Source organism: Aplidium turbinatum, chromosome 16 (assembly GCF_918807975.1).
Source record: "Aplidium turbinatum chromosome 16, kaAplTurb1.1, whole genome shotgun sequence".
NCBI lineage: Eukaryota > Metazoa > Chordata > Ascidiacea > Aplousobranchia > Polyclinidae > Aplidium > Aplidium turbinatum.
The window spans coordinates 5474382-5535900 of record NC_137487.1 but is presented as its reverse complement, the minus strand read 5'-3'; the positions used below and the strand labels follow the sequence as shown (position 1 = coordinate 5535900).

The 61519-nt window shown below is 38.4% G+C and overlaps 3 protein-coding genes and 1 long non-coding RNA gene across 4 annotated transcripts; 2 read left to right on the top strand and 2 right to left on the bottom strand.

Moving 5' to 3' along the window:
- The first annotated feature begins 11675 nt into the window (after positions 1-11675).
- LOC145785122 (endophilin-B1-like) lies at positions 11676-31365 on the top strand. The gene is made up of 8 exons (XM_082596823.1): positions 11676-12347; positions 18552-18693; positions 19062-19190; positions 21855-22081; positions 23349-23438; positions 24935-25032; positions 27643-27820; positions 28114-31365. The coding sequence occupies exons 1-8, from the start codon at positions 12252-12254 to the stop codon at positions 28219-28221; spliced, it is 1068 nt and encodes a 355-aa protein (XP_082452949.1). The 5' UTR covers positions 11676-12251; the 3' UTR covers positions 28222-31365.
- Positions 31366-33162: 1797 nt separating this feature from the next.
- LOC145785075 (uncharacterized) lies at positions 33163-38956 on the bottom strand. The gene is made up of 4 exons (XM_082596777.1): positions 38836-38956; positions 34637-34768; positions 33786-33929; positions 33163-33346 (listed from the first exon to the last, which is right to left on the bottom strand). Exons 1-4 carry the CDS (start codon positions 38866-38868, stop codon positions 33248-33250), a joined length of 408 nt encoding a protein of 135 aa, XP_082452903.1. The 5' UTR covers positions 38869-38956; the 3' UTR covers positions 33163-33247.
- Positions 38957-47831: 8875 nt separating this feature from the next.
- LOC145785458 (uncharacterized) lies at positions 47832-53542 on the bottom strand. Its single transcript, XM_082597111.1, has 4 exons — positions 52137-53542; positions 51298-51429; positions 51003-51146; positions 47832-48662 (listed from the first exon to the last, which is right to left on the bottom strand). Exons 1-4 carry the CDS (start codon positions 52167-52169, stop codon positions 48564-48566), a joined length of 408 nt encoding a protein of 135 aa, XP_082453237.1. The 5' UTR covers positions 52170-53542; the 3' UTR covers positions 47832-48563.
- Positions 49699-50057, top strand: LOC145785459 (uncharacterized). Its single transcript, XR_014291177.1, has 2 exons — positions 49699-49807; positions 49895-50057. It is a non-coding gene; the product is annotated as an uncharacterized LOC145785459 (long non-coding RNA).
- Positions 53543-61519: the final 7977 nt, after the last annotated feature.

Below are 61519 nucleotides of genomic sequence, written 5' to 3'. Positions count from 1 at the left end.
ATCTGAAAGTGTTCATCTGACATTTTGCTGTGTTTTGGTTCCAATATGTCTTTGTCCATTGAAAACATTCTTTCAACTGCAGCGCTGGAAGGTATTGGCGTGTTGTAGCGAAAAAAATACATTAAAAAGTATGCGTTGACGCTATGCGCTAAAAAACCGCGAAAACTTTACGGCGTAGCCTCAAGCGCAAACTATCCAAAAAAATGTGGCCGCAAGCGTTAGCGTAAACAAAAAGTCTACGCCGCAAGTATGCGGCGTAGAATTTGCGGCGTAGGCTAGAGCCTACGTACATCTCTGGGGTTTGGTTTTTAATTGATTGATTGAATCTTTATCCTCGGACTGGGAAAGCTTCTTGCAGAGCTTAATCCTGGCAGTTTCGCATACTTGTAGACTGCAGTGACGTGCGGTAAGGTTCCTAGATGGTGAGGCACTAATTTTTTCAAGTCACGTTTACAATAAATTTTTTTAACAACAAAAACGGTATCATACTAATCAAAAAAATTAGCAGCATGCTTTCACATTTATTAAAAATAAAATCCATGCGCCTATCCGTTTGGACTAAAACATCTGTGACTTTGTTGTAGAGACCCTTCTTTAGTCCAAACATTATCACTAGATATTGAAAACAAGAGACAGGGAAAGCAGAAAAGGCGATTTTTAAAGCATAGCCACACAGCCACTTTTTTTTTGAGTACCAATCTCTTTGAAAGTTGCGAGTTGTTTTTTTTTTTTTTTGTTCAGTTGTCTGATGCAAACCTTATAAATTTGGAACAGGTCTTCCTTTATTTATGACTTCAACTTTGGATTGAAAGTTTAGTTTTTGAAAATCTCTCAGATTTGATATTAAATCCAGGGAGTCGAACCGAACCCGAACCGGATTTTTGTAAACCGGTTTTGGTGCGATTTTGTCTGAACCTTAACCGGAACTGAACCGAAAATTTGAGTTAGCTTAAACCCTAACCGAACCCGAACCGGTTGAAAAAAGCGGTTCACTCCAGCATTACGTCATTGTTCGCATTGTGGTAAGTGAAGTTGTACGTAGCATGTTGTTGTCTTGGAGGCCACATTGTACGGATGAATTATAGTCTATTCCGTAACACACGATCCACTATCATCGATGCTTTGGAGAGGAATTTTTTGAGGTAAACAACTTCTGTTCTGTGACATCATAGACAATATAGTTTGATTGTAACTTGTGCAACAAACAACAAAGGCAAGTTAATTGAGCAAAGCAGTGTTGAGATCAATGTTGCCAACCTTGTGGTTTTCACGCCCAATTGGGCTAGTTAGTAGTTGGGCAATAGTAGGCCTAGGCCTAATTTTATCGGACCCGAACCGGAACTTCTAAAACCGGTTTTAAGTTTCTTCGAACCTGAACCGGAACTGAACCAAATTTTGAAACAATCTTTGAACCAGAACCGGACCCGAACCGGAAAAATCAAACGGTTCGACTCCCTGATTAAATCTTCCTCCATTTTAGTTACATTTTATAACAAACTATCCTTTACAGCGCAGGAAGTCACCTTCACGTAGGCTACTATGCGGGCATTCCAGCTTGAAGAAAAAGTTTCATAGCTGTGACGTCAAATTTAAGCATGCCTCAAATCGTATCTAAATCGTTCATGATGATTTCTGGGAGACTTTGCGAAAGAAAATTTGCAAGCATAATGCAGTGTATGGAAGTTTTCTGATCTGAAGTGAGGCACAGCTTGGCGCTGCCTCTCCTCGCGTATTTCAACGATTTTGACCACGTGAACGCTCGATATGAACATCGCCACAGAAACAGAAAAAAATTAAAGCACAGTTTGGGTGTAGAAACGTAAAATTTGGGGGAAAGGGGGCACGACTACAGCAATTCACTATTTACTACTTTTTAACAAACAATATTTATTCTGTGATAAAACCATTTCTTTGATATAACTTTTGCTTTGCCAGATGTTGGCAGGTGAGGCACTGCCTCACCTGCCTCCCCTGACTGGCACTGTTACTGTATTTCTTTTTCACAATATCATTTCTTTTGTATTTTGACAAAGAAAAATAAATTGAATTTAATTGAATTGACTGCACGTCCCTGTTGTAGAGGCTTTAAACCACTGACGCAGGCCCGGTCACCGAGATTGACAGATAGAAGTTTCCGATTGTTGAAGTCTTGTTGCCGGAGAACTATTCCATCCATTGGATGCCGCTGAATGGAGAGCAGTCCTTAACGTGCGTTGCTCAAGCACACACCCCGAGAGTCGAAGCAGCGCCGCTTGATCTTGAAGCTTCTTCGTTCCAGAAGTGACGCGCTAACCAATTGAGCTATCGGGGCGGACTTTATCCTTGGACTGACAAGGCCTGGATAGATTACTCCTGGTAGTTTCGCATACTTGTAGAGGCTCTTGAGGCAGATTGGCAAACTGAAGTTTTCCGATTGTTGATTAAGTGTAGTTTGTCTTGTATTTCATTCACAAGGTGCTACTGATAGAGAGCACTAGAGCAGTCCTGAAAGAAAGCCACTTTAACAAGTCGAAATTCTGCCACTGAAATTGGCTAGAATGAAACCGCCAACCAATCATAAGCTACGGTTTAAGTGACGTAAAAAATGGCGAAAAGAAGATGATAGAAAGCAAATTAAGTGATGGATTTTTTGTCAGTTGGTTGGCTTAGGGGTTAGGGCTAGAAAGTAGTAATTTCATTGACGCGTGTTCGATTCCCACTACTGCTATTGTAGCGATCCAGTATTTCATCATGTAAGTTTTCCTGCTTTTGACTATAGTGAACTAGTTTAACCTAAATTTAATTCCTAGTGTTTCTGTAATTTTCCATGTAATCTGCTCCCGAAGTGAATAAGAAATAGGGAACTGATAATATAAAATCATTTGTTTGCATTTGGCGAGAGCTCACACGAAACCAGCTCAATCAGACCAGCTCAAGCTGAGCTCAGTCAGACCAGCTCAAACTGAGCTCAGTGAAAAAAACGTATGCAACAAGTTGGACGCCTGTTGTAATGTGAAAATCCATACTCTTTTGTTTCGTTATTCTACAATGTTTAAAGGTGCACTGCAACGAAAATACATAGCTTTTGTATTTGTAGATCTTTCTGAAATAAAACGTTTTTTAACAATTTTTTTATTTTTTGTGTTACCATTAATTAAAAAACCTAAAAAAAACTTTTTTAAATTGAATGATTCTGATTGGTCAAAAAATTTGATGACGTCATTGGCTGGCAAAGCGGCATCCAAGGTCTATTGTTTTGCGTACAAACACAAGGAACAAATCGCGTAGGCTACCGAAACAGCGAACAATTTTGTGCTAAGGGAGTTTTTACACCCTTAAAATGGTGACTACTTGTATGGCTCCCGGTTGTACTAACCGGGAAATCGTCAAATCTTTCATCGTTTAGCCTACCTCTGAATAATGACGACAAGCTGAAGAAATGGATCTCGGCGATGAAACTCAAAAACCCACCTGTAAACAAGCACTGCCGTGTGTGCAGCAATCATTTTCTGGCCAGCGATTACCAACGCGATCTACAGGCAGAGCTACAAAGCACCAAGTCCACACACCTGTTCATCCCTGAAGCTGTTTCTTCTGTCTTTGATTTTTCAAGATATGTGAAAGCCACTGTCAATACAATACAGTATACCCACAAAACTCGATCAACCTAGGTACAGGTCTGTGAGTACGATCGGGCGTTTGGATCGAATAGCAAAGCGAGAAAACAACAAGACTTTGAAACAGGTCAGTAGGACAGTAAAACGTTGGCAGGGTAGGCAAAGGCATATTAGGCAACTCTGAATACATAGGCTACTTTTAGTTGATATAAACCACTTGGTTCAAGCAAATTATTTTCCTGCATTTTTTTCAATGCAAATTTTCCATCCGACTGCTGTCCGAACTGGTGTTGTCAGAGCACGAATCAGAATGATGTTCTTCGCTGTCAAGTCGCCGTCTTTTTGCTTCAAAGAGAAATCCTTGTCTTGTTTCAGACATCTTGTTAATGCTCAATATACAATGACCTATGCGACGTTTCTAAGGCAAATGCATAAAGCTGTTTACTTGGTTGCCAGCCGATGACGTCACAAGACACGTAGCGCCATCAGGTGGCCGATTTTCATTTGGTTATATCTCCCAAACAAAAAGGCATATCAAAAAATTTTTTTGAAAAATATAATACTTAAACACTAAAGAATCACCAAAAAAATTTTAATTTTTCATTTCAGGTCCCCTTTAAATTCATTTGCCATAACTACAATGTTTAAATTCATTTTGCCATAACCTACAATATTATATGCACACCTTCTAATAACTTAAAATTATAATTCGAGTACCGGTAATAATCGTGTGGAAATTAGTTAATGGAGTCAGATAGCCAAATCAAATAAGTTAGATAGAATATTTATTTGGCATAGTCAGACAGCCTTAATATTAATATTAAAATATAAGCAAACATTAAACCTTTAAATAACAATAGACCTAAAATAAATATTACCACATTTTTTATAAGTTAAGTAAATAAAATATTACCACACTATTGGTCACAGCGGTAAACCATAATCTCTTCGTGGGAAAATTGTAACATAAGATTCCCAGATCCGTTCGTCTGTATGTAATGACCGAAAGAAACACTCCTTTGAAAACGTCTATTCAAAATTGTAATTCTGTAAAATTAGCCACCTGGCTGTCGAAATTGGGATGCAACACCGTACACCACTAAAAACTTGTCACTACGATACAAACTACTTAGATAAAAGACGGAAACTTCGTCCAGCTAGCAAGCAATAAGCAAAACAGTTAAATTTGCGACCAACTTCGAAGTAACAATTTTAAGAATGATCAGAATACATGGCAATATTTCAAACTCACGTACGCAGTTATGTGACGCAATAATGAAAGGAATTGTGAAGCAATTCAAACAGGTGTTCAGAGATGATGATGCAATGTTTCATCAGGTCTTACGAACGATGGTGCGATATTTGGACATTTTCTAGCAATTTCCATGACGTAAGATGCCAGCTAGGTAAAGTAGACCATAACGGTTTTATATGACGTTTGATTTGGTGAACAATTGGCTGAAACAACTATTGCTCTTTTTCTTCTGTAATTACCAAATAAAGTTCAAAACAAGCGTTAACTCTCTGGATGAGTGCTAGAAGGATCACAATTGGACGGTAGCCTCTTATAACATGTTCTGATTGGTTGACGGTTGCAATGTAGTCATTCGCAGTGGCAGAATTTCGACTTGTTAAAGTGGCTACAGTCTTGAAATGCGTTGCTCAAGCGAACCAGAGTTGCCAGGTTGGCATATTTTATGCCAAATTCCACAAATTTGTCCTTATTTAAAGTGGTTTGGCATCGAAAAATGCTGTTTGGCATATACGTCATAGTTTGGCATATTTTTGGCCTTTTTATTGTTGTTGAGGATATCTTGGACTGAAAAGAAGAGTAATGACGAAGTTATGAAATTGGCAAATGCAGAAAGGAGATTAATAACAACAGTTAGAAGGCGTCAGATGCAATTTGTAGGTCATATTCACAGACATGGAGATTTGGAAAAATTAGCTCTATTGGGGATGATACAGGGAAAAAGAAGCAGAGGTCGACAAAGATTAACTTATTTAAACAGCTTGAATCAATGGGCCACAAACACAACAGTTAAAACGAACGATTTTATACGAATGGCAAATGACAGAGAAGTTTGGAAGACCATGATCGCCAACGTCTGTATCAGATCAGGCACATAATCATCATCATCATTGTTGTTGGCATCAGGGATGCCAGGTTGGCATTTTTAATGCCAAACTTCACAAATTAGGCATTTTTTTATATTGTTTGGCATGAAAAAATCCTGTTTGGCATTTTTTCAAAATTCTTTTTTCTGAAGAATACTCTCAAGAATGAAGATAGCTAGGTTCAGTTCAGTTGTTTTTATTTCTGACAATCATATCAAAAAAAATACACGTCAACATAGCAAAGGTCGAGAAAAAGGTAGAAGCGACAAAACGCGAACGTTAAAACGTGCTTGTGACCAAAGTAAGTTATTGAGTTGAGAAATTTGGCACGGTCGCAACACCTTCAGAAAAATTTAATATATAAAGGGAAAATAAAAAAAAGAAACTGTTATAAACAACATATATTTAAGCTGTAGCTTTATTAGCCCAAATAGCTTTCTAAAGCTGATATAATTAAGATTTGCATGGACAGTTGCTATGAAGATCGGCCATGGTGCGTTATCAAGAGTGCTGATGATCGTGGGGGGAACACGTCTTGATGCGTTTAGCTCATAGCAAAGAAGAGCAAGGCAGGCAAAGAAAACCCCACAAAGAAATCCTACCACGGGCAAAGCCATTTCAAGCCATTTCATTTTGTGCAATTGCAGCAAGTGTAGGCTGAGTTTTGTTGCAGTTTTATCGATTTTCACGGTCCATTTTTTACCGAATCCATTACTTACTAATGAAGAAACCTTCCATTTCGCACTGTTTTGACTATTTGGCATTTTTTAGGTCATTTGGCATTTTTTGACCAGTTGTTTGGCATTTTTTCCATAAGTGGACCTGGCAACTCTGAAGCGCACACCCCAAGAGCTGAACCAAAATTGCCAGGTCCGAGGTTTTCCCGCGGAATTGGGCTAGTTTGGTTGAAGAGTTGAGGGGAAAATAGAGCAGTCGCGGGTTGCGGGTTTTTGGGCTTGCTTTTGTTTTTTACTGCGGGTTTTTGGGCTTGTTTTTGGAGCAATATTAAGCATAAAATAGCAAAAAATCACAACAGTTTTCACTGAAATTCTATAAACTTCGCTTTACAGTGAATGAATCAGAGTGAATTTTAAGTTAACTTTTTTTATGTTAAACTGGATAAGCGCATTTAGCGCCTTAGCGGAAAAGTGATGGAAACGTCACGTGAAGGAGGAATGGTATGGCTGCTTGTTTGATCTATTAATTATTACCTGCTCCCGGTCAGAGGCGCTGGAAGCGGGGGGGAGGGGCGAATGCCTCCCTGCCCTTATTTGTTCTGTAGATGGAAGGGCAGGAGAGCAATTGTGTCCTTTTAAGGTCATGTAAGCTACTGCACAATTTGCAATATAATAACAATTTCTGCTTTTCGCTTTCAGCCTAATTATAATCTTTCATTTTTGCTTCGAAATAATATTCACGACACAAAATTCGGTATCACAGTAAATTAGGTCCACATCATTATTGTTCCAGACAATTGTTCACCTAATCAAACGTCATATAAAAACCGTTCAGGTCTACTGAATCTTAGCGTATTACGTCATGGAATTTTTCCTAAAAATGAGCCAAAATTGCACCATCGTTCGTAAGACTTGTGTCAAACCTGTTTAAACATGAAACATTGGATCACCACCTTTGAACACCTGTTTGAATTGCGTGACAATGTCTTTCACTATTGCGTCACAGTTACTGTTTACGTGAGTTTGAGATATCGCAAATTATTCTAGTCATTTTAAAATTGTTGCTTGAAGAGATTGATCGCATGTTTAACTGGTTTGCTTAGTGCTTGTCAGCTGGACGAAAATTTCCGTCTTTTATCCAAGTAATCTGTTCTGTAGTGACAAGTTTTTAGTGGTGTATCGCGTTGCACCCCATTTTCGACAGCTTTGAGGTTATTTTTACAGAAATACAATTCTCGAATAGACGTTTCCTGAAGAGTGTTTCTTTTCGGTCATTACATACAGACGAACGGATCTGGGAATCTTATGTTACAATTTTCCCACGAAGAGATTATGGTTTACCGCTGTGACCAATTATAACATAGCATGATGCCCTTCCGTGCCATTGTTCTTTGTATACCGGACACTTCTATCATTACTCGATAGATGAGCATTATCGCTATATCTTATCTTAAAACTTAAAAAATGGCATTTCAGCAATAAAAGTGCCTTATTTTTTCATAATCCTGCCCCCCAGTCAAAAATTGTTCCGGCGCCCTGCTCCCAGTGCTCTGTCTTACTGTCTACTAAAGTGTCTAGTAGAGTTATATACCGTAGGGGTCATACTCATATTGTTCACTGGCTCCCCACTATGGCTAGCGATTTTCTGCCCAACCACGGTATAGATTAATGCTGTAAACCAGGTAGAACGCTTAGTAAGTTAATAAGATCTTTAATGATTGATTGTGTTTCGTCAATTTGGACTGATTTTGTGAACGAATTCTTCTCATTTTGAGCTAGTTTGTACAAGCAACAATTGGGCTATTTTGGGCTGGTTTGAAATTGCTTTTGGGCTGGACATTTTGAAAATATCTGGCAACTTTTAGCTGAACCAGCGTTGCGTTATCTTCTTGATCAGGGCTGTCAGATTGGAATGATTGATTCCAGATCTGGAATCAAAACGAACTGTCTAGTAGAGAAAAAAAATGTCTGGAATCTGGAATAATTTTTAGAAGCAAATTGGGATTGTTTAGACAAGTCTAGATTGTTTCGGTAATTACCTTTTTTTCATTGCATTTAGTAGGAGTTAACAGGTTGGTGGTCAGACTGTGGTCAGACTGAAGTCACTGTGGTCAGACTGTGGTCAGACTGAAGATTAGACACACTTGCCGACAAGTGTTCCATTTGATGTTGTAAGCGATCAATCTGTTGCATTAGTTGGGCATTGGGATTTTTTTCTGTGGTATACTGCACTGCGCTAACTGTGGCATGGGAAACGTTTGTTAGTTTTGACATTTGATCGGCAGCTTTTGCTAATTTGTTTAATGACATTTCAAGGTTGCCGGTATTCCATTCAGCGGCATCTAATGGATGGAATAATTCCCCGACAACAAGCCTTCAACAATCGGAAACTTCACTCTGTCAATCTCGGTGACGGGCCTGCGTCAGTGATTCAAAGCCTCTACAAGTATGCGAAACTGCCAGGATTAAGCTCTGCAAGAAGCTTTCCCAGTCCGAGGATAAAGATTCAATCCATCAAAATCAAGCGGCAGTGCTGTATTTATGTTGTTTATTGTCATCACCAATTCATTTTATTTCGGCAATGGCTATTTGACCGGCGCCGGTCTTTGAATCTGAAACACTATTTGACCGTTCATGTCGTCACTATAGGCTACAGGCACCTTTTTCTCTTTCAAAGCAAAAGACGAGAAGCGCGTATATAAGTTCTAAATTAAACAATTTTATTCAACTCGATCCATGGCACGTGCGATACTTCGCTGACTTCTATTCTAGAGGGAATGAGTTCGATACTACCCGGAAGCGTTCTGTTTTCTTTTTTTTTTAATTAAATTTTGACCCGAAGTGCTTTTTGTAGTCAACCCGCGCATTCTAGCGCGCATCTACAAAAAGTTAATACTGTATGTCTGTATCCCTTAGCTTCCATTCAAGCAGGAAAACTTTCGATTTTTACGTTGCTTCAACGATTGATGACTTTGAATTAGCGTAACAAAGGTGAATTCTTCGCTAAGAATCGATGGGATTACCGGTGCTTCTACACTAATCATGCGCAGTCGCGCAACGTAGTTCAAGCCTTATGCGCATGTCTTGATCAATACTATTGAAGCTCTCATGTGCATATGCCTGGACGGCCTGGACTGCGCTGATTATAACCCCGAGCCTGCCGTGATCTCGTGGAATACTGATACTATTTTGGAGATGCGACCACATCACGGAGAGGGCAAAAAATAATTGTGCTTTCAAATAGTAGCGTTAGTGTAAAAGTTTTCCGACTCGTGCCCAGAGCATTGTGACGCAAGAAGCCACACGACCTGGTTCGGTGGAAATTAATCAGTTATGCGGCATATTAAGCAGCTACTGCTACAGGGCACTTTGAGTCTTCAAGCGCACGTCATTGGTCTGATGAAAGCCTTTGAGAGTAACTTCCCTGAAGTTTTAAAAAGCCTTCTAAACCGTAGTTATAGTCCTCAAATGGTGAAAAATTATCAAGATAAAGTGATTGAACATGACGATCGACGTTAAAAGTGGTGTGTCCAACGTGAGACTTAATTTGTCTGCCGAGATAGCTGCTTAGACCGGACACGTTTGTCTGCGGTCAACAAAAGAAATCTTTCATCTGCTTCTTCAGAGAGATGTTTTTCAAGTGCACGTTTAACTGCCACCAAGTTGAGATCCCGTTTGACTGGTGAACATTTAGAAAGCCTAAATTTGTTACACTGCAATTTTAAGCAATTTTTGTGATGTTCATTGTTTTTGTAAACTTATAAAAATCATTAAAATGTGTCAATGGTAAAAACTATCAATTATTCTAGAATAGATATCTGTATTCTATATTCGGTTTCAGTATTCTAGAATATTCTAGAATAGCTAATTATTCTATTTTGCCCATCCCTAGTCATGACCGGTCAAATAGTGTTTCAAATTCAAAGACCGGTGCCGGTCAAATAGCCACTGCCTTTTATTTAATGCATACCGGTAAGTGTATTTTTGGTTTAATGTGCTTATTCAAGATAGTGGCTTTCACGATAATTGTTTGTATTTTTTTCTGTCTTTTTATTCGGTGGGAATTGTTTGTTATTAATTCTTTCATGGCTAGCAATTCGAATTTAGGTAAATATCCATACGGTAGCCTACTTAAAATAGCCTAACCTTATGTCTTGAGAGAGGGATATATTTTCCAAATGGGTATTTTCAAGATATGATATATTTTTCATTCACACGCAATGCCATTTTCCAAACATATCGGTACTGTACACTGTTAAAATTGATGATTGTTTATCTAGCATGCATATACAATTATTTGTCTACTCCATTATTGTTTTATTCGTCCCGATAGCTGTTGGCTAGCACATGACTTCACGATTGAAGATGCTTGAAGCTCATGCTGCTTCGACTCTTGGATTGTGCATTTGAGCAATGTATTCTAAGGACTGCTCTCCATTCCGCAGCGCTTAATAGATGGAATAATTCCCCGGCAGCCGGCAACAACACTTCAACAATCAGAAACTTCACTCTGTCTATCTTCGTAACCTGTCCTGCGTCAATAGCCTCTACAAGTACCGGTATGTGAAGTTACCAGGAATAATCTATCAAGGCTTTGTCAGTCCGTGGATAAAGATTCAAAACCAATTAAAGTTTCGCACAATCTTGACAATAGCCCATTTAGTTAAACGCTTGACTTTGTATGTGAAAAAAAAAAGCAAAATCAAGCAGCGTGGTCAACAGACGTGTATAGTGTATACCGTACCTTGTTTTGTTGTAATTTTAACTTAGTGTTTTTGGTGTAAGGCAAGTATAAGTTGCCTGACATTGCATTTTGGTCACTCATAAAACGAATTGTTATTTGCTAATTATTGCAAAATTTTGGCATTCACACATATTTGCTAGGCTTTGAAAATATGTTGTTATTGGCTTGCCTCTCTGAAAATCAAAGAATGCAACATAAATGTAGTTGCAATATTGGCCAGTCAGGTGAATCTGGTGGTTAGAAAATCGAGCTGTGTTGAAGGTCATGTACTGCACTGTGTGTAATAGTATATGGCCATGAAGCATTGCATAACTCAGTTGGTTAGTGCGTAACTTCGTGAAAGCAGAAGCTTCAAGATCAAGTGGCGCTGGTTCACTCTCGAGGTGTGTGCTTGAGCAACGCATTATAAGGACTGCTTTCCATTCAGAGGAACCTAATAGATGGAATAATTCCCGAACAACAAGGCTTCAACAATCGGAAATTTCACTCTGTTAATCTCGGTAACCGGCCCTGCGTCAAAAGGCTCTGCAAGTAGGCCTATGCGAATTGCAAAACAATCTAGGTCAATAATTAATTTATCAAGGCTTGATCAGTCTGAGGATAAAGATTCAAAACCAACCAACCAAAGCTGTGAAACTGAGTAAAGCAGAAACCAAAGCACATCTTGTAGGTACAGACAGTTAGGTGCCTGCCACAATAGGTGCACACTCTGTGACATCAAGATATTTAGGTGTGGCGCACGGTCATTTAGGTGCTATTCCCAGTAAAGTCTATTTCATTAGGTGCTTGATAGTAATACTGCAGATCAATATAAAGAAACTAAAGATGGTAGACTTTGCTGTCTGGGTACTAGCGTACTGTAATTAACATAGGTGGAAACACTTAATACATTGAAGAAAAGTACGCATTGACCTATTTTGTTTTTATTTTTGGAATAAAATTATTATTTTTATAATTCTACCATGCATTGTCTTTTTTGTTTTGTCGAATGTGACAGCTGGCGTTCTTTATATATTTAGTTATTAGTCTTTGTGCTACACTTGTATGCTACTTTCATGGTGACTCAGTCTAATTATTGAAGATCAATAGTCAGATCAATAGCCTATATGAATTAAAATGGAATTTCGAGTTCCAAAGATTCCTGGGATAAGCATGCCAGACATGCGGCAACTGACAAACGATGCTACGACAATGTTCTCAAGAGCTAGGCAGGTGAGGAATAGTCAATCATTTTTCATTTGGAATTGTTTGAAATGTCCACACTTAACCCTTTCAGTGCGTGTACCCGGTGTTACCGGGTATAGCAACATGTCGGTGAAATGCGTGTACCCGGTAATACCGGGTAGTCAGTTAAAACCTTGTTAAAGCTAGTTATTGACTTGCACGCGCCAGCTTGGCTTGTTTCTATGCACTAGAAGTTATTTGTAGCTGTTTAAAAACGTCAAACTTTAAAATGTCGGGGAGCAATGCGCGAGGTAGTCGGTTCAATACGGAGGAAGCGGTAGGTCAGATTTTTGCTGGCACAGACAGCCAGGACAATTTTGATATTGCTGATAGAGAAGTTTCGTTTCCGCATGTTGACTATGACAGCCCGGGGAGTGATGGGGAATGTTATTTGAATGATTTTTATGATTTACATCTTGACGATAGATCCATGGATGTGTCTCCTGATTATGATGAAGAGGGTGGCGGTCGTCGTCGTGTGAGCCTCTGGGGCCGAGGTTCTATCCTTTTACCACCCCAGATTTACGATGTTCCCGGACTACACTGGAAGGCTACTAGAGAGCAGCCAGTCTTTGGTTTCATCATCCATGACATGCAGACCTTCCACTCCATTAGATGGCTTGAAGATGGAACAGTCATTGATGATGTGGTTTTCGGTCTGTTCCTCGGCACCACAGTCACAGGAGGAGAAAGAGGCCATTCCCCGTTGGTGCATGGTTGAGCGGAAAAGCCCGACGCCGTACGAAGACGGTTGAGGCGCACCCATGCCTGTCTTGGTAGCCTTAGGCCGACGGGGCGTGTGTCGGCGTCAGGGCTGAACGAATAGAGTCTGGTGGCGCTTGACTTCCATTAAGAACTCTAGTTATGGGCAGCCCAAGTAGCCGCATTGATGGTCCGCCCAAGTTTGCCCTGACTGTCCAAGCCAGCCAGGCCTGCAGGCAGATGAAGATTGTTTTAGGGTTTACCACATAAAATTGGATTATTCTGTAGCTGCACCCAGGGCCGGATTTAGCTAATGGGGGGCCGGGGGCACTTTTAGATCGGGGGGCCCCCGTGCAAAAATTGTTTTAGCTCCGTCGGCTCGAAAAACCACCTCTACGTGTAGCCTACAGTAGCAGTATTCCAGCACTGCACAGCTTTTTGCAGAAACTTCAAAGGCCGAAAAAAATAATAACACAAAAGTACATTTTTTCTACGTCGGGGGTCCCTTCGAAAGGGGGGCCCGGGGCACCTGCACCCTCTGCCCCCTCCCTAAATCCGGGCCTGGCTGCACCTGATGAAAAAACAGAGATTCATTAGACGTAGCCTAAAGCCTACGAGTAAATGTCCAAATTATGCTCTCACCAAACTCAACAGCCTGAAGTTTGTACTGTGAAAGAAAGCAAAAACATTTATTGAAAAGCATTAGCCTATGTGATAGAAGACTACAATCACTATGTAGCCTACAAACTATAACTATTTTTCAATGTATCTTTTATTTTTTACATGGTACGGTATTCTATGGTTTTTTTTGTCCGTTTTGTGTATTTTTATCCATTTTCAGTAAACAACAAGACATTCCAACAACATTTTACTAAAAAAAACTTTTTTTTACAGATTTTCTAAAAATTGAAGCATCTAAAATGGCTGCCACGAAGTCACGTGACAATCTATCTGAGTAAAATTTTAAAATTTTCCTTTTTTTTATTAGTTCAACCTATTTTTAAATCTAAAACATAAAAGAAATTTTCAAAAAGCTCTAAGAGGAGCTTATTTTTTTCACATTCATTATGAAATGCATATTTTTTTCTAATTTTTTTTTTTTTTTAATTTATTACTTTTTTTACCAGTTTCATTTTTTAAATGTTATTCAGTAATTGATTTTGTTCGTTTTGTGTATCTTTATCCATATTTAGTAAGCAAAAAGACTTTCTAACTACATTTCATTACAAAAAAAAACGTTTTCTTCACAAATTTCACAAAAATGAAAAAATCCAAAATGGCTGCCATGACGTCACGTGACAATCTAACTGCGCAAAACTCTAAAATTTTGCCTGTTTTTATTAGTCCAACCTTTTTTTAAATCTAATACACAAAAAAAAATTTCAAAAAAGCTCTTGTAGTACTTTTTGTACATTCATTTGAAAATGCATATTTTTTCCTAAAAAAGGGCTTAGCACAGGGACTAGACATACCTATAGCAGCGAAAGGGTTAATGCAAATCATACAATTTCCCTTATTTTACTTTACATTTGATTTTACACTTTTACAGGTGTGCATTTTATAGCGGTCTTATAATTGTTTTCTAGCAGTATATATATATAATAATAGATAACATTTTTTTAAATATATATAATATATAACGTTGGTACTGCTATTTTACATTCATCAAATGCTGGCATTTGCAATACAATCTAACCTCTTAGTGTTATATCGATTTCACTATAGTAATAGCATCTTCTTCAGCTAGCACATGTAAAAAAGAAAATTTGAAAATACGTAAAACAAACAAATAAAGCAAACTCCGATATTATCAGCATGCATAAAATTCTATTTTAAAAAAGATGGTTACATAAAATTAAAATCAAAACCTGCAAGCCTAAATCTTAAACTGGTGTTCTGCCACGATTTTCAACACTATACTGGTACAAAATTCAAGAACACATGAACATTATCATCCATCAAGTAAATTACAATCGTTCAGCAAGACGTTAGATTCCAGTCCACTGCCATAAGTTTACATTGATATAACACCAAAAAGAATAAAGTGTGAATGGGCATGGTTGAATAATCTACACTACAGGGATCGGAGGTTGCTGATGACATGGGAGTAACAAAACAGACTAAGTGGTTGGTCGGATCAATTTTTGTATGTTAAGTGTGGCTTTAATTTTATGTAGCCATTTATCTTCAGCGATGTCTTAGTATTGTTTGCTGGGTTGTTTGGCTTTTTTAGTTCACTGTTGTGGAATTTTACATAATGTTTCAATAATGCTGCTTTGTCACCGGATTTATCAGAGTAATTAAAACTGTTCCAAATAGATCTGTGTGTATAACGTTAATGGATCTTTTTAGCGATTATTAACCTTTGTCAGACTGCATATTTTTACACCGCTAACAGGCGGCATGGGTACAATTGTACCCACGTACATTTTCCATTGAAATTTCCAAGTTAGTTATATTTTTTGTACGGTATGCCGTATTTATTGGTCAGAGCGTTTAAATACTGTGCTCTAGGGAAGTATAGCACGTGTTGCTGCACCAGTTCTCTCTCCATTCCCCTTTTATTTTTATCATCCTTTCTGCCCCTGCGATCAGCTATCGTCATCCCAGTCGTTCCACTTCGTTTCCTCTCCCTTCGTCTCTTGCCTTAGATAAGACAAGGCACGTGCAGTATTAGAGTTTTTGATTATATTTGAGTAGGACTAGTAGGAATTGGTAAGTTTTCTGCCGGAATTGGTTAGGTGTAAACTGTAGATTGAAAATTGGTTGTACTGTAGGCTATAAGTTTTGGAAGGTTGGTGAAGAAATCATGAGTGATGGTGATGCTGAATCTAGCATTTACGATAATCGAAGAACACGACTATTGAGGTCAGTATCATTTTGTGTCCAGCTTATAGCCTACTTTTGTAGTACCGGTATTTCACAAAGAAACATTATACACATTTATTTACTTTTTTGCTGCCTTTCAGATATACGGTCGATGAAATGAGGCGTATGATTGAAGAATCTGATTCTGAATATGAGGAAGGCGCATATGTTGCATCTGACGATGAAAATTACATACCAGAAGCAGATGATGGCATTGAAGAAGCGTCCGACATTGAAGAAGAAATGGTGGTAGAACAGGAAGAAGAATACGACTCAGACGAGAGTGTTGAAGATGTCCATGCCATGTCTCAACATGTTGATAGCATTTGGATTGCTAAGGATGAAACCGAATGGCATAGAGATCCGCTGCCAACTGCCCAAACAAGATCTCGTAACATCCTACGACAAAGAGGTGGTCCTGCAGCAACCAGCAATCTATTTACAGAAAAAGAGCTGTTCAAATCCATCATGAGTCCAGAGATGTGTGACATCATACTAAGAGAAACAAATCGAAAGGCTAGAAGAGTTTATGAAGCTTTCAACAACAATCTCGCAGAAAGATTTCGTAATGCTTCTGAACGGCCACCACTAAGAACATTCGAGCCCTTTACTGAAGTTGAGCTCAGTGCATTTATTGGCATCCTTATTGCTGCTGGTGTACACAGGAATAACAAAGAGAATCTGGAAGATATGTGGAAAGTAGATGCTTTGCCTCTTATACGTGCAGCTATGTCTCGTGACCGCTTCAAGTTGATGCTCAGATTTATCAGATTTGACAACGATAATACACGTGCAGAGCGTGTGCAAACAGATGAAGCTGCACCAACACGAGATCTGTGGCTAATGCTGAATAAAAATTTGGAGAGAGCCTACAAGCCACATGAATGTATCACGATAGATGAACAATTGTTTCCATTTCGAGGACATACCAAATTCACACAGTATATACCATCTAAACCAGCTAAATATGGTATCAAGGTTTTCTGGGCTTGTGATGCATCAAACGCCTACCCGCTGCATGGTCAGCTTTATACTGGAAAACCAATAGATGGTCCCCGACAAACAAATGTTGGTGAGCGAACAGTTTTGGACCTGGTCTGTTTGTATAAAGGCTCTGGAAGAAATGTCACCACCGATAATTTTTTCACAGGTATGCAGCTAGCTAAAGTATTGAACACCTGGGACATGACTTTAGTTGGAACAGTCAGAAAAAACAAGAGGTTTTTGTCAAGCAACATGCAGCCTGGCAAGGAAAGAGCACTTCACTCGACCAATTTCGCCTACCATCGAGATGCAACAGTCTGTTCATATGTGCGAAAGAAAAACAGATCAGTTGTGCTTCTATCATCCATGCACATGACCGGAGAAGTCGAAGCAACACAATCAAGCAAACCAGAGATCATCACGTACTATAATAAAACCAAAGGGGGGGTGGACACAATGGACAAAATGCTGGGTGAATACACAGTAAAACGACGGACACTGCGTTGGCCTTTGGCGTTTTTCTATAACATGATCGACGTCACTGGCTTAGCGTCGTTTATCATCTACAGGGAACACAAGCCAGTGTTTAGGAAAAAGGACCAACGGAGAAAGTTCCTGAAAGATCTTGCGAAACAGCTATGTATGCCTTCAGTGGAAGCTCGCACTACCAACCGCATGATGATGAGAAACCACTTCCTTCGAGCTGCAGTGGAAATGGTTCTAGGACGGCCCATTGCGACACCGCCAGAAGGGGCAGAAGCTAACCCCAAAGAACCCCATGGAAATCGAGGAGCTACACCGATTGTTGGCAGTTGCTATGTCTGCAGAGATCAGAAACAAAAACGACGTAAAATCAGGAAAGGCTGCGTGGCTTGCGTTCAGCCTGTGTGCGACGAACACTCCATAACAAAAACAAAGTGTATTACTTATGACACTGACTAAACCCATCTCGACTAAGTTTTCTTTCATATTTCTGTGTCAAATAAATCATTTCTGTACTCTGTTTCATTCAACATTCAAAAAATTGTCTTTGTGTTATGTATACTGGCATTATTTAGATACACAATGTGCAAGGGTACAATTGTACCCATACCGCCTGTTAAGGGTGTAAAAACAACTCGACCCTAAATCTCGGTAACGTGTAAAGATTTTTTGCCGACATTTAGTCTGCATAATCTAACACAGAAATGTAGAGATGTCAGGAAGTTTCAGGTCTCTCGGGTTTCTAGAAAAAAGACTGTCGTATTTTAAAATTGGAATGGGTACAATTGTACCCATGCAGCCGGACGAAGGTTAAAGATCAAATGTTTTTTTGATAGTTAAGTGTTTATGTAATTAATAATTACAGTGTGTATATATACTTTATATATATATATATATGATGCAGTAACTTAATATTGCTCAGTTAGAGAAACTCATTTTATGTAGTTTGGGTAATGCACTTTAATGTTTAATTTGTAATTGATTTAATATGATATATACTTTTGCATTTGTGACAACACATTCGTATATGCTTTTTTTAAATATATATTTGAAAAACTATCAACCAAATTTCCAAGGTAGTAAGCTAGTGAATTGTGGAGTTAAATACATGTGAGTACATTTTGAGGGCTCATCTAATCTGGCTTTTTATTTCAGTACACTGAAGAAAAATTGGGAAGTGCAGAAAAAACGGAGTATGATGCCAATTTTGAAAACTTGCAGTTACGCTATGACAAAACCAAGCATTGGACAGAACGATTGAAAAGTCAAACAGAAATTGCATTGCAACCAAATCCCAGTATGTCGATTCTCTTCTGATCATTTTATGGGTGTTGTCAAATGCCTCGTTAGTTGAAGTATGACTATTCGAGATATGCAGTAATGAAAAATTAACGTGACATTTTTTGCTAGCTGAGATTGCTAAGGAATCAACTTTGTTGGGATTGCGAATCAGTTGATTAAAGTTTTAGATGTTTTTGTAAAAATCCGTCATACAGTTTGCAAAATATCACATAGGAGTGCCACAGCAATACCTCAGAGATTGTCTTTTTTGCTGGCATGTAGTGGTATTCCAAAATTAATTCTCTCCCAAACCTATATCATAAAGGAATATATATATATATATACCTGTTTTACAACTCATAGTTCCCTGTTCACTTATTGCAGATTCCCGTATGGAAGATTTTGTTTATTTGAAACTTGATCGCAAGCCGCCAGATCGTCTGAACAATTTCGAGCAGTTGGGAGTGGCGATGGTGGAAGCAGGAAAAGATTTTGGACCTGGGACATCGTATGGTCAGTTGTTTGCAGTGAACTGTGTCCCAGACAAAGAATCAACCGTTTTTAAGTTAGTTTGCTGTCTGGGGTGTCTAAAGCTTTAAAAGAGTAACAGTTATTTTGGAGAGATGCATGTATTAGAGTGTTTTTTGTGCTCTTTTGAAACTAGTTTGTTCAATCTTTTCACTGATCAATCCTCTCCATTGCGTTTACAAAAATATTTCTTAACATTTCAGTTTTTTAAACTATTTTTCAGATTTCATCAACACTTTTTCCATATAATGGTGCACTAGTGCAGGTTACACAACATTCAAAACTTTTTTCTTCCATTTATGCATACTGCATAGCGTTGAATCTAGATTGTGAGTTGCTGAAATTCTTAAAAATAATTTAAGTTCACTTTAATGGGCTTGCTTTAATGTAGTGCGCACCGCCATGATGTCATTAATGCTCAGTGCTCGTGTGTATATATGTGTCACAGCGGCATGTGTGAACTTTTTGAGGTGCAAAATGCTCTTAGCAACTGAGTTAATGAATTTGAAATATTATTCTAAATGGTTATCACATTTCCAAACTGACAACCTGAAGAATCCCGTTTCTAATATAGGAGCCTACTGCCAATGACTAACCTGAATGGGAGCCACAATGGAAATAAAACGGAAATCATAATTGAAGATGTATATAATTTGTAGAACTGGTTAAGTCACATCTTGTGGAAATTAAATTAAATATGTTGTTTCACCAAAATTATGTTGGTCAATGCCTGCCTCCATGCAAAATTTGATTTAAAAACCGCTTAATTTCGCTATAACACACGATGTAATTAAACAATTTGAAAGGACTTAACAGTAACTTGCTTTATCTCAAAAGTCGTATTTTTGACCTGTCTAATAAATTATTCAAATTTGTAGGGAACACTTGATGTTGTAAATTTTCATCACAATGACACGTCACACAATCAAAACTCGCGGTGATATGATGACGTAACATTCACAGACAGCAAATCAGTCGATTTGCTGTCTGGGTTGCTAGACATGGAATCAGCAACGAAATTAAACTTTAATACAGCGAGCTACAAGCCCTATGATGAAATGTCATGTGATGTCTGCTTAATGTCAACTGCAACTGCATTTGTGAATTAGCTGGCTTTATCTTGTGAGTTGTTTAATTCCATTCACAGCAAGCAGTTTGAAATGATTACATTACCTTGAGTTTTATGCGGGATAATAACAAACGTGGCAGACAATCAATCACAGTTTGCTAAGCCGCAAGAAGAAGAATGTGCTTCCACTGTTTGGTGAAACCTGTTTGAAACATTTGCTAGCTGCCTGACAGTTGTTGCCTTCGTTCATTTACCTCCTTCCAGATTTATCTCGGCTTGGCAAGGCAAAGAAATGATGATTGTTCAACGGTGGGGCGCTTGTAACAGCACTTTACAACTTTTCTCTGGTCTGCAGCATATTTTTCCTTGTGAGCAGAGTTGTTTACAGATAACGACGAGAGGAACTTTACAACCCCAACCTCCGGGACCGAGTTTTTGTCTTTGGTTTAAAACCGGTTCAAGTCCAATATATGGAAAAAGGCAGTTCTGATTTCAAACTTTCGAGAGCATTTAATTTTCCGAAATTATTCTACAGAACAAACAATCTATATATGCCACACCTACGTTTCAAGTTATGTGCATTGTGCAAATAGGTTGTGTTCTGATCAATTTGGTAGCTTCCATGCAAAAATTGAATAAGCAGCCTACGTGCTACTCTTTGTCTGTTTCTTAAGGATTGCTGATTGGCTGTTTATTAATAATTCAGCTGTTCAGCTTTTATTTCCTTGTACAATTGTACATGAATGAACTGTGGTGTATTGGAATATGTCATGTGACGTGATCGATTTGAGCAATAATAAATTACATCATTCTTCAAATTTATTCTAAAACCCTTTCCACTAATTGCAAAAGACTTTTTAACAAGTTTTTTTTTTGCTCCGTCATTCTCCAAACCAGACGTTGAAGCGATGTAAGAATGAGCAGTTTTGCTGACTCTGCATCTGCTCTATGCTCATCTAGTGTTTGACACGTTTGCATGAAACAAGCAAACGCTTTCTTAGCTACTTTGTGGTCGCCATTCTTATGTAAAATTCTTTGATGTGATGCCATTGAGTTGCTTTCAAGCCACGCCCCGCTAGAAAATCAGCCGGCTTGCAAACGTTGAGTCACGTAATATGAGGCTAACTTGCTTATTGCCTGGCACACTGGTACAGTAGTGCATTTGATACTTATTCTTACGTGGAAGTTATGCAAGGTTACGACTAGATTGTCACACAAAATTCAGCAATCAGAGAAAGGATGATTCCAACCCACAATTCCCTTGAAATCGTTTTGAGATTTCAACTTCGTCAAAAATTTAAATCTAATGGCTTCAAGTTCAAATTGATATTTTTCGTTTTGCATCCCGATCTTTGTAAAAGCTTAGTATATAATTCGCATTTTTACAAGAAAAAAGTTGTTGCTGTTGCAAGAGTGTTACTGAACTGCGATGGTGTGTTATGCGTCACGCTGTGTAGCACTCTAGTTCATTGAATCAAAGTTTTGACCTTTTTGATGTTTTTAGTATTGTCTTCAATAAGCTGGTAGAATATTTATAGCAATAAAAAAACACCGAATTTCTTCTTTTTTTCGAATTTCAGGAGGAGTTTTATTGAAGACTGGTGAAACGCAGATGAAGCTAGGACAAGCGGAGCAAACATTTCTTCAGACTACCATGCAGAATTTCCTGCATCCTCTCAACAACTTTTTGGAGGGAGACTGCAAGACCATCCAGAAAGAGAGGAAAACTCTTGAGAAGAAGAGACTTGACCTTGATGCCTGCAAGAGTCGCGCCAAGAAGGCCAAAACACTAGAAAGTCGACAGAACGTAAGATACACTCAATTCCATTGTAGTTTGAACATAATTTAACGAGTTGACTCTAACGATGGTTGCCAGTTTACCAACCGATTGCATTTGTGTCTCTCTGGTACCATGGAGAGACACTGTGATGCATGTCACCATCTTGTGGGAGAGCCTCCTCAATTATCTACCTACTGCATGGTCACAAACCTTTGTGGAATGAAACGCTTGTCATATCGCAAGTAATCGAACGGGGTCGGCATGTTGACAGGCTCGCTACATTTGATGCGGCAACGTACTAGATATCAACTGTAATGCTTTTAACTAGTTTCAAATTTGTCTTTTCGTTTTCCACTTCACAAAGTACAAACATTTTTATTTTTTATTTATTTATTTTTATTTTATTTTTTCTTGCCTTCAATCGCACTGCAGTATATAACCTGGTGAAAGTTTATTTTGTATGTTATTCGCTCTGAGGATGCGCATTGTCATGGTGCGCGAAACGTCAGTGAAGCAATAAACCATCTTGTTTGTTGTTAATTTTACTTTCAATTTCATCAGATGAACGTAGCAACTAGTGCTAGAAACGATAATTGTCCTGATGAACACCCAAACTTTTCAGTATTCAAAGTACAAACATTTAATTCTGTTATATATATAAATGTTTTTTCTACTGTGTTTTATGTTGCGACGTCTTTCTATAACGTAGTTGGCAATATTTTTATTTATTTGCTTCAGATATGCACACATGTTACGCAATACACATCCATATGGAATTACATGAGAAAAAAAATCATCGTGTTAATTATTATGTAACGTTTATTAAACAGGAATGTTCAAATAAACAGATTTCTTAATTCTGAATAGATTGCTTTGACAGGCAATCTTGTATGAATCGTCTTTTAATAGCCTGATGGATTTCCGCATTAAAATGCAGTTTTGCGTAAATTTTTGTCTGTCAATGTAGAGTTACTGTAAAAAATTGAACTCCATTTCGTATCTTAGCGATTATCCCTGTGGGTTTTTCTAATGTTGGAAATTGTGGTCTTAATTTGATAACTGCATTTGGAAAGATGCCAGATGCCAAAGAAATATTCTAACATCTGTTGCAGCTTTGTTATACTCCCAGAATCTGGTTTTGCATTGCTTTAACGACACTAAACTAAACACGTTTATACTTTTGTAATTGCTTGACTAGAGTCCAGAAAATTGCCTCTTTTTACATTGATTCAATGCCGGCAGACGTTGAATCAATGTAAAAAGGGACTGATTTGCTGTATGAAAACTCATCCAGGCGGAAAGTGAATTGCGGGTTGCACAGACGGACTTTGACAGACAGCAAGAAATCACAAGACTTCTCCTTGAAGGCGTCAGCAGCACACAGGCAAGTATAGGGCTGGCCCAGCTAGCAGAATTCCTTTTTTTTCACATTAATTTAACGTTTGGAAAGGTTAAATCATTTTAAAAAGGACGTGTTTCCTAGCTGGGAAACTGTCTTGTGTGCAAACGTGTGCACAACACTCCAATAGAATTGCTTTTTTCAAGTATCAACAGTTGCCTTTTAGCAATGCTGAAACAATGCAAAAGTGACAACAATGCTGGATTGTTTGCCAAGTGCTCAGACTGGAATGTATCTACATTTTAGTTCCGTTTATGGAAAGCCACTGTGAACATTGCCACAGCAGCAGTTGTCTTTTACTCTTTTTCACTTCGTTTCTGCAACTACCAAAGTAAGAATGCGAAACTGCAGGAATTACCTATCACAGGCTTTTTCAGTCCCAGAATAAGAATTCTAATCAAACCAAACTTCTGCTGAAAGAGAAAAATGATTTTAAAAAATCGCGTGATTTCCTCCATGATTGTTGGCAGATCCTTATGGAGTAGCTTCACGTTAAAATGTAGTTGGAATTGTGTTATTCGTAAACCTTTAAAACGCAGAAAGACTAAGTTTAGATTACCAGTAGGGCTTGAATACTCTGCACTGCAACTTAAAAATCACTGACCTACCCAGAATATAAATATATTTTAAAAGATCTTGAACAACCGAGTTCTACTTCAAGAGTTCTACTTTCAATTTTGAATCAAGCTGCTTCAACCCATGACACTTTTACAAGGGCTTGGGTTACGATCCTACGGTTACTGAACAAGAGGCATCATTAGATTCCCTAGCCAGGGGTTTTCAACCTGGAGATCGCGAGCTACTTTTCTGGGGGTAGCGAGACGCCTGAAAATCCAGTGTATCGTTTTGAATGTGTTGCCAGAAAAGATTAAACTGTATTTTATTGCAATCGAACTGACTTTAAGGAAAACTCAAAATGAAATTAGAAAGCGCACTTCAGTACAAGATAAAAAACATTCAAGAAAACTTTAATCCGTCATTTTTGCTGTCGGTTATGATGCGGATCTGATTGGAGCAGAACAGAAGACGCACCCGTGCGTCATATGGTTACAATAAATGATGGTTACAATGATGTATATGATGTTACAATGATGTTACAACGTCATATGGTTACAATGATGCTTTAAAGCATCGCAGCCTTGCTGCCACTGTTCTTGTGTGCTTGACACACGCGGCAATACAGAATTATTACCATCTTTTTCTCCCAACTTCGAAGCATGCACTGTCGACTACTTAACCGAGTGGTAACTGTCCCTGGTACGAACTTCGGAAAGGTTTTGATAAGACACTGAATGTCAGGCTACTGAAAGTTGGGCACAAAGATTGACTTCCTTGTCTTCCCGCTCTAACTTATCTTCAACCACCAGACGTCAGCCTGGATGCGAAAAATAGCATCTCTAATTCTCTATACAATATACATGGCGTAACCTTAGCATGTAGCGGCTGCTTAGCAGGGTTAAACTGATGTCTTTGTGTTGCAGGCGCACCACTCTAGAAGTTTGAATGAGTTTGTAGACGCGCAGACGGAATATTATGCGAAGTGCTACCAATACATGAAGGACTTACAAGACCAGCTGAGGTGAGGTGGCTCAGTGCAAAATGTCAAGCCTCTGACTTCTCGATGACTTAACCTAGAAAGTGACGGTTGCGCTCTGCACAGTTAATGCGTTGTAAGGTCACGTGAATCAAAATGATTTTTCGACAATTGCGTAGTCGCGTGGCGAGAGCCCTGGTACGATGCTCGAAAGAGCGTCGGTTCGATACCCTTCAAGAGCGTGCAGTTGTGTCTTCAGCAAGACACCTAAAGACATGCCTGAAGGTGGACACTAGGGTGGCTCTTAAAATTGAGTTTTTGAATTTTGCTTGGAACACCCTTTCAAATGGTGAGGTTGTCAGAAAAAATAACTCTTGCAAATTTTTTTTTAATTTGAAGTTGATTTAGAGGTGGCCCTCCCCCCCTAAAGTTCTGTGCCCTCCCTCGAAATACCAAATCTGCGTATCTCGAAAACCAATTGAGCTAGAGATACAGTTTTTGTGTTAAAAGATGCAGAAAACATGGTTTTCTATCTGCTTTCTGAACATTGAATGCATCTATCTTGAGTAGAAAAGCAGTTATTTGGAAAAAACGCCTTTGACCAAATCTTGATTTTACAACCTTTATTGTGACCACGAAACCGTCTACAAAATTTCGTTTTTTTGTCTTAATTTTTTCACCTTAGAGGAAACACTGGTAACGATATTCATATCAAAATGTAATTCTGGTCAGTATCATACTGGAAGAAGCGATATTATCGACAATATTTCACATATTGCCTTGCGCATCGTGACAGGATGTCTGCGACCTACACCATTGGACAATTTCCCTGTCCTTGCAGGCAACCAACCAGCTGAGTTTCGTCGCGAAGAAGCCATCCTGTCTCTTTCTCGCCGCACTACGAACCCCAACCACTTGCTCCACTCAAATCTCTACGAGTCTGTGAGCGAGCAATCGAGCATCCTCGGCAACTGAAATCGAGACACCCATTTGTATGTGACGCACAACTTCTGATGAAAACCGCTGAAGACCAATCCATCAGCGCGGCTACCTGGGAGAACAACAAATGGAGCTCAGAGTGGAAGAAGAACTCCTCAAGACTCTAAAGTTGTATCTCCGACACCAGCCCCCATCCAACCGGAATGCATAATTTGCCAAGGAAGGCCTGGGTGCGGCTCAACCGCCTGCGTACTGGGCTAGCCTACTGGAGTCAGACTATTTCGCACCAACATGCACAAATTGGGGATGGCTCCATCCGCAATCTGTGAGTGTGGCAAAGAGGAACAAACCACAGACCACACCATCTGTAACTGCGCCAAATGGTGTGCGTGGTCTGCTTGAACTGGATGACGAATCAATGGACGAATCAAAGGATTGCTGCTCGACACCTGCTCAAGCATCTAAACCGCATCGCCACTGCCCAAGAGTGGTAAAAGACAGAGCCCTTGACCCCTGGAGTAACAAAGAAGGTTTAAACGAAGAAGAATAGACAATATTGTTCTTGTTGGAATTTGGAAACAGTTTTCTGTGTTCAGTAACAACTTGCAAAAGAAACTGAAGTTGGTACTCATCTTCAGTTAAGATTTTGTTAAAATCCTGGATTAGACTTAGAGCAACTCCTCTCTCTGCTCTGTCATTGACTACTGAAAGTCCCTTTGCCATGTGTAAAGCTTGAATAAATGCACCATCTTCAGTCCAATGAGCAGGATCCTTTGAAAGTATAATTATTGCTTCATCTTCACCCAACAGCTGAAGAAGCCATTTTGAATTAGAGGTGCAATACTGTTCTAGACCCTTATTGCTAAGAAACGCATCTACTTTGATGCTTGGTCTCCTTGGTGGACGTTCTCCTGTTTCATCTAACATGGTTGCCACCATTAGCTTTTTACTTTCCACAGACAATCGAGAGTCAAACAAGGCTAGTCCAACCATTTCTTCGGACAGATACCATAAATGCACACCAAGCTTTTTGCATAAATCGCCTTTGCCATCCAACAAGTGCGATGCATAGCACCTGAAGCTTGAAAGCGGATTCCACGCTCAGGAGTTTCTCCAAGGAATATGATACAAAACGGGCATTTTAGCTATGCATGAATGCATTAAAGTTTAGGAATACTTATTTCGTTTATTGCTTTACCAGTTTTACCGGTTAGTTTATGAACTTTGTTTATTGAATAGCTTGGGCCACAATACTTGTTTAGCACTGTTTTGTGCTAGAATACCGAAAACAGGTTTTTTCTAAATAACTGCTTTTCTACTCAAGATAGACGCAATCACTGTTCACAAAGCATATAGGAAATCATGCTTTCTGCATCTTTTGACACAAAAACCGTATCTCTAGCTCAAGCAGTTTTTGAGATATGCAGATTTGGTATTTTGGAGGAGGGAGCAAAACTTTAGGGGGGGAGGGCCACCTCTAAATCAATTTCAAATTCAAAAATTTTTTGCAGGAGTTATTTTTTCTGACAACCTCACCTTTTAAAAGGGTGTCCCACACAAAATTCAAATTTTTTTCATTTTTTGCCAAATAAGAGCCACCCTAGTGGACACGAAGATTGTCTTCCTTGCTTTTCCCTCCACTTAATAAAAATCCTCAGCTACTAAAGGTAAGCTTGAACACGACAAAAAACAACTCGTTATTGAATAATTTCGCAGGAGCACCGAGCCGTCGCCCATCTTCAATCGAGTCGGGGCCAACCGTTCCGCAGTACCAGTGAGCGATATTTCCGGGGAAACCGCCACTTCTGCTTCGATTTCCCCGCCGAAGCAAGCTAGGGTGCTGTATGACTACGATGCTGCTGACACCACAGAGCTTTCCCTTCTAGCTGATGAGGTAGAAAATACGAATGTTATAGGCTGCTACATAACTTCAACGTCGTTAGACGGTTGAAGTGATAACAATAGAAATGATTGCTGTGCTTTTGCTCTTGATATAAAATCAAAAACGTATAATATAACACAAAATCAACTCACTGTCTCTGTTTTTCTGTGAAATGGTTCCGTGCCTCAATCCATGGTTGGTAACCAGCCGAGGCTTGCTGATGGCATGAATTGTGCTTCTGCATTGGGACCTTTACGAAAGCTTTCCTAGACGTTGTTTTATCTCAAAGTAACGTTATCTTGCAGATCATCTACGTTCAAGAAGTTCCTGGTTTATCGCCTGACTGGATGATGGGTCGACGTGGTACCAATAAAGGGAAAGTCCCAACTACCTACGTTAACATTCTCCAGTGACGCGTTGGTCTTTGGTTACTCCAAACGACTCCGATGTTTCTACGTTGGTGTAACGTCTGGCGACGTTTGAAAGAAGCAATTTTCTTTGAAAATGCTTAGTGCAGTCTCGACCTAAAAAAGTTTAGACGTATGTGATAAATTTGACTGTGTGTTGTTAATTGAAAGTTACTGACACAATATTGAAACGAAACCAACACAAACAAATGCTGGTTTATTATTTATTGATACTGGAGATAAATTCGGCAACAATGTTGGATATTTCAATGTGCAATTGTATCCCATTATAATCAGGGTTGGGACTATCGATTACGAATCGATATTCGGTAGCGTTATTCTTTTCTTTGTCACTATCGAATCCGTGTTTTCTTTTCTTTTTCAAATAAGTATCGATTAGCTGCTCTTCTTTACTTTTTTGTGCGTTGAATCCGATATTCGATACTTTTCTGTAAAGTTTACAAATAAATAACGTAAAATATTAACCGAATTCCACATTTTTATTAGGCAGACTTTGTCTTCGTATTTTAAGATTGCTGTTGCTCTTCACCCAAATTTCCGTCTAAATTGGACTCCTGAAGTTGAAAAAGGTGCAATTATAACATTGGTTCAAAATACCCTTCTGGAATTTGAACAAACCCAAGCCTCTTGTTCTGAAATGAGTTCTAACTCTGAAGTTGTATAGAAAAATTCGTTTTTCTGGAGATTTGAAGAGAGAGCAAAAAAGAGATTAGCAGAAGGTTCCAAGTCTATAAGAAACTTGTGGCTTTCATGGTGCAACACTGATGATGAATTACCGAAGGATTTGTACAAGCCCTTCATAATGTACAATACAACATTGCCTTCATCGGCCTTCATCGGGTAAGAGGGTGTTGAGCCCAACACGTACTCAACTCTCTGATTCCAACTTTGAGAAAATGGTAATGCTTGCTTCAGCAGTTAGGCACATTACATGACTGCATTTAAAACTGTGGTGGTGATTCTTCTCAGAAGGATTATTATTGCATGACTGCATTTAAAACTATGTTTTGTTACTCCTAGTCCTTTGAGTGGGAAGTATTTTTCACTTCTTTGAATTTTTTTCAATTTGTTACTGCCTTGAGCATTCAGAAAGAGTGGTGGAATATTTTTTTCTTTTCAATATCGATTACTACATTCTTTATTCTTTACTTTTTTTTCTAGTATCGAAATCGGTTAATTCTTTACTTTTTTTGGCACTATCGAATATCGGAATATTCTTTACTTTTTCACTATCGATTCCCATGCCTGATTATAATCCTCCTTTGAAGTAGGGTACCAACACTTCCCCATTGGGTTAAGAAATTAAAATCGTGAGCCTGCAATCAAAAAACGCATTGGCATATGATAACTATGATACCATAGTAACAACCCAGACAGCAAAATCCAACATTTTTACATTGATTCAACGTCTGCAGACGAATCAATGTAAAAATGTCGGATTTTGATGTTGGGAATATTACTGTTCGGGACCCACGCTGTGTTTCTTTCATCGTTGTTTTTCAGTTTGTTGCAAATATAGCTTGAAAGTTGTAAAAAAATAGTATGGTTTAGAAAGATTTATTTTGTTTCAAGGAGCTAGGGCATGACTAGCTCTATGAGCTGGTGCGTGCATTGGGTTGTTAAATGCCACAATCAGTCTCTGAAATGAGAGTTTATTGTTGGCTTGGGGAAGCAGTAGAAAAATTTAAGTTAAAAACGTTCAATCAGACAGTTACCAAACGTTGGAAAAGTCTGCAGCAAACAAAGCCATGATATCACTTGTGTCAGAATAGATTTTTCCATCTTTTGAAATGTTTTGTGTTTAATATTGACGTCATTGTAGAGAGGTGCCGTTTAACTTTAAGTATTATTTGAATTTACATTATTGAAGCGTCAGTTGGCGTAAAAAAATATGTAAAAATATTAGATTTAGCAGATGTGCTGATCGCGTGAGGTTACGTTGAATTTTCTATCACTTTTTTTCACTTTTGTTAATTTTTTTTTTAAAGCTTATTGTTTGTACAAAGCATTTGTTGAATGGAGCTCATTAAAAACCATTACTTCTCGTCTTATTGCAGATTCAATTCTCAAAATTTTCCCCGCTATCACTGCTATTAATTTGATGTTTTTCGTGACAAAAACTAAGGATAAAAGTCGCTATTGTTACATCGTTTCAAGGCATGACAACGTTTCAGCAATGGTAACTTTTGTTGGCTAGTTGTGACCGAGTTCTGTACCGTGCTGGTTTTAATACACTACTCACTCCATTCTATGATGCCACAGCTTGGCAGGCATAGTAGAGAACTGGCCTGTATCATTGCCATCAGCTAAGTGTGAGGTGGCAGGTGGGTATCATAATTTCATACATGTATGATTGTGCAGTCAATCTATGTGCCGTGTTTGTGCTTATGTTCTATCATATTTACGAGACCCAAGTGCACAATGCTTAGTTTATGGAATTATCTGTGAGCATGCAACGACTTGGCGAATACTGAGTTTTTTGTGATATTTGTTGATAAATGCTGTTCAGAGTTCCCAATAGTAGCAATCACTCTTAGGTTTTTCAAAAATGATAAACTTGATCGTTTTTGTGCATATTTGTGATAAAAATATTTGTGCATTGATTTAATACATGGTATTCATCCAGAAAACACAATCTTTTCTTTTTACATCACTTTAAAAATCTCCAAATGTTGAAACGGTATAACACGAAAAGCTTGTGATTGCTGGGCAGCTTGCTTCTAGATCAAATTATTTGCTACATTGATTGCGATGCAGACACATTTTCTCGTATGCAGCGCACAGCTCTTCTAAAGCTTGCCAATGTAGTTTAACTGTGTGTTTTGTCTGGCTGCCATTTGATGAATTACAGTTTAATTACCGTGCAAAATTTAGCCAAATGTATCTTTATTCTTTATGCTGGCAAAAATCGACACTTTTCTCCCATAGTAGCCTATGTAGGTTGGTAGATCCAGACATTCATTACTTTTTCTAATACATGACATGCTGTTTTCAAAGTCAAAACTAGTGTATTGCGTTGTAATTTTAATTATAACTTCATATCAAGAATTGCAATAGTTTAGTTAAATTTTGGCAATTGGTTATGTGGTTTTGTTTGACAAGAAACTGCGTTCAATAAATAGGTTCATGCTCAAAGAGTGTGGTTTACTTCCCGATGTAGATTCGTCGATGCAAACATCGATCAGTGTTTTCGTGTGTGTCTCAAGCATTGACAAAGTTTTGAGGTTAAAGTTCGTCAGGATCCGTTGCGCTCCTCCATAGCAAAATTACCATAAAAACTTTCTGAAATTGTTGTATCGGTGGGTTAGGTAATTTATTGAAAGTTTGTTTTAATTCTGTTATAAAACCACGACAAGGAAATAGAAACCCAGAAGCAAGAAAGTATGAGATCAAACACCAATTAGCTCCAGCAACTGACGAAATTCAGCGTTCGGATTGTATGAAGCTTAAAACTTGGGTAGTGGCCAAAGTTATCTAGTGGTTGTACTCAAACATTGTTTATATTTACGTAGGCAACATAAGCAAAGTATCACTGGTCAGGGGTAAGTCTGGCCACGCATGAAAATATCTGTGTTACAATTGGATAATTTGTGTACACTTAAATGTAGGCTGCTTGGAAGTATAGCAGTGGCGTATATTCAAGGTGTTCACTGAACACCCCAAGAAATCCAGAAAAAAAGAAAATTTCCATCGGTTGTCGATGTTCTTTACTTTTATGATATTCTAACATCTTGCTGCATGCTGATTGCTTTCTTTTCAATTGCAAAACTCGTTCCCTTCTAATTTTAATACTCCAACGTTTGAGGTCATTGCCTTTAATTTTTTTCGGTCATTACCTTTAGGCTGGGTGTGCACTGACAGCTTGGCGAGTGCTATTTAAAATAAACAATTAAGAAAAATGACGTCACAAGGCAGCGAAAACAGCAATGGTTTTAGTTCAGCCGGCTGTTCACTCGCTGATCTGAACACCTTGGCGCGTCATTGGGGGAATCCCAGGCAATAGCAAGTTTTAGCTTGTTGGATTAACGTTTTTTCAGACTCCTGCTGTGTTATGACAAGTAATATTGTTCGTTTTGATGGTCGGAAATAAAAACTGAACTGAAGTATGTGACTTTAGAAATGCAACTTAATGTTTGATATTATTAAGTCTTTCATTCAATAGGCGCTGTCAAATAAATATCTATTTTGTATTCTTCTCCATTCCGACAACATTATTTTTGTAAGGTCTGTTCATGTTCAGAATTTCTGCTGAAAATGCTCTCAGAACGCACCAAATTCAATGTTAATTTTTAAAATTTTCTTGGGGAGGCCCCCAGACCCCCCGCTGTTGCTTTGCCGTCACTGAACACCCTGTCAAAGTGGTCACGGTACGCCACTGGACTATAGTCGCTAAGCTTTGAAAGAAAAACCAACCCCATTAACATACATCTTTATCAGAAAAGTTAATGTGTTAAATTAAGATGGACCTGCCTCATAACATTGTGGGTGTATTTATAATCTGCAGGTCGCTGCAGTACATGGAGCGTCTTGACCGTTAGACAAGGACAATTTTGATTATGAACCAACTGACTGCAGTCATTTGACCCTATTGGAACTCAGCCAGAGTTGATTTTTGCTTTGAACTTTGTAATACAGAAGAAAAAATAATGATGGCAAGGGTGGGAATCGAAATCCACCTTTTGGGGTGAAACAGGCTGTGAGTGTAAGGAATAACTATTTGATTTAATTCGCTCGGCTTGGCATTGAGCACTTTTTGCAGTATTAATAGCATTAATTGTTTGAATCCCGTCTGCTGCAGCGCTGTCTTTACACTAGTTCAGCTAAACTACCAGGATATTCCATGTGCAGTTTTCTGCTATAGTCCAACGAAAGAGTTTGGTCCGTTTTGTATTGAATCAACATGTACAAACGGTCAATGAACGGAAAAAGTGTAACGATAAATATCTTCCGCAAGTCCACGAAATCACTATTTTCGCGCATGCGATCAACACGGCTAGGGCAGCAGGCGCTCTTATGTTCGTTCATTCTTTAATTTCTTCGTCAATGATTCAGCAATCTCCGCTTGTTCGGTCAGAGAATTCAAGGCGGTAGCAGCAGCCTCTGAAGAATTCTGTTGAACAAAAATCAGTCAACGTTCAAAAGCATCACATACAAAGTTGTTCAGTTATGCATGGCATGATTACTTCAATCTACGATCAGTTTTTTAAATTCTCGCCACGATCGCTTGTGGGAGTCTTTACACCCAGACGAGACAAAGCCTCTTTTGAGTTTAAACGTGACAATGCCGCACAGCCTACTTTAGTTCAATTCGTTTTTATTTCTGACCATCACAACGAAAAAAACAATATATGACATAGATAGCAGAGGTCTTTGCAAAGGCTTTGAACCACTGACGACACAGGCTCGGTCAGAGAGATTTACAGTGAAAATTATTAATGTTGGTGTTGCTGCTTATGAATTCCATCCGTTAGATAGCGATAAATGTAGAGTTCGTGTGCAGAGTTTATAAAGACAATGTAAGTTTATCACCATTTCAATCATGTACTCACTGCGGAGGCGGCTTCTTTATCGGTGAGAGCCTGTAGCTTTGGTAAGGTGGATGAAAGTTGCTGTTGAAAAGCCACAGCCATTTCACGTTGCCGATTTCCTAGCTCAAGTGCTTCTTTCTTGATGTCAGAGTAATCTTGCTTGACCTGTGGCGCACACAATGCAACAGGGTAAAGTAGTTAAAAGCAGTAGCGTAGCCAGGAATTTTGAAAGGGGGGGGGGTTTTGACCACCCAACGGCGGGAGGTCTGGGGGGGCTCCCCCAGAAAATTTTGAAAAATTACTTCGAATTTGGTGCATTCTGAGAGCATTTTCAACAAAAATGTGGGTACGAATATTCCTGTAAAATGGTGCTGTCCGGTAGCATAGCAAAAGGATAAGATCATGTTTTCTTCGGCATTTTTCGGAAGTAAAGCTAAGTCTCTGTGTTTTCCTGTTGCTAATTCCTGGCTGAGATGTTTGAATGTTTGGTATTGGCAAAACTCGCTCTTTTAATGCAATTTTGTTTAAAATTAGGCAATTTTTTTTTAGACTGAAAGCATCATTCTCAATATCGTGACGTCACACGCGTGCCAAAGGGGGGGGTTGTAACCCCCAAAACCTATATATATGTCTTAAAAATACAAAATGCATTGCGACGTCACAAACAAAAGCCTTTGCAGCCTTTTGTATGAGCTTCCACTGGTGGCAACCATTGTTAGTTACTGCAGATCACACTTCAGGTAAAAAGTTTTTGCAGTGATTTCTCGTAATGGAGAACATTTAGTTTTTAGCGTGATGGTGGTGACGCGTTACCCCCCAAAGTATTGCATATTACCCCCAGGTTGGGAACCATTGGTCTAAATAAATTTTACTTCATTCAACTTCTGCAAAAGTGATGCTTTGTCTTCAGTGCCGTCCACAGGATTGTTTTCTTGAAGATGTTTAAAAAAATCACTTTCCAATTGACTTTTTATCCTTTCCAAACTCTTTTCTGTATCATCAAACTAAACAAAAATGAGAGATTATGCGTTGATGAAAAGCTATGTTGCAATAATAAGGCAGCAGCCAGGTTACATTTTCATAAAGGCAAATATCTTAGGCTACGTTGCCTGTATTAACTTCATGAAGTTTTGCAAAACACATTCAAATACATTTTTGCAACTCAGATTTTTGAAAAGGATAGTCCACAATAGGGATTGTAGATCATAGGGATGCGAAACTTCATCCGCTTTTGGCTTATCCGCAACACTAGAAGGGTTACGTTTTTTTTTAATTTACAAAATATTTTACTTTTTATGGGTTATATAAGAAGAGTTAAGTTGGTTTTAAAGTAATTTAAGGTTTTTAGTAGAAATCAAGCCTGCAGTAAAGCGTAAAAAAAATGTCAAATTGGCAATTGACCCTTCTAATGTTGAAGGAACAACGGAGTTGCGCGTCCCGTAATGTACCGTCCCTAGTCCACAAAAGCGTAGTTTGTAACAGTTATTACAACACAGTCACACTGCCATACAGCAAATACTATTGGGGTGACTGCATGGGAGTAAAAGACATAAACATTATTTCATTTCAGATTCTTACACAAAACTTGATCATGACTGTAGTGAAAACATTAACGATAAACCAAAGTAGTCCAAGGCGTCTTGCCCTTCTCCAGTTAATGTTAGAGTTATTATTAGGGCTTTGGCACCCCAGGTTACAGTCCTACCAATTGATACTTCATGAATGTGTCGGCAGCAGTGGCCGAGTGGTTAGCGCATTGGGCTCGCAGTCGAGAGCCTGCGTGTTTGATTCCAACCACCCGCACTTGCTGTTGTTTCTCTGGGCAAGAAACTTAACGATAATTGCCTCTACCCAGTGATCGATTTTGAGTAATTGATCTAAATTCGTAATCTAAATTTAAGTCATGAGTAGACAATAGGGTGGGCCGTTTTTGACTTTTTTTCGAAATTCATAAACGGCTAGTCATAAAAAGTGGCACATACATGAAAAAATTACGTGTGCAAAATTTCATCAGTTTGGGGGTGTATCTTCTGCCCCCGCAGGGGGTCAAACTTTCAATTTTTTGAAAAAAAAATAGGAAATTTCACTTTCCGTTTTGACATAATTTTTTTTATAATTTTTCCACTGGCTAGTTATAAATTGTAAGTGGGATGTTATCAGAACTTTCCTATGTAAAGGCATGTTCAAAGCTTAAGGTTTACTGCCCCCGCATCGACGACCAAAATGCTGAATTTTCACAAATTTGAGATGCTATTTTGTCATTGCTCAATAAACAAACTTGTCGCAAAAGGGCGAGATGGTGTTAACGCTGTACGCTCATTTATGTTCTGTCCATTAACTATGCAGGATTGCAGGGTGTTACGAATGAGGTACGAACATCAATAGACCTACATATTTATGATAAAGAATTATAAAAAAAAAAGAATAACCTTTTGAAGTCAAATTCTAGAGGTGGGCCTGAATTTTCTGCAAAATTTGGACCAAATGAAAGAATCTGCAAAGTAAAAATATTTGAAATCGGTTGTTGTAGCCAAAGTGTTCCAATTTTCTGCAATGTACTTGTCCGCAGGAAAATCGTGTCCCTGTTACAGAACAACAGTTCCTTCTTGATCAAAGAACAACTCGCATAGTGGTGATTGATAAACATGATAAATCGGCCACAAAATCTAATTTTAAACGTTTTCCGAGGAGAGTCGCAAGATAAGAACAATTCCGTTCGAAGACCCAGGAGCAGGCACAAGTAGCGCTTTGGTTAAAACACCTTTAACTTCTTATTGAAGCTCAGAAACTTTGTCATCCAATGAAGAACGCTGCGAAGATTTTGATTATCACCCAGTTTTGCCTCGAAAAACCATAGAAAAAGCAAGGTTACTTCCAGTTTAGTAGTATTTGCTGAATCATGCGATCGTACTGGTATTTCAGATAGGTCTGCAGCACTTACTGCTTCATCATTTCTAAAAGATGCGGGAGTTGTAACGGATAGCGAATCTCAATCAGTCATAGATAAAAGCAAAGTGAGAAGAGCGAGAAAAAAAATGAGGTTTACAACTCAAATGGAAAGTAGGCATATCATGTGCATAAATTGGCAAAGCATATATTTTGATGGCCGAAAAGATTAAACCATCAAGCAAAATGAAATTGCTGGGCCACTTCGAAAACATTTCGCAGTTGAAGAACACATTACTTTACTTGAGAAGCCAAGTTTTCATTTCATTGGTCATTTTACTGCAGCCAACGGATCTAGTGTGTCAGTAGCTACCGGGATTCTTGAATATCTTGGATCCAATAAAATTAGCTACGATAATGTAATGGCAATTGGATGCGATGGAACCGCAATAAACACAGGTCAAAAAGGCGTCGTGATAAAGCTCCTGGAAGATCATTTCCAAATTCCACTTCAATGGTTAATATGCCTACTCCATAGTAATGAATTGCTTCTTAGGCATCTTATAAAAGATATTGGCAATACTAGCAGACCTGATAGCTTCACTAGGCCCATTATAAAGCAGCTAGCCACAGTCACACAACTAGATGTTGTAAAATATAAAGCAGTTCCTGCACCAGGGATTGAAATTGATGAAAATGACCTCAGCACTGACCAAAAATATCTTCTACACATGCAAAGAGCAGTGAAAATTGTAGATTTATCAATTCATTTCGCATATAGGAGTCCAGGTATGATGAACCACTCAAGATAGTTGAACACAGCCAATAGAATTCTACGTTTATATGTTGCATCTAACGCGTCAGCTGTATTGGTGGAATGTGTGGACTATAGGCTATTATGAATGTTTATATTCCAGTATGGTTTGCCATTATAAAGGAAAGCAATTTCACTAATGGCCCAAAACATTTCTTTAAAAGTCTATACACTCTGCTCAGAAGCTATCGAATAAACCCCCAATATCCTCAACAAAGTAATATACAGGAATGCGTTTTATGCCCATTCTGAAAACATTTGTAAATGTTTGTAAATGACAAATTTGTGTAAACAAAATCATGATAACAATTCACGTGGAACTGTACAGTACATTCCATTTACGGAACCTGCAGATCATATTGATTTTATTCTGAAGTAAATTATAGGTTGCGTTTTATAGCTGCAACTGATCAAACGTAGGCTACTATTGCTTTAAGTTTAAGCAAGACTACGTCTTATGGTTTGTCAGTTCGTATCATCCTGCAAAGTTAGTGGACAGAACATAAATGAGCGTACAGCGTTAACACCATCTTGCCCTTTTGCGACAAGTTTGTTTATTGAGCAATGACAAAATAGCATCTCAAATTGGTGAAATTTCAGCATTTTGGTCGTCAATGCGGGGGCAGTAAACCTTAAGCTTTGAACATGCCTTTACATAGGAAAGTTCTGATAACATCCCACTTACAATTTATAACTAGCCAGTGGAAAAATTATAAAAAAAATTATGTCAAAACGGAAAGTGAAATTTCCTATTTTTTTTCAAAAAATTGAAAGTTTGACCCCCCTGCGGGGGCAGAAGATGCACCCCCAAACTGATGAAATTTTGCACACGTAATTTTTTCATGCATGTGCCACTTTTTATGACTAGCCGTTTTTGAATTTCAAAAAAAAGTCAAAAACGGCCCACCCTAGTAGACAACCGGAAACAGACATTCGGCTGCAGCGTGGGTCAGGTGTACGTCGGAAGGCGTACACCGATGCATAGCGCTCAAGTCCGCTTTCCCGCAATGTAGGATAAAGATATGGAAAACAAACAAAATGTGAAATTTATTTGCTTTTCTACTTTGTTCGAATGAGTAAATACTCAAGTTACAGAAGTTATTGTAAATTTCAGAACGTCATGTAGGTTCTCTTGCCCCTTGGCCATGCAGTCGACAATCATAACACATGCCATCAGAGTAAAGACACAAAATACATGACCAGTAAACACTGCAACCGGCTTGAAAACATAACATGACTTTTCAGCAGACAACTATTTAAGTTAAATAGGTAGCGGGTAGCGGTAGCGAGTAGCGCGCTACTTTAAAAGTAGCGGGTGCCCACCTCTGTATTTAACCAACTTACCAAGCAAAGAAAGTGTTGAAAACCTACCTTATTTAGAACATTAACTAAATCTTCTTCCATGTTCTCTGTCAACACTCAACAAGAGTACATTCGTTAAAGAAATTGAACAATAGGAAAACCTTACATATACCAATGATGTGCATAAGGTATCATCAAAAAAGAGATAAGCTTTACAAAAATTCAACATCATAATTCCCAAAAACATTTTCAGTTTTGTAATCACAGTTAAACATGGGTAGTCTAACTCTCTTTACACAACTGTGAGATACCTACTGAATTACACGAACCCTAGGGTTCACCATGCACAGGGTAATTCACATTTAATCATAGTTTGAAACAAGAATGTTCCATAACAAAAGTAATACAGAATCGTTTACTTTGATTTTGTTTGAGCACCAATGCAACTTCATATACCATCATGAACTAAAAATTAAAAGATTACTTTGCATCGTTCCAAATGCAAATGTTTGGAACGATGCCAGATGCCGAAGAAATATTCTAACATCTGTTGCAGCTTTATTATACTCCCAGAATCTGGTTTTGCATTGCTTCAAGGACTAAAACACGTTTTAATTGCTTGACTTTAGTCCAGGAAATTGCCTCTTTTTACATTGATCCAATGCCGGCAGACGTTGAAACAATGTAAAAAGGGACTGACTTAGTGTATGAAAACTCATCCACGAGGAAAGTGAATTGCGGATTGCACAGACGGACTTCGACAAACAGCAAGAAATCACAAGAATTCTCCTTGAAGGCGTCAGCAGCACACAGGCAAGTATAGGGCTGGCCCATCTAGCAGAATTCCTCCTTTCCACATTGATTCAACGTCTGGAAACGTTAAATCATTTTAAAAAGAACGCGTTTCCTAGCTGGGAAACGGTCTTGTGTGCAAACGTGCACAACACTCCAATCGAATTGCTTTTTTTTTAAGTACCAACAGTTGCTTTTTAGCAATGCTGAAACAATGCAAAACTGACAACTATGCTGGATTGTTTGCGAAGTGCTTAGACTGGAATGTATCTACACTTTAGTCCCGTTTATGGAAAGCCACTGTGAACATTGCCACAGCAGCAGTCCCCCTTTTCACTTCGTTTCTACGATTACCAAAGTAAGCATGCGAAACTGCAGGAATTCCCAATCACATACTATTTTAGTCCCAGAATAAGAATTCTAATCAAACCAAACTTCTGCTGAAAGAGCAAAGCGATTTTAAAAAATCTTGTGATTTCCTCCATGATTGTTGGCAGATCCTTATAGAGTGGTTACAGGTTAAAATGTAGTTGGAATTGTGTTATTAGTAAACCTTTAAAACGCAGAAAGACTAAGTTTAAATTATCAGTCGGGCTTCAATACTCTACACTGCAACTTAAAAACCACTGACCTACCCAGACAGCGTGATCCTTCATTTTTTGCTGTCTGGATATGGTGTGGATCTGATTGAAGCAGAACAGAAGACGCACCAGTGCGTCGTTTGGTGACAACATATTTCTTCAAACTCCGCAGCCTTGCTGCCACTGTTCTTGTGTGCTTGACACACGCGGCAATACAGAATTATTACAATCTTTTTCTCCCAACTTTGAAGCATGCACTGTCGACTACTTAACCGAGTGGTGACTGTCCCTGGTACGAACTTCGGAAGGGTTTTGATAAGACACTGAATGTCAGGCTGCTGAAAGGTGGGCACAAAGATTGACTTCCTTGTCTTCCCGCTCTAACTTATCTTCAACCACCAGACGTCAGCCTGGATACGAAAAATAGCATCTCTAATTCTCTATACAATATACATGGCGTAACCTTAGCATGTAGCGGCTGCTTAGCAGGATTAAACTGATGTCTTTGTGTTGCAGGCGCACCACTCTAGAAGTTTGAATGAGTTTGTAGACGCGCAAACGGAATATTATGAGAGGTGCTACCAATACATGAAGGACTTACACGACCAGCTGAGGTGAGGTGGCTCAGTGCAAAATGTCAAGCCTCTGACTTCTCGATGACTCAACCTAGAAAGTGACGGTTGCACAGTTAATGCGTTGTAAGCTCACGTGAATCAAAATGATTTTTCGACAATTGCGTAGTCGCGTGGTGAGAGCCCTGGTACGATGCTCGAAAGAGCGTCGGTTCGATACCCCTCAAGGGCGTGCAGTTGTGTATTCAGCAAAACACCTAAAGACATGCCTGAAGGTGGACACGAAGATTGTCTTCCTTGCTTTTCTCTTAATTGAAATCCTCAGCTCCTATGCGTAAACTTGAACACGACAAAAAACAACTCGTTATTGAATAATTTCGCAGGAGCACCGAGCCGTCGCCCATCTTCAATCGAGTCGGGGCCAACCGTTCCGTAGTACCAGTGAGCGATGTTTCCGGGGAAACCGCCACTTCTGCTTCGATCACCCCGCCGAAGCAAGCTATAGGGTGCTGTATGACTACGATGCTGCTGACACCACAGAGCTTTCCCTTCTAGCTGATGAGGTTGTACTACATAACTCAAACGTCGTTAGACGGTTGAAGTGATAACAATAGAAATGGTTACTGTGCTTTCGCTCTTGATATAAAATCAAAAATGTATAACACAAAATCAACTCACTGTCTTCTGTGAAATGGTTCTGTGCCTCAATCCATGGTTGGTAACCAGACGAGGCTTGTTGATGGCATGAATTGTGCTTCTGCATTGGAACGTTAGGAAAGCTTTCCTAGACGTTGTTTTATCTCAAAGTAACGTTATCTTGCAGATCATCTACGTTCAAGAAGTTCCTGGTTTATCGCCTGACTGGATGATGGGTTGACGTGGTACCAATAAAGGGAAAGTCCCAACTACCTACATTAACATTCTTCCGTGACGCGTTGGTCTTTTGGTTATTCCAAACGACTCCGATGTTTTACGTCTGTGTAACGTCTGGCGACGTTTGAAAGAGGCAATTTTTTTTAGAAAGGTCTTTAATGCTTAGTGCAGTCTCGACCTTTAAAAGTTTAGACGTATGTGATAAATTTGACAGTGTGTTGTTAATTGAAAGTTACTGAAACAATATTGAAGCAAAACCAATACAAACAAGTGGTGGTTTATTATTTATTGATGCTGGAGATAAACATTTCAATGTGCAATTGTATCCCATTATAATCCTCCTTTGAAGTAGGCCACCAACATTTTCCCATTGGGTTAAGAAATTAAAATCGTGAGCCTGCAATCGAAAAACGCATTGGCATGATAACTATGATACCATAGTAACAACCCAGACAGCAAAATCCGACATTTTTACATTGATTCAACGTCTGCAGACGAATCAATGCAAAAATGTCGGATTTTGCTGTCTGGGAATATTACTGTTCGGGGACCCACGCTGTATTTCTTTCATCGTTGTTTTTCAGTTTGTTGCAAATACAGCTTGAAAGTTGTAAAAAAATATTATGGTTTAGAAAGATTTATTTTGTTTCAAGGAGCTAGGGCATGACTAGCTCTATGAGCTGGTGCGTGGATTGTTAAATGCAGCAATCATTCTCTGAAGTGTATTGAGAGGCTGGAGATTTTCTAATTTCCACCACGGCTACCTGAAGATGCGGCCTGATTTGTCACAATGTGATTACTGTCTGACTGAAATAGTTTGTATTGCTTTTTGCTGAGTCGCAATGATATAAAAGTCGATTGTTGCCTTGGGTTAGCAGTAGACAAATTTAAGACGTTCTATCAGACAGTTACCAAACGTTGGCAAAATCTAGAAAAGTCTGCAGCAAACAAAGCCATGATATCACTTGTGTCAGAATAGATTTTTTCATCTTTTGAAATGTTTTGTGTTTAATATTGACGTCATTGTAGAGAGGTGCCGTTTAAGTATTATTTGAATTTACATTATGAAAGCGTCAGCTGACGTAAAATATATGTAAAAATATTAAATTTGGCAGATGTGCTAATTGCGTAAGGAAAATTCAATTGCGTTGAATTTTCTATCACTTTTTTTCACTTTTGTTAGTTTTTTTTTATTAAAACTTATTGTTTGTACAAAGCATTTGTTGAATGTAGCTCATTAATAACCATTAATGCTCGTCTTATTGCAGATTCAATTCTCAATTTTTTTCCCGCTATCAATTTGATGTTTTTCTTGACAAAAACTTAGGATAAAAGTCTCAATTGTTACATCGTTTCAAGGTATGACAACGTTTCAGCAATGATAACTTTTGTTGGCTGGTTGTGACCGAGTTCTGTACCGTGCTGGTTTTAATACACTACTCACTCCATTCTATGATGCCACAGCTTGGCAGGCATAGTAGAGAAATGGCCTGTATCATTGCCATCAGCTAAGTGTGAGATGGGTATCATATTTTTATACATGTATGATTGTGCACTCGTGCAGTCAAACTATGTGCCGTGTTTGTGCTTAAGTTCTATCATATTTACGAGGCCCCAAGTGCACAATGCTTAGTTTATGGAATTATCTGTGAGCATGTCACGACTTGGCGAATACTGAGTTTTTTGTGATATTTGTTGATAAATGCTGTTCAGAGTTCCCAATAGTTGCAATCACTCTTAAGCAATGGCTTTTCAAAAATGATAAACTGGATCGTTTTTGTGCATATTTGTGATAAAAATATTTGTGCATTGATTTAATACATGGTATTCATACAGAAAACACAATCTTTTCTTTTTACATCACTTGAAAAATCGCCAGATGTTGAAACGGTATAACACGAAAAGCTTGTGATTGCTGGGCAGCTTGCTTCTAGATCAAATTATTTGCTACATTGATTGCGATGCAGACACATTTCCTCGCATGCCGCGCACAGCTCTTCTAAAGCTTGCCAATGTAGTTTAACTGTGTGTTTTGTCTGGCTGCCATTTGATGAATTATAGTTTAATTACCGTGCAAATTTTTGCAAATGTTTCTTTGTGCTAGCAAAAATCGACACTTTTCTCGCATAGTAGCCTATGTAGGTTGGTAGATCCAGACATTCATTACTTTTTCTAATACATGATATGCTGTTTCAAAGTCAAAACTAGTGTATTGCGTTGTAATTTTAATAATAACATCATTTCATATCAAGAATTGCAATAGTTCAGTTAAATTTTGGCAAGTGGTTATGTGGTTTTGTTTGACAAGAAACTGCGTTCGATAAATAGATTCATGCTGAGAGAGCGTGGTTCACTTCCCGATGTAGATTCGTCGATGCAAACATCGATCAGTGTTTCCGTGTGTGTCTCAAGCATTGGCAAAGTTTTGAGATTAAAGTTCGTCAGGCTCCGTTGCGCTCCTCCAAAGCAAAATTACCATACAAACTTTCTAAAATTATTGTATCGGTGGGTAAGGTAATTTGTTGAAAGTCGGTTATAATTCTGTTATACAGTATAACCACGCCAAGGAAATAGAAACCCAGAAGCAAAAAAGTATGAGACCAAACTCCAATTAGCTCCAGCATCAGACGAAGTTCAGCGTTCGGATTGTGTGGAGCTTGAAACTTGGGTAGTGGCCAAGTTATCTCCTAGTGGTTGCACTCAGGGCCTCTGAGAGAAATTTTCACTAGGGGTACGAAGAGTTACTTCAGCCCCCCCCCCTCTCACTCCGGGCCCCCTTTGTCGGGCAAAACGACTGACTTTTGTTTAGACGTACTACACATCATTCAACATTTTACTGTTGATATATGTGCACAATAATAGTATCAGGCGGCAAAAAACTATTATTTAATGTTTTGTGCTGTGCATATCATGTGATCTGTCCCTCGCCAATTTGTGTAGCCTATCCTGCATTGAATTCGTGTGTCAGTTGTTGATGGTGCTGTTGAGAGGTGTTGCTTGTAGAGCTTTAATGTAAAATTTTAAAATTCATTTATTAATTACTTTTAGATGTAGCCTATAGTTATTTCTGATGAGGACACTATGTGGTGTCGAAAACGTTGAATTTAAGCTTAGTAAGTTAGTTTTTTTTTCTTTTTTTTTTGTGTGTTTGATCAAAAATGTTAAATTCGTTAACGTTAATGAGTGTTACATTTATCTGGTACAAGTCAAGCTCTCTACCAAGGCTCAAACATAACATCTTGTTAAAACATAAACAAATTAATCATCTGACCAATAACCTTTCATTAACTTTTGCATTCACCACTGGCCTAGCAGAGGTAAACGACGTCAGTCTTTTTTTACTCCGGCTCCGAAAGTATTGACTCCGGCACCTGCTTCAACTCCGAAGTTTGTTTGAAGTGAAATAAGCGTGAAACTACCTTTGCTAAATATTTTTTTAAAAAACACAAAACACCCGGGCTTTTCTCAAAACTGCTTTTGCTACACTAGGCTATACCCAGGGGCGCCGGAACGATTTTTGACTGGGGGGGCAAGATTACAAAAAAAGGGCACTTTTGTTTACTAAAAGGCCAATTTTTTTTCAAGTTTTAAGATAAGATATAGCCTAGCGATAATGCTAATCTATCAGCTCACTATGTATTGAGTAATGATAGCCTACAAGTGTTCGGTATACAAAGAAGGGCATCATGCTATGTTATAATGATGTAACCTACTGTCAAGCCTTAAAGCAGCCTGCGGCCATGGCCGCTAAGTAGTGCTTGAATGACCGCCGGTGCTACCTCCTCAATCGGCCAAGTTTGGCCACCGGTCTCTTCTAGCCAATTATTTAATTTTGCAATAGAATGATCGTGGATTAACTGTCGAAACTAGGCTATGTAGTAAGTTATCAAAGAGTGACGCAAGATTAGGTCAGCGCATCATAATCGCCACTGTTGCATTGTGCAGGAATGTTTGTTATTGATGGAATACTGTATATCCATCTGCGATCACCAGCGCTGCAGCCTAAGTCTTGTTTGTAATTCCCGACGTTTATTTTAACAAAGTCTTAATCCAAAGTGCTAATTTACATCGGCAGGCAACATTGTCGCTTTTATGTCGATTCGATGTTGTCGAAAATTGAATCGTTCTTAAAAAGGAGAACTAGGTTAGTTGACATCCGAGGGGAAAACATTTTTTGATCATATTTTGCAAAAATCATGCTTCTTTCAGTAATGTCCTTTACATCATTGAAATACTTATTTTATTACCTTGCCGTCATCGTCAACACATGTCGAACGTTGTTTTTCGTTGCTAAAAAGAATTCCAGGGGAGTGGCGAACTTCTTTAAAATCAGCCACATTAGAGACACTCGTGCGAGTGTCGTTAGATGGTCCCGCAGCAGTACTGGATTACAATCCCGATAAAGCAGTTATTGCTTGGTGCAACGATTCTATTATAGGACGTCGCTCAGGCCCAGACTTCAACAACGCTAAGTGAGCATTTTAGCATTGTTGCAAGTTTAATTCTATTTACTTGTGCTATCGTTATTTTTATTTTGTATTTTGGCCTCCAAGCACGCAGATTTGGCCGCCGAGAAGAAGCTCCCGGTAGGCCACGATGGCTGCCGAAAAAAAAACGAGTTTTAAGGCCTGTACTGTGTTGCAAAAGTTTGTGCCGTAAATATTATTTTGAGGCAAAAATGAAAGATTATAATTAGGCTAAAAGCGAATAGCTGAAATTTTTATATTGCAAAATGTGCAGTAGCTTACATGACTTTAAAAGAAGGGCACCATTGCCCCCCCTGCCCCTATATCTGCAAAAAAATTGAGGGCAGGGGGGGCATTCGCCCCCCCGCTTCCGGCGCCCCTGGCTATACCCCTCCCCCCCAGACAGGAAACTAACCAACTTTTATGACTTCATTTAGGGTGCTTTTAACAGACATTTTTGCCGGCAAAGCATTAAATCACCACTTTGGGTTCCTAATTTGCTCGCCACTCAATTACCTTTCCGGGTCCCCTTTTTGCTACATTACGGGCCCCCCAGGACTAAAGAATAACAACTTTTATGCTTGAATTTACTCGTTTAGGATGGTTTTAACCAAACATTTTTGCGCGTAAACTATAAAATCACAATTTCGGGTCCCCACCAAACACAGACCAGGGCCCTCAAGGGTACGCCGTACCCCCCTCTCATAGACCTTGGTTGCACTCACCAGTAGCGTAGCCAGGAATTTTGAATGGGGGGGTTTTGACGACCCGGCGGCGGAGGGTCTGGGGGGTCTCCCCCAGAAAATTTTGAAAAATTACTTTGAATTTGGTGCATTCTGAGAGCATTTTCAACAAAAATCTGGGTATGAATATTCCTGTAAAATGGTGCTGTCCGGTGGCATAGCGAAAGGATAAGATCATGTTTTCTTCGGCATTTTTCGGAAATAAAGCTAAGTCTCTATGTTTTCTTGTTGCTAATTCCTGGCTGAGATATTTGAATGTTTGGTATTGGCAAAACTCGCTCTTTTAATGCAGTTTTGTTAAAAATTTGGCAATTTTTTTTAGACTGAAAGCATCATTCTCAATATCGTGACGTCACACGCGTGCCAAAGGGGGGGGGGGTTGTAACCCCCAAACCCCCCCCCTGGCTACGCCACTGGCACTCACACATTATTTAGATTTACGTACATAACCAAAGTATCACTGGTCATTAAGTGTGGCCACATATAAAAATATCCGTGTTGCAATTGGTTAGTTTGTGTACTTGTGTAGGCTACATGGGGCTATAATCGCTAAGCTTTGAAAGAAAAACCAACTTCACATGTATCTTTATCAGAAAATTAATGAGTAAAATTAAGATGGAGTGTTTTAACCGTTAGACAAGGACAATTTTGTTTATGAATCAGCTGACTGCAGTCATTTGACCCTATTAGAACTCAGCCAGAGTTGATTTTTGCTTTGAACTTTGTAATACAGAAGGAAAAATAATGATGGCAAGGGTGGGAATCGAAATCTACCTTTTAGGGTGAAACAGGCTGTGAGTTATAACTATATTTGATTTGACTCGCTCTGCTCGGCATTGAGCACTTTTTGTAGTATTAATAGCATTTATTGTTTGAATCCCATCTGCTGCAGACTACAAATACGCATACGGTGGCCTTTCCACCGATCACATCTTCGTGAAACTGTGGCAATGGCAGAGCGCTGTTTTTACACCAGTTCAGCTAAACTACCAGGATATTCCATGTGCAGTTGTCTGCTATAGTCCAACGAAAGAGTTTGGTCCGTTTTGTATTGAATCAACATGTACAAACGGTCAATGAACGGAAAAAGTGTAACGATAAATATCTTTTAAGACACGTTGTTCAAAACACAAATATCACATGAAATTGACATGATTTTGCATTCACCGGTACCAGAAAACTTAGTTTTATTTAATCTTTATCACGTTTGCAAAACCAAAACTACGACACATTAAAATAAAACACGCACTTGGACTCTAGTCTGGTAACTGGACCGATTGTGGCGAATTATTGGAAAATATAAAAAAAAATTGAAATTGTCAAGCAATGATTTGACTACAGATGTGCTATAGCCTAACGTTCTTACTCTACTAGCAAGTCCAACAACTTGGCGAGTCCTTGAAGATTCTTGTGCTGTCCACTTTGCTTGAGAACGCAAAGCATCGGGTTTTCACCAAGTTCAGTTCGATTTCTTAGTGCTATAACTATGTGCTTCAGAGCCACCGATTTAAATCGCTTGATAGAGTTAGGGGGATGTTTAAATGTCACACTACGCTCTGAGATGGTGTTTGTGTTTGGAAACGAGGAATGATTTCATAGAGTTTGTTGACAAAAAAATGACGGAATCCTGTCTAGGAAAGATCGCAGTCTTCTGATTTAGCACAATGTTTGCACCAATATTATACATTGGTACCACGTTTGCCGGCTCGCAAGTCCACGAAATCACTATTTTCGCGCATGCGATCAACACGGCTAGGGCAGCATGCGCTCTCATGTTCGTTCATTCTTTAATTTCTTCGTCAATGATTCAGCAATCTCCGCTTGTTCTGTCAGGGAATTCAAGGCGGTAGCAGCAGCCTCTGAAGAATTCTGTTGAGCAAAAATCAGTCAACGTTCAAAAGCATCACATACAACGTTCAGTTATGCATGGCATGATTACTTCAATCTACGATCAGTTTTTTAATTCTCGCCACGATCGCTTGTGGGAGTCTTTACACCCAGACGAGACAAAGCCTCTTTGAAGTTTAAACCTGACAATGTCGCAAGACGCATAGCCTACTTGCAAAGGCTTTGAGGCACTGACGACGCAGGCTCGGTCAGCGAGATTTACAGTGAAGATTACACTGCGTCACAAAAAAATATGGTATGTCGGTAACTGAGATACCAATATCCATTCTAGACGTAGTTTTGGGCGCTGATTTCGAATCTGAAATCGGTTTTGCTCTATCACGTCAGGTTGTTGAGTTATTCACAATTTTTATTTTCTCCAAATTGGCTTATAGTTGATTATATTGGCAATTGCTAGTGTGCCTCTAAATCGCTTTATTGCCTGCAAAGTTGCTTTTATTGATTAAAAAAACATGACTGTTCTAGGCTACTACACAATAGACATGAAAAACCGTCAGTTCCAGTGGCCTACAGTACCAAGACCAAAGAAACATATGAAGCAATGAAGAATTTGCTAACATGCATCAGTTATGAAAACCATAAATGGCATATATGTGGTGACCTAAACGTTGTTGGACTCTTACTTGGTTTGCAGCTGGGTTACACTAAGTACATGTGTTTCCTTTGTTTGTGGAATAGCTGGGCAGATGAACAGCACTATAGTACAGAAAAATGGCCCACCCGTGCAAATTTCAACCCAGGCAATTTCAATCTGCAACATCAGCCATTAGTTGATGCGAACAAAATTTTCCTTCCTCCACTCCACATAAAACTTGGTTTGTTCAAAAATTTTGTGAAAGCCATGGATAAACAAAGTGATGGATTTAAATATATTTGCGAGATATTTTCTTACAAATCTGACGCAAAGCTGAAGCAAGGAATCTTTGTTGGACCAGAAATAAGAAAATTGTTGAAAGATGAAATTTTTAAAAGCAAATTGACTCCACAACAACTTGTGGCCTGGAACGGTTTCTTTTTGGTTGTTGAAAATTTTCCTGGTAAGCACAAAGCAACCAATTACAAAGAAATTGTCAACCAAATGCTAAAGTCATATGAAGCAATGGGGGGTCGGATGTCGCTGAAAATGCATTTTTTGCATAGTCACCTAAATTTTTTTCCACCCAACAATGCTGATGTCAGTGATGAACATGGAGAGAGGTTTCATCAAGACATTAAAATCATAAAAGAAAGATACCAGGGGAATGTCAATCCTTCCATGATGGCTGACTTTTGTTGGTCTCTTCAAAGAGACACCAATGAAGACCATCAAAGGAAGAGAAGATGCCCACAGCATTTCTGAAATGTTCAATGAGAACCTTTTTTCTGCAAAAAATGACTGATATCTTGGTCTTATAACGTAGCCTTTATGCTAAAAGACGACTTTTTAAGCTAACAAAAGTTTGTTAATTGTGATATTTGTTAAGTGTTTGCGATTGCATTTAATTTGTTCGTATATGCTGCATATCAATTAACAACAAGCTTAAAAATAGTTTTGTTTGTTTGTTTGTTTATTTGTTTATCTTTATCCTGCATTGCGGGAAAGCGGACTTGAGCGCTATGCATCGGTGTACGCCTTCCGACATACACCTGACCCACGCTGCAGCCGACGGCAATGTCTGTTTCCGGTTGTCTACTCTACTTATGACGTAAATTTGGTACTACCCATTACTCGAAATCGATCACTAGGTAGAGGCAATTATCGTAAAGTTTCTTGCCCAGAGAAACAACAGCAAGTGCGGGTGGCTGGAGTCGAACATGCAGGCTCTCGACTGCGAGCCCAACGCGCTAACCACTCGGCCACGGCTGCTGTCAATTGATGCAAATATTCGTAAAGTTAGGCTCCTTACGGCATATTATTTTTCATGTTGAATTGAATTTTTGATTGGCAGTGATTAAAAGAAATTTCCAGACTCTTTCATGAATTTAAAAAGACTTTTTGACTGCGGCAAAAGAGACATTATAACAAAATTGACCCAATTTTCAAAAATTTAAAAATAATAAATTGTGAATAACTCAAAAACCTGACGTGATAGAGCAAAACCGAGTTCAGATTCGGAATCAGCGCCCAAAACTACGTCTAAAATGGATATTGGTATCTCAGTTACCGACAGGCCATATTTTTTTGTAACGCAGTGTTATTAATGTTGGAGTGTTGCAGCTTATGAATATTTTTCCATCCGTTAGATACTGATAAATCTAGAGTTCACGTTCAGAGTTTATAAAGACAGTGTAAGTTCATCACCATTTCAATTATGTACTCACTGCGGAGGTGGCTTCTTTATCGGTGAGAGCCTGTAGCTTTTGTACGGTGGATAAAAGTTGCTGTTGGAAAGCCACAGCCATTTCACGTTGCAGATTTCCTAACTCAAGTGCTTCTTTCTTGATGTCAGAGTAATCTTGCTTGACCTGTGGCGCACACAATGCAACAGAGGTAAGTAGTTAAAAGGGATAAGAAAGCTTATAAAACACTTCGAGAATTTCCAAAATAAAGGGATGTGGTTATCACAACCAGAGTCCAGCAATGTTTATTGGGTTACAAGGTCTAAATAAATTTTACTTCATTCAACTTCTGCAAAAGTGATGCTTTGTCTTCAGTGCCGTCCGCAGGATTGTTTTCTTGAAGATGCTTCAAAAAATCACTTTCCAATTGACTTTCTATCCTTTCCAAACTCTTTTCTGTGTCACCAAACTAAACAAAAATGAGAGATTATGCGTTGATGAAGAGCAATGTTGCAATAATAAGGCAGCAGCCGCCAGCCAGGTTATATCTTCATAGAGGCAAATATATTACGTTGCCTGTATTAACTTTATGAAGTTTTGCAAAAACACATTCAAATACATTTTTACAACTCAGAATTTTGAAAAGGATAGTCCACAAAAGCGTAGTTTGTCAGTTATTACAACACACTGCCATACAGCAAATACTATTGGGGTGACTGCATGGGAGTAAAAGACATAAACATATTTTATTTCAGATTCTTACACAAAACTTGATCATGACTGTAGTGAAAACATTAACGATGAACCAAAGTAGTCCAAGGTGTCTTGCCCTATTACACTTAATGTCAGAGTTAGTGTTAGGGTTTTGGCAATTGGCACCCTAGGTTACAGTGCTACCAATTGACACTTCATGAATGTGAAATTTATTTGCTTTTCTACTTTGTTCAAATGTGAAAATATTCAAGTTACATCAGTTATTGTATATTTCAGAACGTCATGTAGGCTCTCTCACTCTTTGGCCATGCAGTCGACAATCACAACACATGCCTTCAGAATAAAGACACAAAATACATGACTAGTTATAGTAAACACTGCAACCAGCTTGAAAGCATAACATGACCTTTCAGCAGACAACTATAACCAACTTAGCAAGCAAACAAAGTGTTGAAAACTTACCTTCTTTACAACATTATCTAAAGCTTCTTCCATGCTCTCTATCAACACTCAACAAGAGTACATTCATTAGGAGAAGAAATTAATAATAGGAAAACCTTATATATCAATGCTGTGCAAAGGCATTATCAAAAGAGATAAGCTTTACAAAAGTTCAACATCATAATTCCGAAAAACATTATCAGTTTTGTAATCACAGTTAAACATGAGTACAGTAGTACTAGTAGTACAGTGGGTACTCTTTGCACAACTGTGAGATACCTACTGAATTACACGCATGTCGCATACACACTACACAGGGTAATTCACATAGTTTGAAACAACAATGTTCCATAACAAAAGTAATATACTGAAAAGTTTGGGTGTTCATCAGGACAATTATCGTTTCTAGCACTAGTAGCACTAGTAACCGCTCACACATCTTTGGCCAATTTTAAAAATATTGCGTGTTTTATTTTTTCTTGCCTTTAATCGCACTGCAGTATATAACCTTGTAAAAATTTATTTTGTAAGTTATTCGCTCTGAGGATGCGCATTGTCAGAGGAAGCAATAAACCATCTTGTTTGTTGTTACTTTTACTTTCAATTTCATAAGATGAACGTTGCAACTAGTGCTAGAAACGAAAAGTAATATATATATACAGAATCGTTTACTTTGAATTTGTTTGAGCATCAATGCAATTTATATACCATGAACTAAAGATAAAAAGAACAAAATTCCCAAATGCACAATAAAGTTGAACTGACAAAACATTCTGCCGCAGTTATTGTAGTACACAATACTAGACAGATATCTTTGAAACAAATTATCAACTGTTTAGTGAAGGTGATTATTTTGAGCATCATTTTGAGCATACTATAATAACTAACGTAAGCAATAATAAAACCGAAACTGCCATACAAGAAAAGTGTTGTTGACAAACTGTCCTTTGAGCGAGTAGTTTAGAAAGCAATAAAAAAACTATTTACTCGCAGTTGCAGGACTAATAATAGCAATGACAATAACACCAGGTGCAATCATTGATTAAATACAGTTCCTGTATTATATATTAATGAAAATGCATTGTACAAGTCTATAAGGTAAAGCCTCAGCGTGTATGTATGTTGGGTGAAGTAAATGGTTGACCCTTCATTTAACATCACTAACCCATTTCACATGATGGTATTGTACACTTATATGAGCTACTACTAAACATATAAAGCTGATCAAAAATAGGTACAACATGATGCAGTACCAAGGTCCAACAATGATTCAATATGCTCAATTGCTGCATGGATAAAGGAACTAATGGTTGATTTAAATAAAAATTTTAGAGGAAAAGCTTTACGTAGAGTTTTCTGGGCTTGTCAAAACTTCAAAGTTCAGATTTTAAGTTTTAGTGAAAGAAAAAAAAACAGTAAAAATAAACTATCAATAACAAGTCACTATGAATCTTTGTCAGATTGGTATAAAGGGTCCATTTGAGTACCTTCGGTCAAAGTCTTATATTTTAAGGCTTCGCGAAACTGTGCCGATTGAAGACGTTGCACCTTGTCAGTGTAACTGCAGTACATTGCACTTCCCATTGTCACCGGCCAAAACAAAGAAATCCAAACAAGTGCAGATTTGCTAGTCCCACGATACAAAAAGTGGAGCAATGAAACTGTTGTGGCAGAACCAATGCCATGAATTAGAGGTACACGAACACAGTCATCTTCTTTAAGGGATGTTGCTAAACGATCGAATATTCCCATCTTTGAAAAAATTGCAATCAGTTAAATTTCTGATAAATACTTTGGCTAGAAAACACTGTAAAAGAACAAGTTGAAATTCGGTAATAAAAGAAGAGCTAGCTAGGCTTCATTAACTAAATGACTAACTAGGTAAGTGTAGGCTATAACATTGCGCATGATATGATAACATAGGCTCGCTTGATAGGGGCTAACATGTGTAATGTGTATTGACCGAAAAACATTCATAACTTATAATTTATTTTTCTGTATTGTATTAAATGTTAAATGCCGTATGGTTGCTAGGTTGTACTGTCTATGGTTCAAGAAAATCACCTCTTTACCTAAATTGAAATTATTGAGACTATCATTAAGGTAAAACAAGTGTTCCACTTACAGTTGATCACAATGGAGAACCAAACCAAAAAGTTTTAAGTAAAGCAGTTTGGACCAGAGTTGCCACATCCAACTTTCAAAAAGTACCAAATGTACCTCAAAAAACTATCTAATCAGGAAAAAAGGCCAAATGTTGTTCTGAGAGAGTCAATCAACAAAAAATGTCATTGTTAGATAAAGCTGTTGGATGCTTTTTCGATATAAAAATAACATATGTTGAAGGGGCAATCTAATGATATAATATCCAAAACTGAGTATCCCACATTCATACTTTCTACAAAACAAAGAGCTTTATGTTTTGCTAACCATATATACCAGGGTCTGCTACTATTCAGTGAGTCCGATTCGGTGAGTTCCTAACGTCTAACCCCTAACCCTAAAACGGCAATGATAATTAGGCTACGGTACCCGATAATTTAAAAAAAAAATTGAAAAAATCACCCGTTAAGGGATCGGACTCACCGAATCGGACTCACCGAATCAGACTCACTGAAACGGACTCACCGAAACGGACTCCGTATATACCAATGTTCATAGGCGCCGACTTTTCAAAAAACCTTGGGGGCGAGAAAGGTGATGACGTCATAACCATAACGCTATTTTACTCAATTAAAATAGTCTTTGATTAAGCTTAGTGTCTTGCTTATATTGACACCTAGGTAGCAAACCGAATTTATTAGAACCACTGCTTGAAACGATTAGTTTTACGCATGCAGTACGCCTAGTCGTAAAAATTTTGATATTGTTAGCTCATAATTGGAACAGTTGGAAAACAAGCCGATTCATTTCCTTTTCATGCGAGTGAATACCAACGATCAAGACAGTGAAGTTATCGAAATAAAACGCAAAAAATCATGATCTCAAGCAGAGTGGAAACCCGCTATCAGTTTTATTAGCTTCGTTTCGTTAATTACTTACCTTCAAAGCATTAACAACGGCGAAGTGTTTTCTCTTCTGTTTTTTATCGAAAGTCTTTATAGTCATTTATCGAATACCGTATGGCGTATATATTCAAGTATAGGGGAGGAAGACAACCACCTTCACGTGGTTCCCCCCGTCAGTAACATACGAAATTATACAAAATACGTATGCGAAACGAAGCATATCAAACAAGAGCTAAGATTCAAGTATAGGTTGATGTTCGCAAGTGATTCAACTTATACACAAAGACAGATTCAACTTATACACGGGACAAGCTCGGCAGTTTTCAAAATGAACACATTTTTGCTGCGGCAAAATCATTGCCGACGTAGATTACGGAGTGTGTAATAGCGTCGGCCGAACTAAAAGTTTTGAATACGTTTATTTGTAGTGATTCAAACTTAATTTTCAAATTTAATGATATCTTGTCAATTCTAAACTTTATGCACTTGTTGAACAATATGCAAAGCTCACGATACAAAACAGCGGAAGGAGCTGTTTTAAGAGATCAGTTTTTTTAATTTTTGCGTGTAGGACTGTAGGATATAATCGTTCTTATTACGTAACATTCCATGATCGTTGAAGTTGATGTAAAACCTGAACGGCCGCATAAAACAATGATGTCAGGTTAGCTAGGTGATAATAGCGGTAAGAGACGTCGTTAATGCAAGCAATATCTGCGACCAAGACCATTAAACACCTTTTCTTTTATCGGTTTTCGATTTTATTCTCACACATTGCGAACAAAACAATGCGTTGTGTTGAATCATAATTGATCTCACAGCGGGGAAGACCTTGGTGAAAATAGCGCGTCTAATTTAGCTGGTTTACTTAATATTGCCGTGAATAGTTGCGTGCCTATTCCAGCAGCGTAAGTTACTCTACCATCTACTTTGAAATTTCAATACCGTATGAGAAAGCCACGCGATCAACTGCTGTTTTGCGGGCAAGAGCAACGTAGGCTATTTTACGCTTTCGGCATTCTTTAAGTCCGTTTAACTTTAAATGATCAAAATCTCTTTCGCGAAGTGTTTTATCTTTGAAACACCACTTGTAATAAACCATTTTTGTTGCCCCTTAGCCATAAATTTACGGGGGGGCGCCGCCCCCGGGAAGTCGGCGCGTATGCCAATGTTGCTTCCACAATAGCCATGAAGACTTCCAATCAACAACTGTTTCTTGGCAGTCAAGTGTACCAAAAAATATGAGCGAGACACATGTTTTAGCTATGACGGTAAGTTTATCAGTAGCCTATCACATCACTTATTCATAATAATAATGTTATGGTTTTATTTTTTGTCGCTCTACAACAGCTAAGGTCTTTTAGCGACAGGGCTCATTTTTAATCTTATATCAGGTTTACGATGTTATCACATTATTACCTGACTCATTCTCACTGCGCTATGCAGGATAGAACACAATCGGTACTGTTTTTAAAGTCTTTGGTTTGACCCGACCTGGAATCGATCTCAGATCTACCAGCACCAGAGCCGAAACCACTCGGCCACTGAGCTGGTTCATGTCTTATTCATGTATTCATGTCAGAGCTCTCAACCACTGCTACACCACTGATGAGGTACTGTATGACAAAGCATATTCCAAAACTGGTTGGCTTTTGTAGGTAGGGTGTTGCATTTTTTAAAAAAATTTTGATTTTAACTTTGGAAATATAAATGGGAGGTAGGAAATGGCCAAAATATGAGGTAGAAAAAAATTTTCAAAAAAATATTAAAGTTTAGGGGTCCCACGCTCATCCCAAAATTTTGGGGGGGCTCGCGACTAGTGAAATCTGGATATTTTAGTTAAATACGTATTTTTTGGATTAAATAGGGTATGCAACATATTGCTGCAATCAGAATTTTATGAGGAATAAACTGATGTAAACATAACATTCACTTTCAAACGTTTAAAAAAAAAATTTCTTTACACATACCACAATTTTAGGTTATAAAAGCGCAACAACAATGACTTTGAAAGTCGGCTATTCAAAGTTTGTTAGATGAGCAACCAGCAGTCAAGCATTATAGTTAAAAGATCACAGTTATCAATTCCTAAAGCAGTGGTTCCCAACCTGGGGTCCGTGAGAAAGCATTTGAGGGTCCGTGATTACCTTGATGAATTTTGGAGAAAAAAAACAAAAAACGATCTTTTTAGTTTCATTTCTCTCATTAAATTTGCTTACATTGAAAAAGTTTTGGCATGCCACTTTGGGTCACCTTAATATTCAAATACCGGGACTGCTGACATTTCTTGAACAATTCATTCATTTTCTGATTTGATCAACTGTTTAACCTGATATTTGCCGCGGGAGTCATAGCCGCAATGCAATATGACACACTACAGTAGTTGAGAAGCATAATTATTACAATAGTCAATAGTATGTTAATTGAGTTTCAGGCAAAATTAAGGTAGGGGTCTGCAGAATTAATAATTTGTCTAAAGGGGTCCGTGACAACAAAACGGTTGGGAACCACTGTCCTAAAGGAAAGTGAATAGCTATGGCACAGTTGAGCCTTAGAAGAATATTCTTCACACAAATTATGTTACATGTTTGCTTTTCGAAAAGTAAAGTGACGACTCCAGAAGCTGTTAAAAACATTGCGACAGCATCGGTTAATACAGAAAAACTACTTTCAACCAATCGTCCACTGTATGCATTCTTTGACATTACCAGTCAGTGCTCTCCTTGCCTTTCAGTTGGTTCACCAGGCGACTGGATGTCTTTCAAAGACAATCAAATGGCAACTGAAAGGTTGATAGGAAATTTGACCAGATGCATTCAAAACAGAAAGGTCAAAGACAGCGACGATAATATGACAGATGCTGAGATGAAAGCAACAGACAATAAAGTTAGAGCATAATGTTCTCACTATGACGTCAGAAGCAAGTCATTAATATTGTGAAGACTGGAGACACTTGATAAAACTTGTTTTTAACACCTTTCTTAGGACTCGCTTTGCATTGGATCGTGTATTTCGTTTGTTTAATGTAAGCTACAATTTTTACAACTTTTACCATGGTTAGTTTTTACTTCATTTCTAATTTTCTAGTGCTAAAAAGTTTGCTTATTTCCAAATGGATTGTGGCCAAAATTCTGGTTAATATGATGTGTTACTTGACCTTTTAATATGGGGCCAAGCAGTCTACCAGTCGTGGGGCCCAGTCCAACAAAAGACTTGTAATAGAACCCTAAAAAGGGTTTCCAGTGTTGAAGTGGTCAGACAATACGTCTGAAGGACATTTGTGTGGTCCCTCTGGTTCATATGCATAAATTAATATTAAAAAAAATGAATTGAATGCAAAGTTTTATGTTTTGCTAATCGCTCGCTAATTTTCTTCAAATTTTGAGATTAGTCTGATCTTTGCTTTGTTGGTAAGATTAAAATTCAGAAGTTACGGTATTTCAGCACATCCTCAAATTGAAAGTAAGAGTGGTTGCATGTAGGGCTTGTAGGCTAACAATCACTCAAAATTTGTTTTTTATGTCTAAATTGGCCTTTTATTTTATGTTGTTTACGAGGCAGTCCATTATAATACAACAAATCAATGCAACCACTAAGTTGCAGAATAAGATGGTTCAAATATATGTTGTAGCCCAAGACCATCAAAAATTTACTTTTCAAAATCAGGTCAGTGGATGCCGAGTTGGAGACTTGGACCGTCACTAGGTGGTGCACTTCATCTGCATAACTAATTTTTGATTTTAAACACTATACTCAAGGTAAAAAGATGGTTGAAGTGTCTATTCCACCATTTTTGAGGATGCAGAATCCAAAAATGGCATTGTTTTTGGTCTAAACCAAGTATTTTAGGAGGTATTGGACTTTAATTAATTAAACTACCATTCAACGTTTTATAGGCAGAGAAAACTTTTTCTCGAACCGTAGAAAATTTCATTATCAGATCACCGCTTCAATGCGTGATGGAAATCTACAGATAAATCTGCATCAGGCATTGCAGAGTGCAAAAAACAGTGTTGCAGAACGCGTCTTTGGTAAAAATTAGTTGTATTAATGGAATGCCTCTAACCTATTCTGCAAAATAAGAAAAAAATCTACTTTTAATCACTTGCCTAAAATTTTTCAAAATCTTATAAATCTCATTTTTGTTTATTGCAGCTCATTCTACATTCAATTCTGACAAAAATGATATGTAACATGACATATCTATCATTTATAATGTAGATTTCCCAACAATTTAAAAATGTTGCTATTCGCAACCAAAAATGAACTTTTCGGGGTAAGCGTGCGACCCCTAAATATCAATATTTTTAAATAAAAATTTTTTTGGTGTGCTTTTGGAAGATTTTCCACCTTACAATCATACTTCCAACACAGGTTGTAAAATTTGCAACACCCTATTTGTAGGCCTATCCATTATCGACTCAGCATAGTAAACATACTAGCCTATCTTTAAACTTTTTGCCTATATAAGCAAACATTCATTATATATATATAATTTGTTTTGGAGACCGAAAGGTCAAAACGATGCCCACTGTCTGTACAGTAGTTATGGGCGCTCTTGGCTTACGCCGATTAAGCACATTACTGGAGGCACCTTGCTATGCATTGCGCAAAGCTCACTACTTGCAGTTTGAGCACTTTGGCAATGTTGGCAGTAGTACTATTTTAGGAGCTGGTATACAAGTCTTGGTAACTAGTTGGTATACAAGCTGGTATACAAGTCCCCCTTGGTAACTCACGGCAAAGAGGAATTGACCAAAACATGTGGTTTGAAGTGTGTGAACAGTAAAGCAAAGGTAAAGTAGTTTCACCCTATATGTTTGGTAAAGTCCTGTCTTTGTCATGAGTTAACAAAGGGGGGGGGGGGACTTGTATACCAGCTCCTATTTTTAGTGCTTACATACCACCAAAGGTGGGCAAAGTTACTTTCAAAAGTAACTGAGTTACAGTTACTTGGCCAAAATAGTAACTGAGTTACCGTTACAGTTACCGATTTTAAAAAGTAACTAGTTACCGTTACTAGTTACTTTCAGTTACTCACAAATCTCTGAACATAAGATTCTGCACCTGGTCAGCTGCTCTGCATGCAAGTCCAGTTTAACCGCAATGTTTGATATATAGTGTTAGAGCCATCCATGCTAACAACAGCACAAGTACAAAACTAACAATGTTTTATTTAAAAAAACTACCGTACTCAGTGTCTTATGATATTATATATGTTTATTTCCTTTGAGAAATACGAGCATTTCAAAGTGCTCGTCACTTAGGCCTGCACTTTTGGGCTTTAAAATGTCCTTGCCCAATCGTCGTCGTCGTTGTGTGAGCCTCTGGGCCTGGGGCCCAGGGTCTATCCTTTTACTGCTCCAGATTCACGATGTTCCCGGACTACACTAAAAGGCTACTAGAGAGCAGCCAGTCTTTGGTTTCATCATCCATGACACACAGACCTTCCACTCCGGGGTCCACGTCTTTTAAGCGCTGGTCTAATAGGCGCGCACACTGTGGCGTCTGGATATTTAGGTGCGGAGCACTGTGGCGCCCGTTCATTTAGGTGCTATTCCTACTAAAGTCTGTAGATTGTATCAGCTTGGCAGGTAGGGGCGTAGGGCAATGCTTTTCACACAAAATATTATATTGAACAGAAAAATATATTGTTTTGTTAATGCGTGTGCGTTGTTGGTCATGGCTTCAGTGAGTGAAGTTGCCTAAACTGGCAATGCTTTTTCACACAAAATGTTTTATTACACAGAAAAATATATGGGTGAAGCTGCTTGAACCGGAAATGCTTTTCACACAAAATGTTATATTGAACAGAAGAATATGTTATAGCTTCCGTTAGTGAAGCTGCTTAAACCGGCAATGATTTTCACATAAAATGTTATATTGAACAGAAAAATATGTTGTTTTTTTTAATGCGCGTGTTCAGCATTTATTTGTTGTTAGTGCAGGTTTGCGCCGGCGAAAGCTTTATCAATAAATTATTCAAGTTTCCGAAAATGTATGAGATTGAGTTCACTTTAGTTAGGTCAAATAATAACTAAACATCAGTAAAAAATGTACCGTAGGCTGTACTCAAGCGGGCGGTAGGCTTGAGTGAAGAGTAACTTAGTTTTCCGTCAAAACCCGGACTAGGTTTAACGAGCGAAGTCTCACCATTATGCTTGCAACTTGTAGCCAAGGTGTAGCCTATATGCCCTGTAGAAATGTATTCATGTGAACAGTAGTAGAACGTCTTACGCGTTCTCGTCACATGGCCAATCCATCCCGAACAGAAGTAATTTATATTTAATCTAAATTACCAGACATTTTTCACACAAATCTGTTGTATTTACGCGGTAAAAACATGTCATGTGATCGACGTAGACGCACAATCTTGACATCAAATGAAAGCATACA

What these genes read in the sequence shown, in the direction of transcription:
- LOC145785122 (XM_082596823.1), top strand. Translation starts at nt 12,252, where the DNA reads ATGGAATTTCGAGTTCCAAAGATTCCTGGGATAAGCATGCCAGACATG. An exon ending in TGGACCTGGGACATCGTATG is followed by an intron (nt 19,191 to 21,854) that starts GTCAGTTGTTTG and finishes TTCGAATTTCAG; the next exon opens with GAGGAGTTTTATTGAAGACT. An exon ending in GACTTACAAGACCAGCTGAG is followed by an intron (nt 25,033 to 27,642) that starts GTGAGGTGGCTC and finishes ATAATTTCGCAG; the next exon opens with GAGCACCGAGCCGTCGCCCA.
- LOC145785075 (XM_082596777.1), bottom strand. Translation starts at nt 38,868, where the DNA reads ATGGAAGAAGATTTAGTTAATGTTCTAAATAAG. An exon ending in TTTTGCAGAAGTTGAATGAA is followed by an intron (nt 33,930 to 34,636) that starts GTAAAATTTATT and finishes TGTGCGCCACAG; the next exon opens with GTCAAGCAAGATTACTCTGA. An exon ending in ATAAAGAAGCCGCCTCCGCA is followed by an intron (nt 33,347 to 33,785) that starts GTGAGTACATGA and finishes TTTGTTCAACAG; the next exon opens with AATTCTTCAGAGGCTGCTGC.
- LOC145785458 (XM_082597111.1), bottom strand. Translation starts at nt 52,169, where the DNA reads ATGGAAGAAGCTTTAGATAATGTTGTAAAGAAG. An exon ending in TAGATAATGTTGTAAAGAAG is followed by an intron (nt 51,430 to 52,136) that starts GTAAGTTTTCAA and finishes ATTTTTGTTTAG; the next exon opens with TTTGGTGACACAGAAAAGAG. An exon ending in TTTTGCAGAAGTTGAATGAA is followed by an intron (nt 51,147 to 51,297) that starts GTAAAATTTATT and finishes TGTGCGCCACAG; the next exon opens with GTCAAGCAAGATTACTCTGA.